The sequence below is a fragment of the Stegostoma tigrinum genome, chromosome 43 (genome assembly GCF_030684315.1).
Source record: "Stegostoma tigrinum isolate sSteTig4 chromosome 43, sSteTig4.hap1, whole genome shotgun sequence".
Classification (NCBI taxonomy): Eukaryota; Metazoa; Chordata; class Chondrichthyes; order Orectolobiformes; family Stegostomatidae; genus Stegostoma; species Stegostoma tigrinum.
The window spans coordinates 3,233,751-3,305,839 of NC_081396.1; the positions used below are offsets into that span (position 1 = coordinate 3,233,751).

Genomic DNA, 72,089 nt, shown 5'->3' on the forward strand with positions numbered 1-72,089 from the left:
ATAACCACTTTATGTCCTAACAAACGGCTCCTTTATATTGTCCTACATTGCGTTACAACTTGCTTACAAATCCACTTGCGAATAAACTTTAATTTTGGGAACACTGCTGTTTGTCATTTTTATAAATGACTTGGATGCAGGCACAATTGGATGGGTTAGTAAGTTTGCAGATGACACTAAAGTCGGTGGAGTGGTGGACTGCGTGGAAGAATGTTGCAGGTTGCAGGGAGACTTGGATAAACTGCAGAATTGGGCTGAAAGGTGGCAAATGGAGTTTAATATGGATAAATGTGAGGGGGTTCACTTCGGGAGGAATAATAGGAAGGCAGAATACTGCATCAATGGAAAGATTCTTGGTAGTGTAGATGTGCAGAGGGATCTTGGTGTCGATGTACATAGATCCCTGAAAGTTGCCACCCAGGTTGATAGTGCTGTTAAGAAGGCTTACAGCGTGTTAGGCTTTATTGGTAGAGGGATTGATTTCTGGAGCCGTGATGTCATGCTGCAACTGTACAAAATGCTAGTGCGGCCTCATTTGGAATATTGTGTGCAGTTCTGGTCGCCCCATTACAGGAAGGATGTGGAAGCATTGGAAAAGGTGCAGAGGAGATTTACCAGGATGTTGCCTGGCCTGGAGCGCAAGCCCTGTGAAGAAAGGCTGAGGGACTTGGGTCTGTTCTCATTGGAGAGAAGGAGGCTAAGAGGGGATTTAATAGAGACATGCAAGGTGATCAGAGGATTAGATAGGGTGGACAGTGAGATTCTTTTTCTGAGTATGATGACTTCAGCTTGTACTAGGGGGCATACATACAAATTGAGGGGTGATAGATTTAAGACAGATGTCAGAGGCAGGTTCTTTACTCAGAGAGTGTTAAGGGCGTGGAATGCCCTGCCTGCCAATGTAGTTAACTCAGCCACATTAGGGGCATTTAAACAGTCCTTGGATAAGCATATGGAGGAAGACGGGATGGTGTAGGGGGAGGGGCTTAGATTAGATCACAAGTCGGTGCAACATCGTGGGCCAAAGGGCCTGTTCTACGTTGTATTGTTTTATGTTCTATGTTCTATGTTCTATGTTTTATGTTCTATGTTCTATGTCCTATGTCCTATGTTCTATGTTCTATGTCCTATGTTCTATGTTCTATGTTCTATGTTCTAACTCCAGAATGGAACCAGTGTGCAACCCATGGGCGATGTGGACTATATTCCAGTAAAGTGGGTTTTTAAAAGCTCTGACTGCGATCCTTCCCTCAATTCAAAAGCCACCCTCTCTGCTGCCCTGGTATGAGCCCTGCCATTCACAGTGAACGGTGCAGAATCACTTACCACAGCGGCCGGTGGCCATTCGGCCCATTGCGGCTACACTCTCTCACTTGAGAAATGCTGCAAATATGTCTCAACTTCCCTGCCCTTTGTCAAAGTTCTCTACGTTTTTCCTCATTGTGTTGAATTTCAAACCACTTTTGAAAATTACTGCAGAACCTGTTTTCATCTACTATTTAGTCTGTTCTAGATCTGCAGAATGTGAGTAAAACAATCCCCACATTTCACCATGCATTATTTTCCAATTATCTGAAAGCTGACTTTTATAGTTACCAAAGATTCAGCCAATGTAAATAATTCTAAGTCCGTAGACAAAAACTCCCAGAAGCAAACTGGCACCGCGATTGCTTGCACTGCTTAACTGTCTCAGCCCAAAGGGTAATTGTCAGAGTTGCTCTCTCTCCAAATATCAGAAAGCCTTCATCTTCTATTTGTCCGTGGGATTTGGTCTCTACTGCAGAGATTTATTGCACATCTTGAATTTAAGGTGGTTGTGAGCTGCTTTCTGAAGGTCTGCAGTCCATGTGGTGTCGGGATACCCACAGTGTTGTGCAGAGGGGACTTTCAGGATTTTGACCCAGCGACAGAGCGTTAGTGGCAATGTGGTCCCAACACAAGATGAATCATTCCTTAGAAGTCTTCTGACCGTTCTGTCGCCCTTGTCCTTCTCGGTAGAGCTTGTGAGTTTGGAAGCTGCCATGGAAAGGGCCTTGGTGAGGTACAACAATGCAGCTTGTAGATAGTACACCCTGCAATTCAGCAGTGAAGGGAATGGATATTGAAGCCAATAGGAATTTCGTCGGTCAGATAGACCATGATGCACTGGATGGTGTTGTGCTGAGTGTTTTGGAGCAGCGTTCATCCAGGCTGACATTCCGCTCCTGACTTGTGCCTTACAGGCTACTAGGACTGGCTTTATTTACATCAACAGAAACAGACAACGAAGAACATGGTTATGTCCCAAATTATGACACAACTGTTACGTTGTAGGAGGCCATTTGATCTATCACATCTGCAGTGGCTCTGCATATGAACATTATAACTGAGTAACACGTATAGAATCATACAGCATGGAAGCAGACACTTTGTCCAACTCATACATGCCGAACACGTTTCCCAAACTAAACTAATCCTATTTGCCTGCATTTTGACCATATTTCTCTAAACATTTCCTATTAATGTGCCTGTGGAAATGTATTTAAGTGTTGTCACTGTTCTTAAATCTACTACTTCCACTGGCAGTTCATTCCACCCACGAACCACCTTGAACGAAAAAGTTGCCCTCAAGTTCCATCACTTTTAAACCTTAGAAATCTAGCCTTGAACTCTCCTACCCCAAGGAAAATGCCTTAACGATTTACCTTATCGATGCATCCCTATCATTCTATCAGCCTCTGTAAGGTTACTCACCCACAACCTCCTACACTCTGCTCAATTCACAATGCTCCTTCCTGGATTGCGACATTCCAATTCACTGACAACTGCCCAACAGTATTTATACTTCAATAGTGAAGTTTAAACAAACAACATTACAGTCATTAGCTTGCTGTCACAAGCTATGATTGAACATAGATTCTTAAATTTCACTTTTCACACCTTACTGGATTCTCCCGCCTTTTCTCAATATTCTGTGCATCAATGCGATAGAAACAATAGTCCAATGCCTTCATGTATGCAGCAATTGTATATATGCAGTGCGTTCCAGATCCTAACTACATTCTATGTGAACAAACGATTGTGTCATCTCACATCTGGTTCTCTTCTAAAATACTTCAAATCTGTACCATCCTATTCAGATCCTTTTCTGACCAGAACCGCTTCTTCCAGTTGGCTCTGAAAGGACCTCTCATATTTTTGAAATATTGCATCAAACATCCTCTCCAAGGAAATCTGTTCCAACTTCTCTGATCTAACTTCATATCTGAAATTTCTTATCCACAAAACCATTATCACAAGCCTCTTCTGCACGGTCAAAATGCATTTACATCTCTGAAGTGCAGTACCAGATCAGGAGACAATACTCCAACAAAGACCCATCAACGTCTTATACAATTTCACCATAAACTTGTTCCTGTTATACTTCGTGAAGCTAATGATGAAGCCATGGATACTGTCTGCTTTCTGAAAAGCTCTCTCCAGCTGTCCAAACACCTGTATTTTTTATTACACACACACACACACACACACACTCTGGGACTGTGCAGCTTTTAGAACAATACTCATTTTAGGACATTCTCTCTCTCTCTATAGCCCTTACAACAAAATCTGCCACCACACATTCTCCTTATTAAACTGCATCTACCACGGATCTTCCCACTACACTTTGTCGGAAGTTTCCATCGTGCACTCATCAGAACAATTCACAACACCATTATAAATGGAGAACTACATATATATATATATATATATATACTGTAGGAGACAAGAGAATGCTGATTATCTGACAAGAAGCGATCATTTCAACTTTTCATTCAATTGAGCATCATCTGCCAACTGTTAGCTCTCTCCCAGCACATTATCTGTGTCCTTCCGAAATCCTCCTCTCTTCTGCCCATAGTTTACAATGTTTTCCAGCTTTATTCTGTTCTCATAGTTTGAAATTGTCCGCTGTATACCAGGATCTTGATTACTCACAAAAATCTGGATAAGGAAGGATCACAATATTCATCCTTCCTCCAGCACGAAAGATCCCCATAAAACATTACACTGCTTCCCAGTACTCTGCTGACGTTGTATCAACTTTATTCTGTGAGCTTTAAATTTCTTTACGGGCATCACTACATGAAAATGATATATCATTGGCCATAATGCCTTTGTTTCATGTCTACAGCTAGTTTGTTCCCATTAAACTGCTGAATCAAACACAAATTCAGTCACGTTTAATAGAGTAAAGAAGAAACGTACAAGCAGTGGCAAGTCTACATGCATTAACACAAGAGAAACGTGATTAACACACTCACTTTTCTTGTGAGGCAATGAATCAAATGTCTTTTTGATAGTCAACGTTCATCACATCAACAAAATTGCTGTCATTAGAAAAAAAACTCCAACGACTTGACTACACATGACTTTTACTGAAGAAATCCAACTGGCTCTCCTTAAATGAACACTTTTGTTCATGTGATTATTATCTCTGTCCTCAACTATTGTTTTGAGATGTTTCCTGCAGTAAAATTCGGGGTGGGGGTGGGATGGAGGTGGGGGTGATGCAATGGCCTATTGGTATTTTGGCTGGACTATTAATGCAAAGATCCAGACAATGTTCTGGAGGCCTGAATTCAAATCCTGCTACAACAGATGTGAAACTTGAATGACCTGAAATTATGACGCTAATGAAGACCATAAATCTATTGCTGATTGTTTGAAGAAACCATCTGGTGTACTCATGTCCTAATGGCCTCCATGTGACTGCAGGCCAACAGGAATGTGATTGACTCTTAACTGTCTTCTGGTCAATTAGGAATCAGTGATAAATGCTGCCTAGTCAGTGATAGCCTCAACTCACAAGTGAGTGAAAAAAAAAAGACTGCTCGGTTACTACTGGGCTCATCTTTCCAACTCTTTTTAAACAAGGGCATTATTGCTTGAAATTGTCCAGTACTCTGGAACATGCTCTGCGCCAAGGAATGCTGAACAATTCTGGCTAATATCCCTGCAATGTCCACTGTGACTTCTTTCAGTGCCTTAGATGTATCTCATTTGGTCATGGTGCTTCACCAACGAGAAATGCCAACAGTATTTCCAAAAGCTCCTCCACATGAATTTCCAACCTTCTCCTGACTTAGTTTTCTTTGGTGGCATTAAGGCTGAAAGAACATACTTTGGTAAGGCCTTTCTTAAGGCTAGTTATGAGGTGAGTTTGCAGGGGATCCAGGGAGAGCAAGGCAATTGGATTCAAAATGCGTTCAATGGTAGGAAGTAGAGAGGATGGTTGAAGGTTGTTTCTCAGACTGAAGGCCTGTGACTAGTGGTGTGCCACAGGGGTTGGGTGCTGGGACCTTTGCTATTTGTTATTTACACAAATGATCTGGATGTGAATGTACAAGTCATGAGTAATAAGTTTGCCAATGATACAAAATTTGGAGGGGTATCGTTGATAGGAAAAAAGATTACCAATATTATAGAGGGATATTAATCAGATGGCAAAATGGGCTAAGGATTGGCAAATGCAATTAAATGTATATAAGTGTGAAATGTTACAGTTTGCAAACCAAGGTAAGGCTTAGACAGGATGTCAACCCTCACACGGAAACCACAACTGTTTTCACATTCATCACCGTTTTTTTTCTGCACCTCATGTCGTGAAATGTAAATGGCACAAGTTTTTCAAGACTTAAGGAGGAGAGAATTTCTCAGCTGAATGAATCCAGTTCACATTTGACAGGAAATATCATTTATTTACCTGTTCCACACACTTTATTGAATGCATACAGAGTTGATATCATTCAAAGTAAAATCTAATTATTGGAGCTATTTGTGGAATTGCTCGTGTCTTAGCAGGTGAATCCCCTCCTGCAAACAGAACAGGTGAATGGTTTCTCTCCAGTGAGAACACGCTGATGTGCCAGAAGACTGGAGGAATTAGTGAATCTTTGCCAGAGTTAGAGCAGGTGAATTGTCTCTCTCCATTGTGAATTTGCTAGTGTCTCAGCAGACTGGTTAACAGAGTGTCAGAGATAATGGGAACTGCAGATGCTGGAGATTCCAAGATAATAAAATGTGAGGCTGGATGAACACAGCAGGCCAAGCAGCATCTCAGGAGCACAAACGCTGACGTTTCGGGCCTAGACCCTTCTCTCTGATGAAGGGTCTAGGCCCGAAACGTCAGCTTTTGTGCTCCTGAGATGCTGCTTGGCCTGCTGTGTTCATCCAGCTTCACATTTTATTATCCTGGTTAACTGAGTGTGTTGCTTTCCACACTTGGAGCAGGTGAACGGCCACTCCTCAGTGTGAACTCGCTGTTGTTTCACAAGGGTAGATGACATTTCGTACACTTCCCATGATCGGAGCAGGAGCATGGCCACTCCACAGTGTGAATCTGGCAGTGTACAGTGAAGTCAGATGATGTACCGAACCTAGTCCCACAGTCATCGCACTTGAAAACCCTCTCATCAGTGCAAATACATTGTTGGCAAAGCAATTCTGCAGAATATTTGTAACATCTCCCACAGTGTGCGAACTTAAAAAAAAGGTCTTTCATCAGTGTGAATGAGCTGATGGCCAATCAGATCCCTCGAACATTGAAAACACTTCTTATCATCCTGGAAGGTAAAAGATCCCTCCCAAGTGTGAATCCATCCATGTATCAGCAGACTGCTTGAATCAGCAAACCCTTTCCCACACACTAGACAGGGAAACGGATTCTTCCCAGTGTGGGCTCACTGGTGAGTCCTCAAGTTAGAAGATCAAATGAATCCCTTTCCACACTTGGTGCAAGTGAATGTCCTGCCCCCAGTGTGGACTTGATGGTGTATCAGCAGGTGGGATAACTGAGTGAATCCTTCTCACACTCGGAGTAGGTGAAAGGCCTCTCTCTGGTGTGAATTCGCCGATGAACTGCCAGTGCAGTTAGGGTCTGAAACCCTTGTCACAGACTTTACATTCCCATAGTTTCTGCCCATTACCTAATGTTGAACCTTTTCAAAATCCAATGACGTTCAGATCATGACAAACCAGGTCGGTCTGACAAATCTTGGCACGATGCTTCCAGGCTGTAGATTCTCCACTTCTAATACCTGGTCAAACTGCTGTGAAACGGAAATCAGGGAGTGAGAGAGAACTCACAGAAACACCAAGGCAGGTTGCAAAATAGATGGGAATGAATTATAATAATTTGTGGAGCTGGCCACAGGAGAAAGTGACCATCTAAGTTGTTGGAAAATCCAAACTGGTTCGTTAACATCCCAAAGGAAGGCAACACATCAGCCAGGCTGGACCCATATAAGACTCTGCCTTCTATGGGATGAAGGAAAGGTGGAAGGAGGCAGACGGAAGAAGGGAGATACTGGAATGGAGAGAAGTGTAGGGGGTAAAGGAGAGAGAGACTTCAAATCGTTCAGTTCTCGAGAACTTGATCAGAACTTTGACAGAAACTCCACACCCTTCACTCCCTACTTCCCAGCAGGGCAAGGATAGTAGAGTTTCATGAACACATAACCTACAAATCACAGAAAACCCAGTGCTGAATGAGCTGAAATTGAAATATTGGGAAGACAGAACCTATTTTCTTCATAGCCCAATGACAACTACGAATTTTTCTCACCACCTCCACCCCATAATTAGTAAGAATCTACATTTGACTCAGAGTGTTCAGAAAGTATTTCCCCGTGATGACTATCTGACCACATATCCCCATCATCAATAAGATCGTCAACTTCCACCTTAGCAACATCAGCTGAATCCAGTCTAAGCTCACTGGTTGCTGACATTTTCATCCATTCTCTTTTATTTTTATCTTTAGAGTTAATTCTCGTAACTGCTCTGATTCCAGCTGTTGGGGTAATTGGATAATTCAGATTCCAGAATGAAACTTGGCTTAATAAAGGTTTACTGCCTTCATTAATTGGGGAAAATATTGCACTATACTTGAGACATATTCACAGGAGGCAGCACTTGCTTTCTCCCGGAAGAGAACATTGAAATTGGAGCAAAACAATCAGTCTTTGCACCAAGAACAAGAGATTAAAAATCTTAAACCTGCAACAAAACAAACTTTTCAACCTACTTCCCAATATCATCAGTTTACAGAAACTGAAATTCAGGGAAATTGAACCGCTATTTCAAAATCCACTATTTTTACTTGCTTGATTCTCCCCAGTTCCTTTCCTTGAACTGTCCTTGAATTTTCACAAGCAAATGATCACAACGCGGAAAGCTTAAATTCTCCCAGATTATGCAGATTTCAAACGAAACTTGTCTGTACTGGAATTGGAACAAACTAAATATCTGCCCTATGTTACTTCTTTCCAAAATGCTCTCAAATAAAAAAAAACTTCTAAATGAACCACACCAGAACTAGATACATCAAATACCTCAAAGATAACACAAAACATCAGGGACAGCTCAAAACTGTAGATGAATGATCAAAAACACTCACCTTTGGAACAACATCAATTTCCAAGTTTGAAATCTAACACTGGAGTGTTTGGCTGGAAAGATATCAGAATAAACTGGATGGAGACAGAGATATGTCTCACAATTGAGAAAATACTTAGGCTGTAGGTGATGTCACCTCATCCTCATTGAAAATCCAAGAGAAGGCATTTTCAAAATCTATCAAAATCAGTCGGGGATAAACAGTTAAAAGAGGCAAACAAGTCTCTTGATTTGAGTTTACTATGTATAGACCCTCCCTTCCTAAGCCTAAAACTTTACCTTTGTCAGTTCAGAACAGAAATTCACAATTTTTGCCCCCTCCTGTCCTAGGACGACCTCGCATATTCCCCGCTGCTCATTGTCTCTCCTTCTAGCCAACAAAATCTCGATTCGAGGATGAAGTCTACTCAGAATCAAGAGTTTCTGTTCTGTGTCTTCATGGGCCTGAACAGAACCACAGATTATTGATCAATGGGGCAGGATGTCCATATAGGTCATGGGATCCAGACAGGATTTGCCACCTTTTCTTTCCCTCTGCGTCACCGCTCTGACAAATCAATAAGATATTGGGTGTGAAAGGTTACTACATCTCGACGGATACGTTCAGAGATAGCAAGAACTGCAGATGCTGGAGTCAGAAACAACAGTATGGAGCAGGAGGTGCACAGCAGGCCAGGCAGCATCAGAGGTGCTGGGAAGTTGACGTTTTTCCGGCTCGTCGGACAAGTTGTCTTCATGCTGAACAATGGGCAGCAAGCTCCTCCCAGTCACCAAAAACGTTGACCCCTACAAAGATGGTAGCAGCCCCTGCTGCCCAGTGCCAACGATAAAGATGGCATCCCTCAGTGATGGGTTTTGTCTTTGCGTGAAAACCTCCAGTCTCTAATTCGCCTTTGCTACACTCAGGCCGTCTGTCCAATGTCATTTTCTGGGTTTTGTATCTTAGTTAAGATAATTACGAAATCTTTCAAGCTACCTATCCGAAACATCATCCCTCCCCTTACCTATGACTTTTCCGGAGCCGATTAGAAAAAAAAACTTCACAGTCATCAGTGCCACTCGTTCTATGCATTCTCTATTGTACATCAACTCTACGCCTGCATACATCGTGCATACGCAGGCATCGTGAAGAGAAGACTTTCAATCGCGACTGGAATGATGGGTAGTGGAGCTGCCATCAGAAGCAAAAATAAAATTCCTTTTGAAGCTTTCCAAATATGGAATGCAAAATGAAATGGGATAGCTGACTAATACTAGTATGAAATAAGTTATACTGCCATGCATTAAAGCCGCAGACTGATGCTATGCTATGACATTTAACTTCCTGTTTTCGAATCACTTGTTACCAAACAGATTTCCATTCACACATCATGTTTGAGTATAGTGTGGGGCGTGGGGCAAACAGTAGAAGAGCACTAAACAAATATGAGGGGATCAAACTGACAGAGATGGCAGTTCATCCATGGCCAAACAATGCCAGGCAAAAGGGAGACCGATGCAACAATACATGTAGTGAGTGAAAGCACCCACTAAACATCCGAGCAGAAGTTAAACAAGGCAGAGGGAGTGAGACTTTTTCTGCGATTCCATCCGGAAACGTCAGCTGGCACTTGTGGAAATTTCTTCCTCATGAAAGTTTCTTTTCATATGAAAGATACTTTTCAAACATGGCAATGGCTGCCGCAGGTTCTTCCTGCCCTGAAGTTCTTTGTTACCAAAATCTCAAAATCCAGTCCACAAAATGAGAAGTGGCCCGAGTTGTTGATGTACAGAATGAAGAAATTTTTGCAAGTGTTCAGTATTACTCAGCAGACAGAGGAACAGTTCTTTCTGTAACAGAGATGAATGGGTTATTCAGGCAGATGCTCACATTTATCCATCGCCTTAAAGAGTGTCTGGGAGTGATCCTTAAAAATGAGGATGCCAACATCAAAACATGAATATTAAACATTAAATCCTGGAACAATGACTGAAATTGGATTACCATATTCTGAAGGGGTTAAACCTGAAATGTGGAAGATGCCAGCAGCATAACTGGAGATTGCAAGGAATGAAATGCAACATTGGGATTTTGTAAATCAATTACCGTCATAGAACATGGAACATAGAACAACACAACGCAAAACAGGCCCATCAACCCTCAATGTTGCGCCGACCTGTGAACTAATCTAAGCCCATCCCCCTACCCTATCCCATCGTCATCCATATGCTTATCCAAGGACTGTTTAAATGCCCCTAATGTGGCTGAGTTAACTACATTAGCAGGCAGGGGGTTCCACGCCCTTACCAATCTCTGAATAAAGAACCTGCCTCTGACATCTGTCTTAAATCTATCACACCTCAATTTGTAGTTCTGCCCTCTCATACAAGCTGACGTCATCATCCTGGGAATTCAGAACGCACAGAAGGTCCAGGTGAATACCACATTTGTCTCTTTATAAAATAGGATTTGATTGATTGTTTTAGGAAGCCTGAAAACCTCAGTCTTTTTTGTTCAAGCCCTGCCCTGGCAGGCGTTTGAACAATGGTTTGCAATTTTCCTCACTAAGCCTCATTCATCGAGCAGCACAATTGGGTTCAAATGGATTATTTATCTTTCAGGTCTCGGCTGCCATTCTTGAAAATCAAGACTTTTGTGCTAAGGTTTCAGCCTCCCTTTCATGCCACGTTTCCAAAGCTGACAACTCCTCACCATTTCTAAAATGTATTTGCTGCGTATCGAAATGGTTTCATTGATTTAACTTTCACGACTCCCTGAGGTAGACAAGTCCAGAAATTAATTTCCATTGAAAAAGATGAATTCCTTTGCAGCTCAGTTACAATTTACTGTCTATTATTCTGTAACATTATGTCCAAGTCCAAGGTTTGCTCACTGGTGGAAATTTCTTGTCATCGTTTACCCTGCAAAGGCCCCTCAGAATCTTTTATGTTTCAATAAAGATTCCCCACGTTTTTCCAAAATCTAATGAATGAAGGCCTAACGTGCTTGGCCACCCTTGTCCAGTCAAATCCTTTATCCGACGAACCAACCTCGTGAAGCTGTTTTAGGAATGCTTTCGAAGTTAAAATACTATTTCTTGAATAATTGAGCCAGAACTGTCGTTAGTCCATAAGGAGAAGCTTCATAAACACCTTGTACGGTAATATCAAAATACCCCGATTTTTGAACCCTAACACTTAGAAATTAAGCCCAAAATTCCAATTCGTTTCTTCCTAATTTAGAGCACTATGCATTAAAAATCTGCTTGTTTGGCACCTCATGGGATTACAACGCAGACATGATTTGGAGAAATCATCTTGCAGCCAATGTCGTGATTGATATTCCAGTACTTGATCATGGAGTATGCTGATGCATGAGTAAGTCAACAAGACTTCCATCATTGTCTGATCAATAAGCCGTTAATTTTGCAGGTAACAGCTGATCATGCTCAGTAATTGTCCTGTCTAAGCTCATATTTATTCAAGATGGAATTCCATTTGCTGCTGTTTTCCTACATCGTCCTGTCATCGAGAGCTTTCACCCACAATAATTATCATGGAACCTTTTGAATTATCGACAAGTTAACTAATCAATGCTCTTACATAGCTAAATTATTTTTTAAAATTATAAACAGTAAGAGCTCCAACAGTGACTACTTCGGCACTCCATTGGACACAGAGTTCCACTGAGAGAATCACCCGTCAATCATATTCCTGCCATTCAGCTAATTGTAAATCCAATTTGCCGAATTTCAATTGATCCAATGGGCCCTTACCTTTGCTGCCAGTCTCACACATGGAAACTTATAAAAAGCCTACTTACATCCAGGTGGACAGCGTCCAAAGCAAATCACTCATTTTTACACCTGGAAGCCTCCTTAAAAAAAATGAATCAAGTTGTTCCGATGAGGCCTCACTTCGACTCATCTGCCTCAGAAATATGTTAAAGACTTGATGCAGGATCGTAACAATAGGAGGCCGAATCATTTTATTTTCATTCCAAATAGTCAATTGGACTTGCAGAGTTTCCAAGCATTATCAGTAGCAGACTACTGCAAACATGGTTTGGAGACGGGTGTCAATGACACAAATGCCAGCAAGTACAATGAATTAGTAAAGCCTTTTCCACACAGAGGTTGGATTCAATAACATCAAATCCAAACTCTACAGTGAGTTGGGAACTCATTGGCGTTCATGCAACCTTGATGAACCGGTAAAGCCCCACACACACATTGGGCAGATAGATAGAAGCTAACCATTAGAGTGGGTTTAATAACGTCAGTACAAACAGCCCGATTACCTTGGTTCATTCCTCAGTGTAAGTAAGAACTTTTTTTTTCCAAACTACGGTTCTTTATGAATTTATTGGTGTGTTAACAGGATGGATGCCTGAGTGAATCCCTTCCCATACAGGCAACAAGTGAACAGTTTCTACCCAGTGTGAACTCGCTGGTGTTTCAGCAGGTTGGATGACTTAGAGAATCCTTTCCCAAACTGTGAGCAGTTGAATGGTTTCTCCCCAGCATGAATGTGTTGGTGTTCCAGAAGTTTAGATGTGTGATTGACTGCTTTCTTATGCTCAGAGCAGATAAAGAGTTTCTCTCTAGTGTGAATGTGTTGCTGTCTCAGCAGGCTGGATGACCAAGCAAAACCTTTCCCACAAACAGCGCAGTTGAACTTCCTGGTGTTTCTGGAAGTTAGATGACCGATTGAATTCCTTCCCACATTGGCATCAGTTGAACAGCATCTCTCTAGCATGAACTCGATCCTGTGCCAGCAAGTAGAATGAATTAGTAAAGCCTTTCTCACACCGATGCCAAGTGAACAATTTGTCCGAACTGAGAATAACACTGTTTCCTTTCATGTTCATAATTCAAGGATATTCAGGTTAGCATAAATTGGGTGACTCTGTTACGTCTTGATGGGATATCTGGTTTGAATTGCCAAATGAAAATCCTGTTCTTCCAATATCATTTGGAATTTGTTTAAAACATGAAAAAGGAGTGTAAGAGAAGGCACAAAAAGGCAATAGCAAGTTAACAAACGGACCTAATCGAATCTGGGAATTTATGTGAACCGTCACTGGGAAATAGGTATCATGAAAGTGGCTGGATTGTAACAAAAATCAAACTGGTTCACAACCATTCTTCAAGGAAGGGAGCATGTCATTTTAGTCTGTCACAAACACAGATTTCTAATAGGGTGATTGAGTAGGGGAGAAGAAGACAGTGAAAATGATTTGCAAGAGACAGAGAATGAAGGATTTCACATAGTCTATGACTTGAGCAAAATATTCACACCCAATCCAAGCTATCACAAGAATCTGACCTCAATGGGAGAATAAGAGAAATGAACAGGCAAGTGGTGAAGGAGAGAGACATGATATAACTTATGCATCCAGAATTTCAACAGAAACTCGCCGTCCCTCAATTCTCACCACCCAGAAGGCTCAGGGTAGCAGATGTACTGTATGTGAACACCTTTACTACCCAGTCACATAGCATCCTGGTTAACCTGACATTCAGTACTGGGTGAACAAAAGCTTTGTAAAGACTGAATCCTTTGTTTTTATTCCCTTTTCCAAAATGCACTCCCTCACCACAGACTCCATCCCTCTCTCTGGCAAATGTCTGAGGCTGAAATGGACTGTTCACAACCATGATGTAATATTTCACTGCAAGGTGAAATAGTTGGCTGTTCCCCCAGCTGCAAAAGCCACAAAGTTTGGCTTTTCCTCTTGAAGCTTCTCTGCCTCTCTGTCTCACTTTCCTCCTTTAAACTAAAATAACGTTCATTGGACAGTGGTGCAGACAGCATGAACTGACTGTGCACCTTAAGAATTCTTCCATTCCGTATCGACACCACATGAAATGCACCAGTTCAAAAAATAACTCTAACACCAAATTCTCCACATGTAGTTCAGGATTGGGCAAAATACAGCAATCTCTGAGGCATCGAGCTCTACAGAAAAGTGACAGACCCTTTGATTCAAACTGTCCATACCGACCACATATCCTAAATTAATCTAATCCCATTTGCCAAGGTTTGGCCCATACCCCTGTGAACTCTTCTTGTTTATGTACCTGTGTAATTTTACCAGCATTCAAAATGATTGTACCTTAATTCCCTTTCATATCTTTCCCCTCACACCTTAAAATTATACCCCCTAATTTTGGACTCCCCTACCCTTTGGAAAATATCTCACTTCTTCATCCTATTCATGCTCTTTACAGCTTTATAACCCTCACGTTTATCTAGATTAAACGCCATCTGCCAAACATTGGCCTATCTGATCAAGATTCTGTGCACTCTGAGGTATCCTTCCTCGCTGGCACTGCACCAGCAATTTTGGTGTCGTCTGCAAATTCAAAAACCATACTTGCACATGCAAATCATTTATATAAATGATGAAAAGCAGTGGATCAGCACTAATCCTTATGGCACACCATTGGTCACAAGCTTCCAGTCTGAAAAAAAATCCCTCAACTACCACGTCTGTCTCGTACCTCACTTCTGTATCCAAATGGCAAGTTCTCTTGTATTGCGTGTGATCTAACTTTATGAACCAGTCTACCATACAGAGCCTTGTCAAACGCAGTACTGAGGTCCATATAGATCATGTCCACCACTCTGCCGTCATCAATCCTCTTCGTTAATCAAGTTAGTGAGACACAATTTCCCACGCACAAAGCCATGTTGACTATTCCTAATCGGCCCTTGCCTTTCAAATACATGTTAATCCTGTCCTTCAGGATCCACTCAAACAACTTATCAGGCTGAACTATTGTGTCTTCGCTTTTACTTACCACCTTTTTAAAACATTGTCACCACTTTAGCCAACCTCCAGTCTTCCAACGCCTCATCGGTGGCTATCAATGTCACAACAATCTCAGCAAGGAGTCGAACAATCACTTCCACAGCTTCCCACATAGTTCTAGGATCGACCTGATCAGCTCCTGGGGATTTAAGCATCGTTACGTATTTTAAGAAGTCCAACATCTCCTCCTATGCAACATGGACATTATTCAAGATGTTGCTGTTTAATTCCCAAGTTTTCTCTCTTTCATATCCTTTTCCACATTAATTACTTTTGCGAAATGTTTGTTTAGTGTCTCCCCCATCTCTTGCGGTTCCATTCAAAGGCAGACTTGGTGAACTTTAAGGGGCCCTATTCTCTCCCCAGCTACTGTTTTTTCCTTAATGATTTTGTCCAATCACTTTGGATTCTCCTCAGTGAATTTAGGGTTAGTTGACATTCTCTTGCAGAGAGACAGCCCAGTTGCAATGTATTGTAGCCATTGCATTACTCAGTATCTCAGTGGAAATGGAGGCCATGAACCAAACACAAAACTTGTATCCAACCTCATGACACTAATCTCTTACACTATCGGAGATAACACGGTGTGGAGCTGGATGAACACAGTAGGCCCAGCATCACCAGAGGAGCAGGAAAATTTGATGCTTTGGGTCGGGACCCTTCTTCAGAAATAGGGGAGGGGAAGGGAATGCTGAAATAAATAGGGAGACAGGGAGAGGCGGATAGAAGATGGATAAAGGAGAAAATAGGGTGAGAGGAGACAGACAGGTCAAAGAGGCAGGGTTAGAGCCAGTGAAGGTGAATGTAGGCGGGAGTTGGGGGGGATAGGTAAGTCCAAGGAGGATGGACAGATCGGGGGGTGGGATGAGGTTAGTGGGCAGGGGATGGGGGTGGGGCTTGAGCTGGGAGGAATGGTTAGGGAGGCGGGGACTAGCTGGGCTGGGTTTGGCATGTGGTCGGGGGAGGGGGAGATTTTGAAGCTTGTGAAGTGCACATTGATACCCTTGGGCTGCAGAGTTCCCAAGTGAAATATGAGATGCTGTTCCTGCATCTTTCGGGTGGCATCATTGTGGCAATGCAGGAGGCCCAGGATGGATATCTCACACCTGACATCCTCTCACCCTGTCTTCTCCTTTATCCATCTTCTATCAGCCTCCCCCGTCTCCCGATTTATTCCATAATCCCCTTCCCCTTCCCCATTTCCGAAGAAAGGTCCCTAACCGAAACGCCAAGCTTTCCTGCTCCTTAGATGCTGATTGTCCTGCTGTGTTCATCCAGATTCACACTGTGTTATCTCATATTCTCCAGCATTGGCTGTTGCTACTATCTCTCTTAATCTATCCATCTGTATTTCTAGGCTCTGATCCATGAGCAAGGCCTCTTTTAATTAATCACAAAATATTACAGCTGCTGGAAATTTGAAACAAAGAGAGGAAATGCTGCAGCTGGTCTGCAGGATAGGCGTGGATACAGATTCACAATGGCCTCCAGCACAGAAAACAGCCATCACACCCATCGAGTCTACACTCATCAAAAACAATACAGTATCCATGGGGTGGTAAAAAAGAATTTTTTTTGGGGTAGTGCAGAATGAATCATGATGAACAAATGTGGTGTAAATTTGATGATCATTGCAAGTTCAGAAGTGGTAGAGAAATGAACTGTTGTCACACGAGCTGCTTTCATCGCTGCCAACCCATTTGCATTCACAAATGGTCCTTATTATCACTTTTTCTTGCTCCCCAGCTCACCATTATGCACATCTTTGTCTGCCCAACTGCTGTTCTCTTTGAGTTCCATCTCCCTCTATTTCCATCCTACGAAATGCAACCATCTCCCGCCAACCCACATCCCCTTTCTTTAGCATACAGATCTCTATTTCCAGCTGCAGTCAGCTCTGAAGAAGCATCACTCGACCTGAAATATTGAGCCTGTTTTCTTTCCAAAGATGCTGTCAGAGTGCTTAGTTTCTCAGTCTTTTTTTTAACTTTTGTTGGAATGATAACACTACTGTCTGTGTGGTTATTTCTATAAGCTAGTACTCCAATTCTTTGTAAATAATTTCACTACGTTCCCTCATTACAGTAACAAATGCTGAAATGTTTTCATCATCCCCACAGGCATTCAGAGGCCCCCAGTAGAAAGATCCAATTACTTCCTGGAGTGTCAGGCAACGTGGGTTTCCAAATGAGTTAGAATTTCAATCAATGAGCGATACATGGGCTCAACCGCACCATTTATGCACCCGATTGTTTGCAAAAGCAGCCTCTGCTCTCAGCCCTCTTCCTGCGCAGCTCTTTCTCTTGGCAGGAGCTGTTATCATTCATCCAATCCCTATAGTGACCTGTGACATGCGCAGCAGGTTGGAAGCAAAACCTCCGAACATGCGGTAGGAATGAGGCTATTAGTTGAGTGGGAAGTTTCAATAACATTCTGGGGAGGTCTCCAGGCCTGAACGTCAAGATGCTACTGCTTCCAGGGGTAGAGTTTGTCAAATAGAGTTGGACTGGAATCTCCTGGGTGAGGCCTGAGGCCCCGAATAAGAGCATCTCTGGTCACGTGTGTATCATGTGTAGCTTACTGGTGGCGATGGTGGTGAGAACACGGTCAAATGTCAATTCTGAGACAAAATTTCTATTTTGTGTCAGAATTTTGCGTCAGCGAGAGTTTGCTAAATTCTCTTGAGACATCTGGCTCCGAGTTTAGACTTTGAGCCCTAAAAACAGGAAAATGTTGTGAGAGTGGCTTCCAGAAAATTTTAAAAAACCCCACAAAGGTAGTTTTTAAATTACCACAAACGAACCCGTGAATTTGTAGGGATGGAGAAGAAACATCCAAGACGTCAGTGACCTGGTGAGACAATCCTTGATTTACCTTTCAGTTTGTCGACAAGCAGGACAACTGAACCTAAACATGGGATATGATAGTAGAACTCTGAGAGTTGAAGGAAGAAATAATGAGAATGGGTTTGTATCTAAACGCTTAGAAACTTGCATTGTTTCATGAGTATTTTGTTTTAATCCTGTACTTACATTGATGTCTTTTGTAAATTCCTTTTATAGAGTGTTGCAACTTTCAGATAGAAACACAAACCAAACAAGGCATCAAAATTTGACAATCGACTGAATTATCTGTGCCTGAATGTCATTGATCTTTAAATATGAGACGAAAAAATTTGCCTGCTCTGTCTATGCGAAAACAGTTCAAAGATCACCACATTCTCTGAGGCACACATGCATTTCAGTGAGAGTTTTCCACCTCAATGAATGTGGGAAGGCTTTTAATTGACGATAAATTTAAAAAAATGCACTGCTGACATTCACAGGAAACTAGGTGTTCTGTTGATATATGAGACTCCACTGATCATCCAAACTGCAGAAACACGAGGACACCGGCAAATTGGAGAAACTGTGGTAATGTAAGAATTATGGGAGAGTAGTTAATTATCCATATAGGTTTGTAAAACATGACCACAGTCATAAGGAGACCAGCACCACAGAATATCTATGGATATGTGGGCCCTGCAGTCAAGAATTTCTGGGAAATTCGCACTTGAAGGTGAATTTCTTTACTTGCTCCATGTGTGGAAAGGAGTTTAAAAGTCCACCATCCTCCTGCTTGCAGAAGGAGGCCCAAGCCGTCATGTAAATTCGTTCCACAGCAGCGAATTGACACTGGGAAGAAACCATTCACCTGCTCAGCATGTAAAAAAGATTCGCTCAGTCATCCAATCTGCTGAGGATCCTCCCTGAATACGTGCACAAGTCAGCAAATGTACCATGGCATGGCAAGAGAACAGCAAACAACGCATTTTTTCAGAAATATCATTGGAGGGAACACATGCAAGGAATTATGTTAAACTGAATTAAAAAAAGAGAATCTTACCTCACCTAGGAAACTGCATCCAGTTTCAGCCATCACATTTTTTTTTGAAAGAATGCAAGCTCAGGAGACAGGGGCATGATTTAATCATAGTGCTGTTTACGGGATGATGCACATCACTGACTTTGCGAAGTCGGGCCTATTCTCCTCTGTTGAACAACAATTTTCAATTTGGTTGAATTCATTAAATTCCTGATGCATTTTAGTACAGTTAGATAAGGAGAACCTGCTTCCATTGAAGAAGGATTGGAAACATTCAGGCGCTGGTCAAATATAATTGGCAATTGGATCAACTCAAAATTAGACAAAGTGAAGCTTATTTCAATGCAGCGAGTGTTTCAGAGAATTAAACCTCCTGCAAACTGTGCTGTGAACTCAGGATTATTCGGGTCATTCAAAAGTATTTTGGACTAGCGAGATGCTTTGAAAGCATAGTTGTGATTGATCAGAAGCGACGTCGGTGTTCGTGAAAAAGTAACCACGGAAATCTGTCGGAGAATCTCCCACATTTAGGAGCACAGCTTCTATTGTCAATTTCTTAATGTTTTGTCTCCTATCAATGCCTTTGTCATTTCGAATTCCACACTGTAAATATGCCTGTGTATTTCTTTTATACAGCTTGCACATTTAAAAATTCCAGCGGTGGTGAAAGTATGAACGCTTGCTCCAATAGTTTGGAAGAGTCTCTGTGTGTACCCAATTTAATTCAATGAGCAATTCATTTTAATTTTTTTACACTTTCACTTGTGAAATGATTATGTGTATTTAAGTTGATCATTAATCTCTTGTTGAGACATAAGGTTCAAGTTTAAGGATTAAATGGTAATTTAAGAAAGTTAAGAAAATGTCTGAAATAATCACTTAGTTTTTGTATCCAGGCAGACCACGATAACAGATCTGGCCGAGGAAAATCTTATTTGAAACAGCTGTTTTCTTAAGGAATTTGTATTACATGCATAGTTCCCAGAATAAATAAAATGCAACAAGGTTCAGGGTGTCCAGAATAGATAGGTTCCAGACACTGAGAACGATTCCTTTTATTGCTGCTGAAGTCCGCCTTGTGCCACATAGGTCTCAATGCATCTGTATTCTTGACTGAATTTGATATTTTTGGCTGATGAACGATTAATTGGGCATGTTAGATGGAAATATATCTGTTAGAAACTCATGGTCTACTGATGTTGGAAGTATTGTGGTTTTAGACAGAATCGAAAAAATATTTCTAGCTCCATTGCCTGTCTTTAGCAGCTTTCTGGTCGAACAATGGTATTGATTTTTATAGTAACTTCATAAAAGGTTGTGACATTTTGTGTATAATGGGAACCATCGACGGCCGGCTTGCGCTCTCATCATTCTGCTTGTGGATTATGCCATCAGACATATCGAGTGAAAGATGGGTTTACATTAATGGGCCACAAGTTAGGGAAGCAATAACCTAAATGACTGCCCGAACCGCAATCAGACATAAGCTGGGATTTGGCTGGGATTGGAGCGGGGTGTACACACTTGGGCAAGTATATCCTGACCAATGGCCCTGCAAGAAAGAATTAAGCAAATTCAAGGTTTGTACATCTTCATTTAAGATTTATTTACTGCTTCTGACAGCTTTTGTATCGAAACGTTTCTGTTAAAATCACCAAAAATGAACATAATGACCGGATGCGACATTGAGATAATAATGCATGACCTATGAGCTTTGAATTTTATGCTCATCGGTAACAGTAACCAGAAAAAAACAAAATGCGGGCTCAACATAAAGGACAGGCAACAATTCTGAATAAGGATTGTCAAGAACAAAAACACAAAATGACTTCAAACAATTGGGAAGCTACAAATTATTGCAACGTTAATTGTCTTGACGATCAAACAAGGTAAATTGGAAATCCCATTGAATATTTTCCCAGTTACATACTCATAAATTGAATCTATCTCACTGCTAGTGTCAACAGTAGGACGGACTGTACATTTGGAATTCAGTGGCCTCAATAAAAATAAAATTTCCTCGAGGAAATTCTATGGTGTCCAAAACTCAATCACTTGACCTGAAAAAGAGAGATTGGGGAATGGTTTAGATATCTCTGATCAGGGCATTCAGGTTTTAATTTTAATTCAATGACACACTTCGAGATTTCACAAGCCACAATGGTCTGTTTGAAGCGTGAATGATTTCATTATTCTCACCTTCACCAGCGTGACGGCAGCACTATAGAAAATGCTCAGGAAGAACAAGGTGATGAATGTAGAAGCTGTTGTCCTGATGTTGCCGTTATCATACTCAAAGTCTTCAATCCAATTACGATCTATCGAATCTATGAATATAAAGCCGAGACAACGGATTTAGATTGTCCATTGATCCAATCCGATATACTTTCTCAAAATAATGTCATCAGGGACCATTACACCTTCTTCAAGCCGTCAGGTTGTTCTCAAATTTGTTTCTTGATCTCTATCTATTATTGTGTTAGTGACTGTTAGCAATATCTTGCTAATACTGGTTGCACATGTTCTTCCTTTGTTATCCAGGTCTGAACACTTTGAGGCATGTCTTCATTGAAACTGTTCTTGGAGAGTATAATCATTGTTATCATTCCAGGTACACTGATTGGGAACGAATGCATTAATTCGCTCATTATATTTTCAATACAGGCTGTGGCAGATAAGAGTGGAAATGTGATTACTCATCTTCTTTATTTATATGTGATCAATTGCTCGACAAATCATGAGCAAAATTTGGATCTAGAGTATGATTTTTTTGTTGTGAACTGCCCCTTAGTTTGTTTTCGTCTATAGCCTGGTGAGTATGTTTTTGCTTTATTGTTTGCGTACGTGGTAATGAGTGTCATTTCCTTCGCCCTTTTTCACGTTGAAGCTTATGCATGGCAAAACATATTCATGTTGCCTTGGTGCTGGTGTGTTCATTCACATCTTTGTGCTTGTGTGAGTAAATTGTGTTCATTTCATAATGTGTAAGAATCAATATCTTCACATGCCACTTCATTCATCGATAACTGTCTGTATTTTTTTATTGACTTTGTGATTTCTCTTTTGCATAGTGCTTATGAAAATGTGTGTTAATGTATTGATTTCAAAATCTACCATACTTAGATTATTTTCATGTTTGTACTCCATAAATTTGTTCTGTTCATATGTAGCTTCATGTTTTGATTGATGTGTATATTTATGTGATGATATGATTTTCTTAGTAAAGCATCCTACCCCATCTCCCTGATGCGATATCATGTGCTATTGCATGTGAATGTTCACTGTCGTTGTGCCATTCCACTTTTGTTGCCAATATCCCACTGTGTGTTGATCTATGCCCTTCTGTGTCTGCATTTGAGACTCATAAATTGTGTGTATACATGACTGCGTTTATGTGCTGATCAAATAGTTTAAAAGGAAGGAAATAAGCTGCCTCTTTCCTCATATTACTATATTTCTGCAAGTGAGATTATAATGAGATTAAAGTTTATGTCTGCGCTCATATATGTCGATGTGAGTGCACATGTGGAAAGATATATCTCGGATATTGTATGTGCACTTATAATTTCATGACTGTACATATTATGGTGTATGAATGGATGGGTATTATTTAGCATTTGTGTGCTAGAGAATGCTTATATTTTTCATGATTATGCACAGTTATCACAGTTTATTTGGGTCTGTTCCTTCTCTGCACTGGTCTTTTTTGTGAGAGTGTATATGACAGCTCATATATCATATGCAAATACGCCTGTCTGCATATATGCTTGTGCGACAGCTTATCTGTATGTGCATTTCTGTTAGCACATATGTGTGTCCCTTTAGGTGAGAGCTTGTATATGTGTGTCTTTAGAGCGCTTGTGAATTTTTGTCTGCATCTGTATTTGTTTATGCTCTGAAATGAGACTTTTTCTTTTCATCGTTGAGCAATGTTAATCGATTTCCAATGATTATTTCTGATCCAGATGGTGTAGGGAACATTTCTCGCCCTTATGGGGAGATAAGCACTTTGTGATTGACACTTGATGTAAAGACAGAATTTCTGTTTCCGAGATAAAAGCCCCGAGATCAAATCTCTATGACTCCGGAGATGTATATCGCATTTCTAAGTATGTTGGATATAAAATATGTACAAGGCAAGTGAAAGAAAATGACATCCGGTGTTTGAATACGAGAACTGATTCCGTGGGTTCTCGGATTTTGAGTGAAAACTGGTGAAAATAAGCTGGAATAATGCCAGTTTGGTTTTGGATTATGCAGAGTCGATGTTAACAGATGAATGATGGAAGGAGTGCGTTCAACATCCTTCAAACGAAGTATGTTGCATGGAAAATTTAAATCATTGTTAGTAAGGAAGAAGCTGACTGTTCCTGTAAGCTACGAAATCACATGACAGAGGACGTACAATGTAAAAACACGGCAAGGGGAGTAAGCATATGGTCTGTTCATCCTTGTACCTGTAACTCCCTCTGGTCGACAAGAAGAAAAGAAATTTCCTTGTTATCTTGCGTGTGAAAGTGAAGATGCATTCTGTCAACTGATGCACTGGTGTGAGATCCCTGGCAGTCCCCAAATAAAAATGGATAAATCCAAATCATTCTGAACATGATATGCTAGTTCCCCAAAGCAATCCTTTCTTTTTGGCATGTTCCAATCAAAAATAATTTTAAATGTCTCTAAAGTTTATGTTCCCAATTAGTACAATGGAGCAATTTAAAGCTGGCATAAAATTTATCGACATGGGCCATTGAGGAATCAGGAAGACAACGATCATAATTCATGGTGTTCATTTGTGATGAAATTGACATTGCCAAACTTTGTCACAGTGGGATTTTAAGTCGAAGAAGGTACTTTGCAGAATTCCGCAATGTGTGAGCTTCAGTCTGTCAGTGAACAGGGACCACTCTGAGCAGGGAGCTATAAGTGTGCAGACAAAAGTCCTGGACCTGCTAACTATTGACCTTAACTAGAAAGAAGGAATGTTTTTAAAAGTGGGAAACACAATCAATTAAGCGGTTGCCTATTTATATAATAATTGGAGGAAAGAAAATGGTTTATTACTTTTATTGAATTCTGAAGTGTAACCTTGAAATTTTCATAGACATGAATTTATGATGTCCATCAGTGCAAGTGAAATATTCACAAAACTCGGTTTACCGCTGGACTTATCAACCGTTCTGTTGATGATCTTCAATGGAATCGCTTCATGTCCCACCACACAGGAGTAAGAAGCACCGCTGGCCCACTCCTCTGCAGAAATGGATAATAGGCTGTACATGAAGAAAGAGGTGTTATCGCTCTCTGCCATCACCTCGGTGTTCTTATAGTTAGTGGGATTAACCGGCTTGTCGTTGGTTGTCCACTTGACGAGGATCTCTCGGGGCCTGAAACCTCTCACTAAACAGGTGAGTGAAACAAACTTCTGTGCGGAGACGTCTTCTGTCGTTGGCAGGAGGACAGACACCGATGGCTCCAGCGGGTTTACCACTGCAGAATATTTGAAACAAAAATGAATTATTTTCAAAAAATCAAGAAACAATATTGGAATTTCATTGAATATACAAATATTCCATATTTAATTTGGGATTTATTCACTTTCATTTTTGAAAGGAGCAGAATGATATTCATACTATTCATGAAAAAAATGTTCAGTTCACAAGTGACGTCCTGTTATCAGCCCAGAATTTCGTCCATTTGTCATTACTGGTGTTTACATCACAAAACTCCATGTCTCTTTCCAATTTGTTTGACTTAATCACAACAGAATATCCTTGAAGACATTTTCTCTTTATCAGTTACTTAGCTTTCTTCCCAGAAATTTGTTATAAATCCTCCCAGTGGCGTTACTGCATTACCAATCAAAGCATTTTAACGATTTAAGGGGTCTAAATTACTCATGGGATACTTTGTACATTCATTTCTTCACTCACATTTCTCCTTGTGGATAGACTGTCTCAGTGGAGTCGGCAGATACTGATTGTTCACCACGCATTCAAATGTATCCCCACTCAGCCAGGCTTCAGTAGAAATATCTAACTTGCTGATAACACCTTCAGAATGCTCTCCGGACTGATGAACAAACTCTGATTTCAGAGACTTCTTGTCATGTATCCAGGTGAAGTTGGCTTCAAAATGAAGGTTGTACACAATGCAGGTTAATGTCACCGTGGCCTCCAGTAAGACCTGTTCAACTGGTGGCGGTAGTATTTTAGCTGTGTAATCATGACACTCTGAAACTACAATGGAACAGAAATTAGAATCAATTAAAATATAAATATGCTTCTTGAGAAACAAAACACCAGTGTTCAGTCTATTGACTCACAATGTCAAAAAACTACCTTTGAGAGGGCAAATTCCAACTATTCTTGCAACAATACTTACTTTTGTTCATATATTTTGATTTGTGAAAACATTGTTGATTATCTATAAAATTCCCTGTGTAATTATTACTAATGAAAAGTAGCTTTGCAACGAGTGAATTTTCTGTTTAAAAAAAAGGAAAAGAAAAAAAAATCACTGGTACCACGATTTAACCCATGGAGCAATTTCCTTTCAGAGTTCTTGTCTCACTTATGGCCAACTGTTGATACGTTTGGCAAAACTAATCTCCAATCAGCACAATGAATTCATTTTTACTTTCATGAGGCATGTGTGCAAATGCTGCTGGTCATGGTGAGTGTCAAATCAAATAACAATTTCAGTAAACCGGTAATCAAACGTAGTCATTCTCTTATTCCTCGTGTAATTATGGATATTTTCCTATGTTACAAGAATTGTGAAATTTCACGAAAGTACTGTTCAATACAATTTAACGTGATGGAAAATAAGTTGCGTTATTGGTGTGAGATCGTTCTCTAAAGTAGCTCATGAAATATTATTCCTCGTGTGCCGAATTTAGAGTAGACCTGAAAACGAGACATAGAATACAGCATCGGAAATAGAGTGGGATACTTGTCTGTTCAATCCTTCCCTCCACCACTCCCTATTCAGTGAGATAATGAATAAGCTCAACTCTCATTTTGCTTAGCTAACTGCAATTTTGAATTTCACCACAGAACAAAAAGAAGTCAAGCAGGGAGAGTTTTGTATTGACGTACAATCTCACATGATATTTGCACTGGTAAATTTCAGATTTCCAAGACTCACTGCGTAAACATATCCATCTTTAAACTAGGCTAAAATATGTTTGCTCTAATGCTGAGTTAATTCATTCTAATTGCTGCATTCCCACCAGAATTTATTGCCCTGCCACATCCACTAATTTGAGAAAACGTCTAAAGGAGGCTGGATGAGATCAAGTTTATCTCTGTTAATGAAGTTTTCTTCTCACTTGGTCTCCGTTTTGGTGTCATGATTGAAGTTAACGACCCCCATCATATGTAAAAAGTTGTCGTCCAATGCTCAAGGTCAACAGGTAATTCCTGATCTTGGAACAAAGTATTGAGCACATCTTGTTTTATTTTCAAACATTAGTCGCTTCATACCTTCCTGTGTCATCTTCTGACGACAAAATCGAAAGATATAGGAACAGAATCAAAAGATTCAGTCAATCCAGTCTGCTCTGCGATTCATTCATGGCTGATTTGTTTCTCAACCCCATTCTCCTGCCTTCTCCCCATACTAAGCACCAGCCATTCTATCTCGATCTTAAATGCTGTCATCGACTTGACCTCCACAACCCTCTGAGGCAGTGAGATCCACGTATTCATCACTCCCTGGTTAAAGATATTTATCTTTGGTCCAGTTCTCTCTGGTCCCCCCTTTCACTCTGAGGTTGTGTCGTCGGGCCCGAGTCAACTACGAGTGAAAATATCTTCTCCACATCCACCCTATCTCAATCTCTCAGTGTTTTCTAAGTTTCAATGAGATCGCTTCTTGACGTCTCCTCTCCGCCCAAGCCCCTTCTCCTTGAGGCCGTTACCAGCAATGGATTCTCCATTCCCACTCCCTCTCCAAGTATTGTCAAACAACAAATAGAACATAGAACATAGAACATAGAACAGTACAGCACAGAACAGGCCCTTCAGCCCACAATGTTGTGCCGACCATTGATCCTCATGTATGCACCCTCAAATTTCTGTGACCATATGCATGTCCAGCAGTCTCTTAAATGACCCCAATGACCTTGCTTCCACAACTGCTGCTGGCAACGCATTCCATGCTCTCACAACTCTCTGTGTAAAGAACCCGCCTCTGACATCCCCTCTATACTTTCCTCCAACCAGCTTAAAACTATGACCCCTCGTGCTAGCCATTTCTGCCCTGGGAAATAGTCTCTGGCTATCAACTCTATCTATGCCTCTCATTATGTTGTATACCTCAATTAGGTCCCCTCTCCTCCTCCTTTTCTCCAATGAAAAGAGACCGAGCTCAGTCAACCTCTCTTCATAAGATAAGCCCTCCAGTCCAGGCAGCATCCTGGTAAACCTCCTCTGAACCCTCTCCAAAGCATCCACATCTTTCCTATAATAGGGCGACCAGAACTGGACGCAGTATTCCAAGTGTGGTTTAACCAAAGTTTTATAGAGCTGCAACAAGATCTCACGACTCTTAAACTCAATCCCCCTGCTAATGAAAGCCAAAACAGCATATGCTTTCTTAACAACCCTGTCCACTTGGGTGGCCATTTTAAGGGATCTATGTATCTGCACACCAAGATCCCTCTGTTCCTCCACACTGCCAAGAATCCTATCCTTAATCCTGTACTCAGCTTTCAAATTCGACCTTCCAAAATGCATCACCTCGCATTTATCCAGGTTGAACTCCATCTGCCACCTCTCAGCCCATCTCCGCATCCTGTCAATGTCCCGCTGCAGCCTACAACAGCCCTCTATGCTGTCAACGACACCTCCGACCTTTGTGTCGTCTGCAAACTTGCTGACCCATCCTTCAATCCCCTCATCCAAGTAATTAATAAAAATTACAAACAGTAGAGGCCCAAGGACAGAGCCCTGTGGAACCCCACTCACCACTGACTTCCAGGCAGAATATTTTCCTTCTACTACCACTCGCTGTCTTCTGTTGGCCAGCCAATTCTGTATCCAGGCAGCTAAAAAAAAAAGTTCCCCTGTATCCCATTCCTCCTGTTCTTCTGAATGAGCCTACCATGGGGAACCTTATCAAATGAATCCGATTAACTGTCATATGTCATCAACATCGAGGGAAACACCTTTTTCTGATTTAATTTATGAGCAATGCTGACATCAAACTCACAATGAAATGAATTACACACTGCATGATCTCAAATTAGAACTTATACTGTGCTGTTCACTAAGCTTGATAAATTAAGTGTATTGGGTTTGCATCAGCATTCAGAATTAGTGTTCTTTCTATAGGAATGCATCTCTTACCCTGAGGTCTGGTGATGTTCTGACTTTGAATGAGCCCTTCATGATCGACCTGGCATGTATAGACTGCTCTGTCGAACCATTCACTATATGGGACTCTCAGCTGACTGATCGTTGAGAAGTTTCCATTTGCTTCACACACGGGAAAAGTGAAGATACCAGAATTCACTTCTCTTCCATTCTTCAACCAAACCACGGAGATTTTCTTTGGTTTGAAGTCAAAGATTGAACAGACTATGGTTGCAACTTTTCTGCTCTCGATTTCTTCACTGGAACTCACAGTTAGCAGAACAGTTGGAGGAACACCGCCATTTTTGCCTTAAGAAAACAGATCGTGTAAATTATCTGATTCAAGAACAAATGGAGTCAGTTCTTTTCTCTCCGTGTTCATTGTGGTTAGTAGATACTTGCCTAACCATTACAAGGATCCTAATTACGCAAAATACAGAAAAAGCTGGCATTCAGACAGGAAGATCAGCAGGTTGATATCAAGTGCTAAAATTGGAAGAAAGAGCAAGTTTAAAATATGGTGCAGAAATTATACATCAGACAAATCAATCAAAATATTCCGACGAGTTGAAGAGAAAAATGAGGAATTTACGTAACTGACATCACGGAGATATGTTGAGACAGGGCACATTATTCGAGGAGATATAGCCTTCAGGCGAGTTGCAGGAAGTTATAAAATGGAAGTCGGAGGGTCGTGTCTGTCGCAATATTGAGCAGGAGGTTTTCAGTGGGAAAGAAGAATGAAATCGTAGATACCTCCTCAAATGAAGGCAAATGAAAAGGAATTAAAAACCAAAATGAAACAAAAAGACTGCAATGAGAGCAAGGAAAGTTCCTCGAAAAGTCCGAGAGATAGGAGTGCATATACATCAGCAAACTTGCAGAAAAGAGTACATAAATCGGCTAATGATTGTAAGGATTTCAACTTCCTCAACGTCGGCATCGTTTCAAATGTCCAGAAGGAGCAGAATTGTGAAACTGCGCTTTTTAATACAGTATGCAGGAGGCCTTGCAAGCGAGGCTGAAGCTGGACTTAACTTTAGTTAATGACGCCGAAAAAGTGCTTAATATATCAAAGGAGAAGCATTTTGCAGAAACTGATCACAAAATTCCTTAGCTTCAATATTGTTCTGGAAAGTGAGAATAATCGGCCTGAACCCAAATTGTGAAACACGTAAAGGCCAAGTTTAATATGACAGGGTCTGATTTTACCAGAGTGAACTGAGAGCTGACATTTAATGGTAAATGTGAGTTGGAGCAGGAGGATGCTTTCCAGGAGGAAATGCAAAGACTGAAAGCCCAACATGTACCAACAAAGAAACGCCATGTGATGAAAAATGCAGTGAGCCCTGGACATCAAAAGTCATACTGGATTATGTAAAGAGAGAGAGAAAAAAGAAGGCTTATGGCAATTGTCGAATGGTCAAAACAATGGAATCTCTTAAGACGTAACGAGCATGCAAGGGCAAGTTTTAAAAGAGAAATTAAGAGAGAAAAACGAAGCACAAAAATATATTGGCACAATATTGGAAAGCTTTTTTTTATAAAAAAGAGCTGTGTTCCAAGTTTATTAATGACAGAAGGATAACTACGGAAGCAATGGAGCCCAATAAGTGCTCCAGCAATATTATTTGCCTGGAGTAACAACATGTAGGTAATATTATAAATGAAAATATTGTGTCAGACTTCACAATTAAAGTGAAGATGCGGGTATAGAAATCATGGAGAAGAATTATAATCAGTTTTAGGAAATCTGAATTAGATGATTGGATGCTCTGTGTTGTATTACAGGTCGGATAAAATATATCCAGGGCTGCTGAGAGAGGAAAAGGAGGAAATCATTGAAGTGATAGCAATAATTTTGAATTAATCTTTGGCCTCAGGGGATTCCCAAGTGGCTGTCGGCCAGTCAAGGTAGTACCACGGAGCAAAATGGAGCAAAGTATAAACCATGGAATCAGGAGACAGTCAAACTAGGCTCAGTCTTCTGGAAAATATTGGAAGCTATTAATTTTCAGTTGGAAGAGTTTAATCAAAAATTGTCGGCAAATTTTATTGAGGGGAAGTCATGTCTAACGAACTTGAAGGGATTTTTCAAAGACTCACGAGGTGGGTAGTAGATAGCAAAACTAAGAGGCAACGGGATCTGAGGAAATATGATTGGACCCAGAAATGGCTGAGCGGTAGGAATTGGAGGGTGATGGTTGTGGTGTGTTTGTGTGACTGGAGGTCTGTGTCTAGTGGTGCTCTGTGGGGATCAGCATAAATATTCTTACTGTTTGTGATGTCTACAAACAATTTAGACTTTAATCTAGAAGGGTTGATTGGAAGCTTCGCAGATGGAATTAAAATTGGTGAGTTGTAAGTATTGAGCTCAAAAATTGTACAGCATAGGAGGTTTTTTTTTAAAAAAACGTGACTCGATGGGCTGATCATGACAAATGGAAATCCTTCTGGGTAAGTATGAGGTGATGCGTGCATGCTGAAAAAATGCAAGGTTTAACACTATAAGTATCCTGAGATGCACGAGATTTTTTTGTAGTGCACATGCGCATCTATTACTTATAGCTCAAGGACTTGCCAAAAAGTCACTGAGTCGTAAACGTGTACAGCATCGGAACAGGCACTTTGGTGTAAAAAGCCCATTGTGACAGATATCCCAAATTAATCTGATAACTTTTGCCAGTATTTGCCACATATGCCTCCCAACCGTTCCTGTTCATGTACCCGTCCAGATAACTTTTAAATGTTATAATTATACTCCACCAGTTCCTCTGGCATCTCATTTGGTTCACATGACTCCCTTTGCATAGTCCCTGTTAAATCTTTGCCTTTTCAACTTAAACCTATGCCCTCTAAGCTTTGGACTCCCTTATCCCAACGAAAAGACATTGGCTGTTCACTCTGCCCATATTCCTCATAATTTTATAAACTTCTACCAGGACTCCAGTCTTCGACTCTCCGGGGAAATTAACCCCATCTTATTCAGTCTTTCTCTGTAATTTAAATCATCCGTTCGTTTTGAGTGGAATAAATCATTCAGACAATGGCGGAATTGGAGCTGAGTGCTTGTGAGTCATGTTGAAGCTGAAACCCTCATAACATATTAGAAGTTTTCAGACAAATACTTGCATTGTCAAATCAACAAGGCAATTGATCATGGGTTAGTAAATTGTATTAGAATAGTTGGGTAGTTTTCTTTGATTGGTGTTTAATAGATGGGCCAAAGGGTCATTCTCTCTGCATCTACATTTATGATTCTGTGAAAAATGTAAAGAATCATGCCCTATTCACACAAAGCACACAGGCCTGTTTATCACGTTCCCACAGCACTTACATGGCATTCCAGTGTTCGTGTCGGATCCGCTCTGTTGAACCTCACAGATAATTTTTTCACATTCTGCCTCCGACTCAGTGACCACTAACTGACTGCTCAGGGTATAAGTTCCCTTCTTGTTTCTCACCGATGGGTATGTCATAAATCCAGTCGTGATCGGCTCCCCACCTTTCTTCCAGGTCACACTAGTGGTGTCAGGGGAATAGTCCATCGCCAAACAACCAAAAATCACAGAGCCGTCAGTGCTGTGGTGCTCACAGGAGGCTAGACCATAAATTTTCAGGGAAGACAGTGTCACTGGGAAAGAATGCCAGATTAAGCAAGTTAGACTCTGTTAATTCATAGAATCCTTACAGTGTGCAAACAGATCATTCAGTCCAACATGTTCCATACTGCCACTCCGAACAGCACCTTATCCAGAACCATGACCCTCCCCGAAAACGCTGAATTTCACATGGCTAATCCACCACACATAAATACCCCTGGGCACTGCGGGAAATTTTGAATGGTTATTCAAGCTAACCTGGACATCTTTGGACTGTAGGAGGAAATGCGAAACCCCTTTAGAAACACACACAGGTACACGGAGAATGTGCAAAATCTGTACAGACAGTCGTCCGAGGGTGAAAGCGATGCCAGTTCCTATAGCAACATAAGTTCATGTTATTTTTGCTTTTTTTTATATTTTTGATCATGATCTGTTAATTTGACCTCCAGAAACACGCTTTATTTCTTGACCATTATGTTATAACTATGGAATAAGAACACTTCAATCCAACCACTATTCAGTTTTGACAGATTTCACCAATAACAAAATTGAAATTTCATTTGGAATACAAGTGAATAGAGGAGAAGTTAAATTAATTAAAACCCAAAACACCGTGGGTGCTATAAATGAGAACAGAAAAACAACCTTCTGGTGTGTGTGTATGTGTGTGTGTGTGTGTGTGTGTGTGTGTGTGTGTGTGTGTGTGTGTGTGTGTGTGTGTGTGTGTGTGTGTGTGTGTGTGTGTGTGTGTGTGTGTGACATGCAAGAGAGAGAGAAACAGAGAGAGAGAGCGGGACAGAGAGCAAAAGAGAGAGTTCCGAGTTCCATTGTTCATTTAGCATGTTTGCATTTCTCAATCAAGAATGTTATGTGAATTATAAATTGTCTTGTCCTTTCTATGACTGCTCTTGTCGAAGCAAGATCATGGCAATTGATCAGCTCATATTGCCTCAGAGTCCCCATGCTCCCAAAGATTTTAAAGTGACTGAACTTCTGAAGTCACTGTAATCCATAATTACAGGATTGCAATGAAACAATCATAAAAAAAATGAAAGAATATGAAGCGGCTTTTCTGACTTTCTGAGTTGTGAGGCTCGTTGTGAACACTTTCCGACTAATCCCTGTCTAACAAGATATAAATTTGATGTGCCTGAAAGGAAATTAAGTCTTTGCCAGCTGACAAATTTCAATTGTTTCACCATTAAACAAAAATCATATTCCAGCTGCCACACCGATTCAATTGAAGTAGCAGTACATTGCTAGATAGTTGGGGTAAAGTTTCCAGGGCAGTAATCAACATTGACTTCTGGCTCCATGAAATGCCTTAAATTGAGGAACGAATAGGGTGAGGCAGCACCCTTCTTATTATCTAATGCTGCTATACCACAAAACCTTGACTGATAATTCAATGTTCTTCCGATTTGAGCTCCAGTTGGAAGACATAGATAATAAAGTGTTAGCAGTGTCTGCCGTCATGACAGAGACTTCAATGTGCATCCCTCATGAGAGAGACTTCAATGTGCATCACAATACAAGTAATGAAATACAAATAGCTGCCGAGTTTGAAACAAAAATTGGCTCATACTTTCTTTGGTTATATTCGTGCGTGTGATGTCGACATTGTTGTCAGCAGTAGCACACTTAGCCCGTTGCTAATTATCCATGGGGATGTGGTGGAGAGTTGCTTTCTTCCAACTTTATTAACCTTACAAAGCAGATACTCATAGTATTGCTTAGCTGGCAGTGGTCGTCCCAGCAATATCGTGAAGAAGCGGCAATATCGTTAAGCAAAGAGAACAATTGCAGTTGGTTGTGCTGTGTTTCAGTTGCTGCTCCGTCCTTCTTGGTGGTCGAGGTCGTGGGCTCAGAATTTGCGGGGGGTGGAGTCTGGTAGAGTTACTACAGTCGAACTCGCAGAGAACCAATAACGGTTCCAGTGCATCAGGAGGAAAGGAGTGAATATTGCGCGTGATAAATGGGATGCCAAACAAGTGCATTTCTTCGTGCTGAATGGTTCCAAAAATCTAAGCACAAATTAAGTTTCAGTCACTTCTGTCTCGTGCCTTGTTGATGGTCAGCAGGCTTTTCGTGATAGCAAGTAAATTACTTGCCGAAAATGTCTGGCCTCTGACCTTCTCTTGGCGCCGGAACATTTGCATGGTAAATCATATTTTTTTTGAATGACAGCCAATAGTATGTTGATTACGTGGGACTCAGCAATGACAATAACATTGTCAAGATGAATGTTTAAAATTACTCTTCTGGGAGATGGAATATATTTGGGAAAAATGTGTTATTTAACTTCCTTTCCATTGCCAAATGCAAGTCAGAATATTTTCCCTCGGAAGAAGTTCGCTGCAGCAGTTCCAAGAGGAGCAGACGCCGAGAGCAGTCAGAATCTCTGTCACAGTTGACGTCTTGCCAATTGTCTGGAAGTTTAAACTGATCATGGGCAATTATCTGAATGCTGGAGGCCTCTGAAAATAAGTGCTCCTCCATTGAGAATCAGAGGCTTTGGTGAACTATGGTCAGCTGATAAGCATTTCCCTAGGACTGCTTCAAGAAATTAACATGTGTGCTTTAGCTGTCAAATTGACACTGAATTCGCCGCAACAACTCGAATTTCTCAGTCTGACCTCCACTCCCTCACACTCTTCCCTGAACCTCCACTGACATAGATAACTCCCACACTGTCACATAGCCATTCACTCCGGAATGCATGAGCTCATTCACACAATACCACACATTTCAAGATAATCATTTACCCATCTGGACATGTAATCTCTATTCCTTACAAGCCATTTCCCTTCTGCCAATCTGCACATGGTCCATTTGTAGCTGGCCCTGACAGTACCTGTCACTGTAGTGGGGACCCACCTTCCCCACATATGATTTCAAGGCCTCGATCATTTAACACTCATCTCACACAATTAAATCTCAAACATTGCATCCCACCTCTCTTCTCTTTCGTTGTTTACTGCCTGCCACTTTGCCAAACTGCAAGCTTTGCATTGTGCATGGTGCCCCCCCCTGTCACTTCATTACTGTGATCACCTACCACCCAAAAAGGTCCGCATAATGCTGACCCGTCAACCTACCAGTCTGGCACTTGAGACACCTAAAATATTTCCACTAAAACGACCTTTCACCCAACAAGTTCCACTCAGCCAAATTGGTTCCTCGTGACCATAATCATTTGCCTGGATTCTAAACTTCCAAGCTAAGTGCATGTCAGCTCATCCTGCAGCCACTCAAAACACCAAAGCCTACCAGCTCACACTCTTTCCCCTCACTGGCTCACCACCTGTGAATTTCAAGCCTGCTCCATGATATGGTCACAGAGTTATCGAGTCAGACAGTATAGAAACCGTCCCTTCAGTCCAAATCATCAATACAGACACCATTCACAAATTAAATTAAATCCAGTTGCGTACATTTGGTGCACGTGTCTCTAAAGCTGTTCATGTGCTTGCCGAAAAGTCTTTTCATCGTTGCAGCTGTACTTGCATCTACCACATCCTCTCCCAATTCATTCCAGGCGCCTATCATCCTCAGCGTGAAAAAAAAGTTTCCCTTCGGTCCCTTTTTAAAACTTTCTTCTCAACTTAAAACGATGGCATTGAGTTTTGATCTGCCCTGCAATGGGACAACAGAGAAACCTTTGCTCCTCCCCTTATCTATTTCCCTCATGATTATGCAAAACTGCATAAACCGATGAATTAATCTTCCAAAATCACGAGATTAATAAAAAGAGTAAACAATGCCTTCCCATCACTCAAAACATCACGTCTAAGTATCGTCCAGCAAATATTTTCTGTCCTCTTCCTTAATTAGAACATAGAACATGGAACATTACAGCACAGTACAGGCCCTTCGGCCCTCGATGTTGTGCCGATCTGTCATACCGATCTCAAGCCCATCTAACCTACACTATTCCACGTACGTCCATGTGCTTATCCAATTACCAAGATTGTTCGTGCAGCAGGGCAACAAAACCTAAACACAGTACTCCAAATGTGGACTCACTAATGTCTGGTACAGCTGCAAATTGACATGTCGACTCTTATTACTCAACGGTCTAACCAATGGAGAAAAGCATGCCAAACGCCTTAATCACCACTCTATCAGTGACACCTCTTTCAAGGAACGACGTCACTGAACCCCTAGGTCCCTCTGTTTGACAGCACTCCCCAGTGCCCAACAAATCCTGTGTACTTCTTGCCCTGCTTTGTCTCATCAAAATACAACACCACTCATTCATCTAAGTTGGACTCTCTGTCATTCCTCAGCTGACGGATCCTGCTAACCAAGATCCCTTTGGACTTTTAGAAAATGTACTTCACTGTCCACTTTATGACTAATTTTGTTGATGTCAAAAACTTGCTAACCATTCAATGTTTTCAAGTTTCAATGCCAAATATTGTGTCCTGTTCATATTTCCCCTCATAACCACTTCTTCCTTCATTCCTTAAACAATTAATAAATTCCTTGAAAATATTTCATGTTTTAGCCTCAACCACTTTCTTTGGCAGAAATTTCCAGAGGTGCACCACGCTCCAGTTGAACAGCAAACAAATGAGTAAAATTTTATGGTGTGTTGGGAAGACTGTTGTGCTCAAGAAATATCATGATCTCATGAACGGACTAACATTCTTAATGTGCCAAGAGGCCTTCATCGGCGTCTAATTAGTATCCTCAGCTTTTCTTTCGGCAGCACTTCCCAAAACTATCGACGCAAAGGACAAGGGTGCACAAGCAAGCAGGTGCTTCACTTGAACGTTTACCTCCAAATCACACTTGGTTTCACTTGCAACTGTTTCTCTGTCCCTTTCCTATTTCAGGACGACAATTTTTGAACTCACTTCCTGACAGTGCTGCGGATATACAAATGCCACGTGAAATGTAGAAATTCAAGTAGGCTGGTGACTACAAAGTTCTCAAGGAGATGTAAGATTTCTGACATTTCCAAGTCTGTCTAGAGACACAAATAACTACTGGAAGGATTGAAACTTATTTGAGGGACTTGTTGAGTGTCCATTCAGGGACAAGCACCAAAGAGTTTCCTTCTGTGTGGTTTGACTGTGTTTTCACTGAATTAACAGAACTGTCTCTTCATTATTTAATGGGAATGAAGGTTTCCTCATTTTTAGCATTGTAACCATATGTTAATTTTGCCAGGAATAAAGAAATATAAAGATTAATTAAGATAGTCTAATGAACTTGATTGTGATGTTAGAACAGGAAATTGTCAGATCTAAAATTGATTCTCATGATTCTATTCCTTCTGAAACCACGGCTGCAGATTGGGTTAATCACTTTCAATGATTATCTGATATTAAATATCACTGAACATTCTTAATTTAGTATAACACACTTTATGAAAAACTTACATTGTTTCACTAACAATCGAGCATGATTTCAATGAAACAAAAAAACAAACTGAATGCTGGAAGCCTGGAATAAATTACAGATGAATCGCAGTTGGTCTGGGAGCTCCTGAGGAGAGAATGCAAAGACAATTTTTTCGAGCCCAGTATACCCCGCCTCAGCAAATTGTTTACATGTTTTCTGGCACAGCAATTGACATCTATTCAGTTCGGTTTTGATTAAGTTTGCTCGACTTCTGCTGGAAAAGGTTTCTTTGGAGAGGTAATGGACGAACTGAGATATAAACTAAAGATTAGCTGACAATTTGCCATCATTTGCTCCAAGTGTTGGATTCAACGGAAGTCTCATTCTTCTGAACAGTCAAACTTTCCTGATCAGCTAAGTCAATGGTAAGATATAAAATAAAACAGTCTCAATATTGTCAACTCACGTACTCTTTCGAGATGATTCATACTACGATTGTTGTTAATGCTATTGATAGAAGAGCAAGTCAGAAGCTGGAATATCTGTGGGGCTTAACTGAATTAACCCCACTAGCGTCACCCAAATCCAATGAGCATATATTGTTTTTATTTAAATTAAATTGAGCTCCCCCAAACCCCCGCCAAATTCCATCTACTATGTAAGGCAGCGATTGAATCAGGAGTCTATTTTTGGATTCCGACAACACCCACAGAAATTGAAGAGTTTTTTTTTCTCTCTGATTTAACCTGTTCAGAGATGGCATTCTGCACCTCTGTAACAGATTGGAATTGAACATGGGCCACATATCAGAAAGTGAGGGGCACCACAGCTGCACTACAAGAGACCAAAATTCAATCAGCTCGACACTATCTAGGAAAATACAGCCAGCCTGTTGGACACTACATTAACCAGGTCAACTAGTCCGTCCTTTCAGCAAGCAGTCATAGTTACAGAGTCTTTTCAAGAATTATTCAAGCGCACTTTGATAGTCCTACTGAACTTAAAAATCTCTGGATGAACTGCTGTGGAATACAACTAGGAATTCCATAGTGATACATTTAGTGCCATTAGATTTCATTCCTGGGGAATTCCCTTTCCAATAGAATCACAGGAGTTTCTTCACCAAAAGATCCGCTATAATCCAAATAAAGTGAAATCTTTTGAAGTACAGTTTGATCTTTACCAGTGACAATAACAGCCCGCGACAGCTATTCCAAGAAGAAGATGCAAATTAAATGCTGATCCTATATTGTGGCACCAAAGATATCACGGAAAACTGAGGGAGGATTAGAATACATAAGATGCCTTTTCCACTGCCTCGCTCAATCAAAAAATTCCCAAAGCTGACACATAATTGTGAGCAACCGATTTCAAAACTCCAGCAATCTGTCTTTCATTTCTGAACTGTTCGTTCTGATTTTAGCAATTTGATCAGAGTTTTCATTTCTGAGGGGCCAATGGAATATTATTTTATCAGCAGATGAAAGCATTTTTGAAGAATCAGCTGAACTCGAACAGTTTCAGATAGAGGAGGTCAAACCAGACGAGTTACAATGGTCAGAAATAGCACAGACACAAACTGTACAACAGTCTTGATCCTCGTGGCTAAATTTGTTCAATCCATCTCATCAAATGTTACAGATTCAACCAAATTTAACTTTCATGAAAGAAACTCGTCAGAGGTAAGCATTCATGCGGATGGGAATACGTTCACATTGAACAGAGGTTACCTACTCCTTCACTAACGTTCATAAGTCATCATGATAAACCAAGTTATTGAGGTGAGACGTTTCACCAATTTAAGCTAAGATCATTAGGAAATGGATAATTCTCGAAATTAATTCTACATATTCTGAAAATAGTTCGGTAAATTTGGAGATTTTGCATGCACTGTACAGAACCAATTTGCATCATATTGTGGAAAAAAATTCTGTTAAATAACTTAAGCTAAATATTTACTGTCAGGGTTGCTTTGCAGTTGTTTTGCAGTGAACGATAAATTTTTAGAATGTATGAATTGAGAATGGGTTTCTGTCGGCAGTTGCCCACTTTACCTGATATTTAAATAAATGATCGTCACACTTAACTAATGTGGACAAAATCCTTCAGAAGGAAAAGTTGCACCATTTGGTCAAGTATATTAATAAAGTAAATATTACTCAATTTTATTGTTTCAAGTAAGCAATGTGTTCTAACTCTCTGTACTGACTGTTTCTACAAAATTGTAAACTCTGTGTATGTCTCAACACATTGATATATAACACATTTTCTGCATTTGCAGCAGGCAATCACATGAAGAGTTCATGGTTGGATAATTTTAATCAATACAAACTCTAACCTTGGTCACATAATCCCCGCCATCAGTTGTTTTCGAACGAATGACCCTTGAGTTGATATGACATTGCAAAATAAAATTATATTTATTCAAACCACACGAATTTCGAAAACATGGAACTCTGTGCAGATTAAACCACTCAGTTAAAATTTTGTTTTCATTCGCACAAACATAGTTTAATAGGATAGAAAAATTAAATAAATCAAGTCGTTTGTGAAAATGATCAATGCAGTGAACTGGATCTGCTCTTCATCTAAGTATTTCGGGAGAATTGCTAATTAGTCTTTGCCAATTATCATTCCCAGCCAGAAATCTTGTTTGTAATATATGATGGAATTGAAATTTGATTCTTGACCAAAGTAATCGCATTTTAGCTCAATGTCAAGAACGAATAGAACATTGTATTGTTGAAATTCTATTGAGATTTCTCTGTCACTTGTAAAGCATACAAGAAAACATCTTGTGATCGCTATAGCTGATTGCAAGGAGCGGAATAAGTTAATCGGCAACTGTTATGTATAAGGAAAAAGTGCTCCACAGGTTATCTGTTCTTCCTTAATTTCCAAAGCTTTGCCATTTGCCTTTCACCTCATATTAGGCTTTATGAAATTTCAACTCGAATGCTGTTTGCATTCAATGAGGAAACCGGAGAGTTTAATTTCACCAACCATGTAAACAATGCTATAAGGATGTATAAACCAGAAACCGTTACGACTTTGATGCCCGCAAGCATATTATCTTTTCGATAAAGGAAAAAATAACCAATTTGCAGACTTGAGGGAGAGTCATGCATTTGCAACTGAATTGGCTGTGTAGGCATTTTCAACAGAACTGTAACACCACAAAAGAAATCGCAAGTTGGAATCCATCGAAGCTGCTCACCATCAAACAAGCTAATGATTAAATAATATAGAAATAAGAATTCATAACAGCAGCATTGTTTGCAAGGTGACTTATGTAACAACACATAAGTCTTAGCACTTTTTAAAAATCTTTAGGTGCAATCTAATTTATTTCCAACCTGTTTAGCTTTTCTGCTCATGTAAATTGTGAGCACTGGGCATTAGAGCAGTTGGAGTCATAAATTGATTCATGACTTTAATGTCAAAACAAGATGAGTTCAATGAACACAGATTACCACATTATAATTATGCATTATAATAACTTGGTTCTCAGTTATGAAAATCGATCAATTAGGCATTTTGAGATGTTGCCCCCAAATTGTATTTATATGAGTCTCGTAAGATCAGACTTAACTATTTTCCAATTAGAATCATTTTGTTTTTGAAGCCTATGCACTAAAATGCCATTTTTGTTTACTCCTCAGACATTCCGTGTGTTGACATTAAGTCTGTTTTCAGACTGTTGCAAACGGATATAATGGCATCAATCAAGCAATGTCGCCACGAGTTCAGCAAATGCAGAAACGATGCAGGGTAAGCAAATAACTTCAAAAGTATAAGTAATTAAAAGTAATTCAATGGACAACCCCATGAACATGGAATTAACGAAAACACCAATTACATAAAGCATGAAGCCCGTTTTAAACCCAGCTCTATTCCACAAAGTTAATGGAAATGCAAGCAACTCAAGTCAACAGAGTGTAGAAAAACAAAATCAGGAGTCAATCAACTCAAAGCAACAAATTCAACTGAAATAGAAACAGAATCCAATCAACTGAATTCAACAAAATCAAATAAAACAAACTCAGAATCTAATCAGCTGAAATCAACTGACTGAAAAGATTGGCAATCATTTCAGTTGATCAAGCCAATCAACTCAAATCAACAGAATGAACGAAAGTACCATAAGAAAATTTCAAGAGAGAACCCACTATGTTTATCATCAACAAAATTAACATACTAAGCCTTAAAGTACAAGCATGACATGGATATGACATGTAGATGAAATATATTGAAGAAATTAACAACAATATTTTCGCATATTTTGTCATTTTTATTTTCAAAACATTCTTAACGTTTGGTGTTGATAATAAAACTCGCAGATATTGAGTTTCACTGGCATCAATCATTGTTTAAATGTCATACTGTTTCAGACACTTTTTTCAATTCACCCAGGCAAACAGTGTTGCCGTCTCATAAAAATGAGAGAAACGCCGAATAACTGAATCTATCGCCAGCACTTTACTTGTTTGCTGGAACTTAAATGAATTTTATACTTATTTGCAGAAAAGGCAATTGGAACACAACGAAACTTAGCACAGAATCTGAGTTTCGTTTGAATCATGAATTACTCAAATTAATAGACAGTTAAAACAAATATAACGGTTGCTAAGAACGTTCAAGTTTCTTACCTAAAGTCATTGTCACCATGGTTCCTTGTCCCCAGGAATCGAAGCCATCACAATGTTACATTCACTGGATGGGGTCACACAATAACTGGCTCTGCACAAAACAAATAAAACTGTCATTATTTTAAATATTCATAACCAGAGGCAAAATAAAATCACGACAACTCTTCATCACGTTAGAATTGTGCAAATGTATTCTGCTCACTCTTGACAACTGATTCTCACGTTTTACACTTCAAGGAATAAAGCATGAACTGATTGCCAATATCGCCAACTAGTCATCAATAAATATCTCCGTTTTTACAAATTAAGTCGTGATACTCGGGTAATACCCCACTGAACTGACATTGCACTGCATGTTTGGTTGGTTTGTAAAAGTAAGCACTGACCTTGTCTCTAACAATTCGAGCTGAACGGGCTTTTGTATTGATCATAATGGCTGTGCTACCCCAGGATGAACGGCCAATGAAGTACCACAGTGATGTGAACCCGCACAGAAGCTGCCCTCATTGTTTGTTCTACGTTCTGTCTCAATTTGATGTGAAATTGAAATTTAGTACTGATTATTGTGGAATAAATGCCATAGCTTGCATAACACAATTAACAGAAATTTCCTGAGGTGATAGATGCGTTCAATTTCACATAATGCCCAAGCCTTTAATTGTTGGAACGATTAGCACGACATCCAAGATGCCAAAAACTTTACCCTATATGATTGTTTGGTTTGTTAGTTTTAATGGTTCATTTCCTCTGTGATAGTGTTGGAAGATGCAGTTTAAAGCCTACTTTACATTATAGTTGTGAATATCACATCGAAAACAAGTACAAACCATCAGTTTACAGTGGAATCGACAAAGTGTCTCCTCAAGGTGTTTTTGGACGTGTCTAGCCATTGTTCGTCGCTCTGTGATCTTTTGCACAGTAATAGACGGCGGTGTCTTCAATCTTCAGGCTCTCCATTTCCAACGCGAAGATGTTGTTTGAAGTGTCTTTGGATGCAATAAATCGATCTTTAATTGCTGGCGCATAGTAACTGTTTGATGAATCATAGTAGGTAATCAACCACTCCAGAGCCTGTCCGGGAACCTGACGGACCCAACCCATGTAGTAGCTACCAAGACTAAACCCGCTGGTTTTACAGGTCAGTCTCAGGGAGCCTCCAGGTTGGCTGTTCCTTGCCTCTGGTTGAATTAAAGTAACCTCAGACAGGACACCTTCAAAAGGAAAATGAAATATGACTAGTTTTACTAATGAAATGATTCCTGAATCTTTTACATTTTCGAGGTAGAGGAACACTTAAACGATAACAAAAAGAAGCTTGGAGAAAAAAAGAAAACACTCACAGGATAAGAAAGTCAGAAACAAACTGATAAGAATCGTCGACATAGTCAGTCTGGTAGCTTGAGAGAAAAGCTTCTGTCAAAAGCTTCCTGAACAAACTCCAGATCAAGGAGTGTTGAATTACGGTCCAGTGACCAGTATTTATATGCCCATCAGTGGGAGCAGGTTTAGAGGCTCCGCCTGTTGGCTTCCAGCTGAAGGCTGTGGCTGCATCTCCAACAGTCCTCACAGATGGGCTAATATATTTGCATGAGGTTATTATTAAAGATGGACACTTTTCCATCTTGGAATATTTGTTTTGCTGTGCATCTTGATTGGACATAATGCCATATATTTAGCGATGAAAGTACAATTAAACAGCTTCAGGTCTGGTTCAGATGATAGCTTTTATTATTTTATCTGAGACAGTAAAAATTCAATTGCAAGTTAAATCTCTTTATTTCTTGAAACTCATTGACAAGCAGAAGAATCTGCCAAAATTACATGAAAAATATCATCAGCCAATAAAAGCACTGACTCTTTTTGTAGACATTCCACGTCTCTGCCACGCAACAAAATAACAAATAATTCATAACAGGCGACTCTAAATTCAGGTTTGGCAACTTAATATGGACCATGTACAAAATGATTATGTTTAGAATGTCTTGTATGTGACGAAACAGTTTGAACTCAGAGATGAGAAAAAGCTCCTTTTCTTGAAGAATATCTCTCCTTTAATTTGATTCAAATTGGTCCAGCTGAACATAATCATTTGAAAATGCACAGCCAAGTAAAACTACGTCTCAGAAATAAACAATGAGTTTCCAGAAAATCATAACACTCAGACAGTCTTTTGAAAGCTAATCTAATGTATGACAATAGACCAGTTGATAAATTAAGAAAAAATCGCCGAGGCACCCAAATCACTGCAGGCAGGCGTGTATGTATATCGTCAGGTCATAAACAGTTCATTTCTCTGCTCATTGGTATCTATGATAGGTATCGTTATATAATAGACATCAGTAAAAAATAAGCGTGAGATTACACTAGCGCTAACCAAACTGCAAGTGCCCACTAAACTTAAATGATCAGAGAACGGTACAACAAGATACGAGCTCGAACCAACTAAACTTTAAAAATGTACTTTGAGATGATAACGACTGTCACTGCAATGCGAGTTTGTATCAATTGATTTCACAACCTAGAGCTTTAAAATAGATAATACACAGCCTAACTATCTCGAATGACTTTTGTTTGGAAGTAATAAAAAATACTGGTGTACAGTAAATTTCCAGTTTCCTCATAGTCACCCAGTGAAAGCTGTATGCAATGACCTTTTTCAAAGAAGACATGCCAAGTGGCATAGATCTTTTGTGGAAATGGCAAAACATAACGAGTTTGGTGATGTTTTGTTTTAGTTGATTCATATGGTGTTAATTTGCCAGGCATAAAAAAATGATAGAAATCAAGCCGATTGCAGAAATAGATCCTGGAATTCAAAGTGTCATTTAATAGGAGATTCTGAAGTTTCAGCAGTCCCAGTAGTAAATCAGAGATTTCTTTCGTTACTGTTGAAAGCTTGGCGGAAAACCAGTTTCAAAACACATCCATCACCTCTGCACAAGGAAATAAAGCCAGCAATAACGTAGGAGAAAAGTTTATTTGTCAATTGCATCACGTTGTCATGACAGGAATTGCTTGTACATTCTCAGACCTGATGGAAAGATGCACCATTCCGTGCAGGACCATTACAGCACATCATGATTTAAAGACGGATCCCTTGATAGGAGGATCGGTAGATAGGTAGGTCAAAAGATTGATCGATAGAAAGATAGATAGATAGTGAGATAGATAGATAGTTAGATAGATAGATAGATAGATAGATAGATAGATAGATAGATAGATAGATAGATAGATAGATAGATAGATAGATAGATAGATAGATAGATAGATAGATAGATAGAAATATTAGATGTAGAGATAGGGAGATATTCAGATAGCGAATGAGTTAAAAAGCACAAGGACAGACCCTTTAGTGCAATCAGTCCATGCCGACCGTAAGACCAAACTAACGGAGGCGCACTTGCCTGCACTTGGCTAATATCCGCTAATACACCCCTGATTCATACATTTGCTCATGTGACCTTCAAAGTTGCAAATCTACCAGTATGCAACACTTTCCATGGAAGTTCAATGCACACAAGAACCACTTTCTGTTTGAAAAATTTGTCGCTCGGGATTTTTTGAAAAATATTTTCTCCTCTCACCTTTAAAATAGGTCCCAAGCCTTGTAATTTCCTCATCCCAGGGAAAAAGGCACCTGTCATTCGCCTTATCTATACCCCTCACGATTTTATGAACATTTATAAAGACACTATTTAACCTCCTTTCTCTCACAGATGAAGTCCCAGTTTATCCACTCTCTCCTTGTAACTGACGCCCTCCAATCCGAGCAAAATTCTGTAAAACATATTTTCTCAGCCCTCTCCACTGAATAATATCTTTTCTACAACAAGGAGACCGTAACAGGACACATTAGCCCGAAAGAGGCCTCGGCAACGTCTTGTAAAACCGCCACATGTGTTCCCAGCTTCTTACACAAAACGACTGAGCAATGAAGGCAAGTCTGCTGCACTCCTTCTTAACCATTCTCTGACGCAAACGTCAATGTATTATGATCCTTAACCACTAGGTCTCTCTGTTCTATTGAACTCCAACTGCACTCTTATGCCCATTGATTTTATAGACCAAGATCTCTTTGAAGTCTTAAATAAGGTACTTCATTGTCCATTAAATCAGCAATTTTGATGTCAATCATCCACATGTTAACCGTGCCTTCTAGTTTGTCATTGAGATCTTTCACATAAATGCGAAACAAAAGTACACCCAGCACCGATCCCTGTGGAACATCAATGGTAACAAGTGACCAGTCCAAAAAGGAACCCTCCACCATCACTTTCTGGCACTTACTGTTTAGCTAATTGTGCATCCAAATGGTAAGTTCACCACGAATACCATGTGATCTAGATTGAAGAATAGAAATAGAGACAGACAAAAAAGTGAATGTCCAGATGGAATGACTCATGGATTTCTGGTTTTACCTGGAAATGAAATGGTCTTCAAAATTCTAAATTTTGTTTGCCTGCTTCTTTATTCGAGGCAGGACAATTATTAAAAAAAAAGTGTCAGTCAGTTACCTTCTATCCTTCCCCAGTCCTATTAAAATTAAATTACCACACACATCCAGAAATGGCAAAATGAACTTCAGCAAGAGAAACTTAAACATACAGTTATGGTACACATGATTGTTCTCTGCTAATTGTAAATCTTCATCTCAAAGATGTAAAACGGAGACTTACCTTGATTCAGAGGACTCATATCAATATTTCGAATATGTGGCTCCATTACAGAACAATCAACATAAATTCAACGAATTTACTTCAATCACAGCCAAAGCAGATACCTATTAGACTTGTGTAATGTTACTGTGATATGTGAGCAATTAACTTTTCTCTTTTCATACAGTTGCTCCTCTGTTTTGAGATTTGGTGAGCATAGTGAGACTGGTATATTGATGGGGAAAGCCTCCAACAATGCATCGAAATGGGAATCTTGAAGAATAAAGTGCTGGGCAGATTTCTGTTGTGTTTTCATTGAAAACAAAAAATCTTTTTAGAGTGTTTCATAGGAAAAAAAACAGTAATTTCTGCTGTGTTTTAGGCAATATCTGAAAAAATTAATCAATGGCAATTGCTCCTCTTCACTTAAAGAGGCTCTTTCCCATATTCTGAGGTTGTCAAATCAATTTGTGCACAGTCTCAATTTGTCTTCAAAAAGCAACTATTAGCGGTGACCATTTCAGCATCAACAAACAGAAGAAGGTAAATACGAGCAAAAACGCAATTCCAGTCCATCATTATTTCACAGACCAGCATATTAGAAAACAATTGTCGTTTCTTAAAATTTTCACCATTCTGACGTGTCAATATGAAATTAGAATTTCCTTAATCATGCCCCATTTCAGTACATTTAGAGCTCAATAATTCTCTATTTTCTAAAACAAAATCATTGGTCCCTCGTAAACGATTGGTGTCACCCTTTCCATTAATGATTGCGAACATTGCAATCGCTTTAAATTAGTTGGTGAATCACAATCTATTTTTGATCTCCAATCAGTAGACTGATAAAAATAAATTTTAGTCAAAGAAGATAAACCATCTTGGACATAATTCCGTTGAATTACGATATAATTCGAGGTGAGACCTATGATATGTTTTGAATTTATAGCGAAATTCCCAGAATAATCGATCCAAAATGGAGTTGGTTTCAAGTCCACGTTCGCAGGCAAGGCCTGTAGAAAGAGAGCAACATAGAAGATTGGAGCGAGAGAAAATCGTTCTACTCTTTCAGCCTGCTGCTTTATTCATCGCGATCATGTTTGGTTGTCGAACCATGTTTTTGCCCCATAACCTTTGATCCCAGTCACCCCAAGTGCTAGGTCTGTCCACCTCTTGAATGCATTCAGTGTTTTGCAATCAACTCTCTCGTGTTGTAATAAATTCCAAAGACTCACCCACCACTCTTTGAGTGCACAAATGTCTTCTCATCTCAGTCCTCTATAGTCTACCTCGAATTATTAGAATGTGACCCATGTTTCTGGACACAGCCACCATCAGAACGCCCTCACAGTAGTATCAGGAAGGTTGCACAAGGGCGGTCATTCGGCGATGCACAGTCAATCTGAGTTACCAATGCATCCGCAAATTACTGTTCAGCCATTGAATGTATAGGTTTCATTTTATTTATGTCTGCTTGATGTGTATGCACACTGGCAGTAATTATCTGAAATTCCGACGGTGGCTCCATTTCCTGAAGCTCCCTGGCAGTGTTAAACTTAAGATCCTTCTGCAATTCCTGTTTTATGTAAAGCATCCCGTTGTGCTATTTCAAAGAACTGAAAGGGAATTGTCGCCACGTCATTGGCCAATTTTAAATTGTTCCAGCCACAACCACAAAAATAGATGACTGTGTCATGTCAATATTGTTTTTTTTTTGCCGCTCCTTGTGTACACAGTGCCTGCTGAAATACATACAATACCATCCTGAATATAATTTGCAAAAGCATCTCTTGCGCATAAGCGCAAGTTGATTCGAAGGAATAATGAACCAACCCTCAACTGACCAATTTGCTTTGGTCTTACTGAAAACTGCGTCGTCAACAATAAATCAATGTCAGGGATGTGTCTTTGCTTTTCCTAATTTATGTTGCTGGTCTTGTCTGATTGAAGGCATGTTGTTTGGGGAAAGTCGTGGGAATATGTGAGCGCTAATTGCCATATCAGCTCAATTTGATAAGTAAGCCTGGACGAGTTCGAATGACTGGAGAAAGAAGCTCTTGAAACAGGCCATTCAGCTTCTCAGGACTGCGCCAACTGTTTACAACAACTGTTTAGTTCATCACAAGCAATGGCAGCGCTCACAAATTCCCCAGAAGCTAGCATTTACAGCATTGGAGATCATATCTGTGCTCAAAATTACGGTATATCCTACACACTTTTTACGACTGCATTGTTTGTTCATTACCTGCTCCCTGTTTTCATCATTTTTTTGTTATATATACTCGAGAACAACAAATCATTTCCACGGTTCCTGACGAAGCATAAGTCAAAGAGCTATCAATCAGTGTTCACGAGAACTAGGAAAAACATGGCAATTGAAATAATTTACCACACTAACACAGACATACGTGAGAGCACGCAAACACACGTACACTCAAACACATCAAACACAAAAAAGAAACACACACACACACACACACACACACACACACACACACACACACACACACACACACACACACACACACACACAGCTCATTATAGACAGAACGTAAGTATTTTATAGTGACTTTGGTACGATCATGCTAAGACTGGAAAAAAAAGAAGCAACAATAAGGAAATTTTAGTTTGGCTGGATTTATTCATGTTGGAACACAGGAATTTGAGCGGAAATGTTCTTGAGAAGTACACAAATGTCATGCTGGTTAAAATAGGTGAGAGAAAAACGCTTTAACGTGGGGATGTAAATAAAGTTTATAGATATAAGTGATCGGCGGTGAAGTCGCAGGGAAGATTCAGGAAGCTCAGTTCATAACAGGATGGTGAAGGCAGGAACAATCAAATCATTTGAAATGTATCTGGAGATATACCTTAAGTGCTGTAGCCATCAGTGTTCCAATCAATGCACTATACAATAGGCATTGGCTGGAAGGTTCTGTTTTTGGGTGGCACAGTCCCAATGGAGGAAGTAATTGTTTCTGTGATGAAAATCTTCAACAACTCGAAATCCGAGCTTGTCAAACTCAGTGGCTCTGAATCACCTGCTTTGTTTGGGAAATTTCCCAAACTTCCGTTTCAATCGTAACAAATTTCAATAAATTTAAACCCTGTCTGTTTAGGAATTTAACGATCTCACATTCCCCAGACAATGCCCAGGACAACATCAATTTATTCAGCTAAGGTCAGCAAAATGAATGAACAAAGTTAAGGGCATTCAAATTACTTTGTTAAAAATAAGGTTGGTTCATCTGCAGTAGGCACAACTTATGTTTCAAAACATTGCATAGAAGACAGATGAGTCCTCTTGACATTAGGAATAATTTTTTTTCGAACCATTGCAGATGGATTGCTCAGAGCAACTCATCTGAACAAATCTGTTTGATTCTCCTTGTGGATTAACAGACTAAATGTTGCTCCAATCCGATTTATGTGGTCCATATGCACTTCCAAAATTTATTAAATTAGATTCCCTACAGTGTGGAAACAGGCCCTTCGGCCCAGTAAGTCCACACCCCGCTTTGGACCATCCCACCCAGAGCCATCCCCCATAACCCACACACCCCTGAACACGATAGACAATTTAGCATGGCCAATCCACCTACTCTGCACATCTTTGGACTGTGGGAGGAAACCGGAGCATCTGCAGGAAACCCATGTAGACACGGGGAGAATGTGCAAACTCTGCACAGACAGTTGCCGAGGGGTGGAGTCGAAACCGGGTCCCCGGCGCTGTGAGGCTGCAGTGCTAACGACTGAGCCACCGTGACGCCCACAACATGCCCTTCATGAAATTCAAGAAATCATGGAGCCAAATCGACAGTAGTTCTTTGGAATGCCACAGGTATTCTGTAGGTGTCAATACTTCGACCTCTGGCTGTTTTTACTTATGTTTTTGACAAAGACATTGGCACACTTCACAATTTGCTGCCACAAGAAACTGGGAACTATTCTGAGCCAGGGGAAGTTGGTTCAGAATTTGAGAAGGATCTAGTGAGATTTGCGGAATGGGCTGAGGAGCCATATGTGAAATTTAGCACAGAAGCTTTTGACATGCTTAACGTAGGGTGGAAGTGTGTGAAGACATATCACAGAAGAATGTGTACAACATGCAATATCAATTAAAATCAAGAAAGATATTTGAAACTCACATAGTACGCAGGTTAGGCCTCACTGGGAGTGTATCTTCAGTTTTGGGCAGCAAGTCAAGGCCTCATATAAAGCGTGCCTTCAAGATTCAAGATTCAAGAATGTTCACACAGTAAAGGGACTTTCATTAAATGGCATGTTGTAGAAGTTGAGACAATAAGGTGCAGGGCTGGGCGTACACAGCAGGCCAAGCAGCATCACAGGAGCAGGGAGGCTGACGTTTCAGGCCTAGACACTTCTTCAGAAATGGGGGAGGGGACGGGTGTTGTGAAGTAAGTAGGGAGAGAAGGGGAGGTTTGTGGGCCATATGTGAAAGTTAGCACAGAAGCTTTTGACATGCTTAACTTAGGGTGGAAGAGTGTGAAGACATATCACAGAAGAATGTGTACAACATGCAATATCATTTGAAAGCAAGAATGATATTTGAAACCCACATAGTATGCAGGTTAGGGGAGATAGAAGGTGGATAGAAGAGAAGATGGTTAGAGAGGAGACAGGGAGGTCAAATAGGCGGGGATGGAGCCAGTAGAGGTGAGTGTAGGTGGGGAGCTATGGAGGAGATAGGTCAGTCGAGGGAGGATGGACAGGTCAAGGTGGCGGGATGAGGTTAGTAGGTAGGAGATGGGTGTGGGGCTTGGTTGGGAGGGAGGACAGGTTAGGGAGTGGAGGGCGAGCTGGACTGGTTTTGGGATGCAGAAGTGGGAGGGGAGATTTTGAAGTTTGTGAAGTCCACATTGATACCATTGGGCTGCAGTGTTCCCAAGCAGAATATGAGTTGTTATTGCTGCAAACTTCAGAGATCATCGTTGCAGCACTGCAAGAAGCTCAGGGTGGAAATTTCGTCAGAGGGATGGGAGGGGGATTTGAAAGGTTGCACGACCGGTAGGTGCAGAAGTTTAGTATGATCCAAGCGTAGGTGTTCTGCAAAGCGATTCCCAAGCCTCTGCTTGGTTTCCCCAAAACAGAGGAGACCACAACGGGAACACCAGATGCAGTGTACCACATTTGCAGTTGTGCAGGCGAACATCTGCTTGATGTGGAAAGTCTTCTTGGGGCCTGGGATGGGGGAATGGGGGAGGTGTAGGGGCAGGTGTAGCACTTCCTGCAGTTGCAGGGAAAAATGCCGGGTGTGGTTTGTCTGGAGGGGAGTGTGGAGTGGACGAGGTAGTCAAGGAGTGTTTGGTCCCTCTAGAAAGCAGATAATGGTGGGGAGGGAAAAACTGTCTTTGCTGGTGGGGTTGGATGGCAAATGGCGGATGTGCCAGAGGATGATGTATATGATCTGAAGGCTGATGGGGTGGTACATGAGGACGAGGGAGTTTTGTTTGGTTTCTATTGCCAGGATGGGGTGTGACAATGATTTGCAGGAAATGCTGGAGACAAAGGGGGAGCTTTCTTTGCTGGAGAAATGAATGAGAGGTGACTGATAGATATGTTCAAAATAATAAGGGGCTTGTATGGATAAATAAGCGGACCATCAGAAACATAAAGTGGCCAGACTTCACAACCTCATACGTAGCTAGGTTCTGGAAAACACTTATTGAGAAGAGAATGCAGGCAGAATGAGCTGCATATTTCAAGAAGGCATTTAATGTTATCTAAAATTTTAAAAAAAAAGCAATTTACTTTTCAGAGGATTAAAGCAGACAAGAAGGGCCGAATGGCTCATAATCTGTTCTGAACACTCTGTAATTCTGTTCATCTAGTGCAAATGCCAGAAGGCACAACTGATGTGAACGTTTTTCACAGCATTGACAGCAACAATGCATTCCACTAGATCTTGTCCTTGATCTTGTTAACGCAGGTCAATCCTTAGTTGTTTCTGCGATGAGCTCATTTTCAGTACTTACGCCATTGAACCAAAATCCTCTTTATATTTGATTTGGAATCCTTATCTAAGACTATGTTGAATCATGCCATGGATGATATTACACTGTGATTTTCCGAGATGTAAATCAAAATTACGCTCTGCTTTTTCTTTGCAACATCCATCGCTTTCTGTTCCAAGATGGTCAACTTCCGTTGTTGTTCTTAAAGCCTGTTATCGGCAGTTTTTATATTTCCTGTATGATTTATATTACTATGATCCGAGTATTCAGAAGGTCAACTAAAATTATTCCACGTTTCGTTTTAACGTTGACTCAACTGTCATTGTTTGTTTTGTGTGATCGTTGGTTAAACAGACCTGGCTTTGGTGTAATACGAGCAGAAAAGTTTGCCAGCACACTCCAAACAACAGTCGAATACGGTGTGACATAAGGGAACATAAAGACAAATTCTGTATTCAGACGGAATGGATCTCCAGTTAATATAAAATAAGATGCTGACTTCGACAATAAGAACAACGGTAGGATCAAGTGTTGATTAGCAACAGATGTTTACTAGTTCAGCAATGTTATGAAATTATGGTTGCGGAAAAGAAAATAAAAGACACAGTCCTTAACAGAAATAAAAGTGTAAGGGGATATAATCTGACAGTGACAAAGTTTCCAGCATCATAATAATCATTTGGTGCCTCATTTGAGTGGATGTTTAGATTTTACCATTGCCAAAGCAGTGATAGAGTCTGACACAACAAGAGTGGGCACACGTAACAGGGAAGTTTCTTGAACAAGCACAATGTTTGCTGCAGAAATATCCATGAGGTAATTCTCAATGCATGACTTGACATATCACAGAATACAGTGTAATTATGACAAAGTCATATTTTAGTGCAATTAATTCAAGATTGTGTCTGATATAACTACGGAAAAGAGTCAGGTCCCATTGACATCTTTCAGAGCGTCGAGGAATATAATCTAATGCAGTTTCAGCATTACTGGAAATGAATTATTTTAGTGCTGGAAAAAATAAAAAAGAGAAAACATTGTAATTAAAGCTGCATATCAGACGACATCACTGAAAGAAACAAAGCACCGAGTTTTCAGCAAAACTGGCGTCACTTAATTTAAGCAATGAATACTTCCATTTCCGACATTTCATTTCTCTGGCATTTAAAAAGAACTGCAAACAGATGAGGCTATATTCAAGAATTTGGATCATTGTCATGCATGAGTTTTATCAATAAGTCCAGAGTTGATCGTCCATTGTGGCAAAATGTTCATGGTGGTCGGTGTGGTATAATTAATTTTGACTTGATTTGTATTGCATTTTCTTTCACAGTGAGAAAAGGTGAAGGGAATGGAAGACACGCCTTCTCTTTGCAGAATGTCATTACAACAAAGGGATGTTTTCCTATGGAGAATAGAGGATTTCAAATGCCAGCCCGTAACTTAAGAAAACATTCTTTCTCTCTTCAGAGCTGTGAAGGATCCTGTACTTCCCGACCAACTGTGTAAACGTACCTGAAATGACCATAATTATCACTGCTATTATATCTAGTAACCGGCGAATCTAATACAGATCCGAATTTAAAAGGAAACCAAAGAGCAAAACGGTTTGACAGTATCGTGCTGAGAACAGTGTTATAGGAAGCATCATAGTTCTATTAAAAGTGCCAAAGTTGAGTGAAAGCTTCATTACTGAAGTGTTTAGAACTGACAACATTTGAGTCACAATTATATTTTTCCCCAACTGGAGGATAGACATAGTGGCCTCTTGGAGTTAATGAAATCGAAGGTGCCATCCTGCCCCAGCAGGTGGTAGAAATTGAATTTAACCTAAAACAATCTGGAATTAAAACTCTGCTGATACCTATGAAATCCTTGCTGATTGTCAAAAAAAAATCTGGTTCGCTAATGTCCTTCAGGGAAGGAAATCTGCAATCCTCAACTGGGCTAGCCTTCATGTAAAAATATTCTGGCAATAGAAATGAAAACTTGCGTTCCCAAACTTGCTGCTGACTGAACCAATCATTTCAGTGCAGTTACAACACTTAAATGTATCCAACAATGAGGAAAATCGTCAATGTCGTGCACATAAAAAGCAGGCCAAATCCAATCTGGCCTGCTCCTGCCCAATCAGTCTGAAGGCAATCATCAGTACATTGGTGTGAGGTGACATCAACAAGGCGATCAAGCAGAACCTGCTCAGCAATAAACTGCTCAGTGATGCCCAGTTTGTGATCCGCCAGGGCACTCAGCTCCTGATTTCATTGCAGACTTGGTCCAAACTGAATTCAAAAAGTGAAGTTGTATTGGGTGCCCTTATCATCAAGGCTGCATTTGAATGAATGTGGCATCAAAGATCCCGCACAAAACTGGAATCAATGTGTATGAGGTGGCGAAATGTCTGGTGTTTGGATTCTCACCTGACATTTGGAAGGTCGTCGTGGTTGTTGGAGGTGTGCCATCTCAACTCCACGGCATCTCTGCCGAAATCCTCAGGATAGTATCCTAAGCCCAAACACGTACAGCTGTTTCACCAAAGACCTTCCCTTCAACATAAGATCAGAAGTGGGGATATTTAAAGATTAATGCACAATGTTCAGCACCATTCACGACTGATCAGGCAGTGAAGCAGATATGTTCAAAAACAACAATGTTCGGAAAATATCTAGGTGTGTGCTGACAAGTAGCAGGCAACATTTGCGCGACTCGAATATCAAGCTATAACGAACGTGTTTAAGACACAATTCAACCACTGCTCTTTTGCATTTAATAGTGTTATCATCATTGCAACCCTGACTGTCAACATCTTTGGGCTTATCATCAGCAAGAAGATTCAACTGAACCTCCCATTGAAACACAGTGACTACAAAACCAGGTACGAAGTTGGGAATACTGCAGCGAGTTACTCACTTCCTGACTCCTTGAAGTCTGCCCAACGTCTCCAAGGCAGAAGTGAGAAATGTGATGGATTACTCCCCATTTACATGCATAAGTGCAGCCTCAACAACACTCAAGAAACTCGACAGTATGGAGGACAAGACAGCCCACTTGATTGGCATTACATTCACAAACAGACACTGCTTCCAGCGCTGATGCTCAGTAGCTGCAGTATGTGCGAACTAAACAGTAAACTGCAGTAATTCACCAAAGATCCTCAGACATCACCTACCAAATGATTGACCAATTCCATCAAGATCGACCAGGGCAGCAGGCAGAGAGGAATTCCTTCATCATCAATTTCCTCTCCACGCCACTCACAATCTTGAGTTGTAAATGTACCACTGTTGTTTTGATGCCACTGGGTCAAAATCCTGGAATAGCCCGCCAATAGCATCTTGGACTACATTGGTTCAAAAAAGGAAGCTTACCATCACTTTCGTAAGGACTGGCAGTGATGCTCATATCCAAAAAAAAATTAAAATAATGAACACATGACATAGGAAACAAAATCAATCTATCCATTTTAGTTCTTATCAAAAGCTTGCAATTTTTCTCCGCAACCAAGGGCCACAGCAGTTAGGTAGGAAAAATCAGTGTTTAAATATTAGGCTAGAAGCAAATTATAAATAAAAACATTAAACTCTATGTGTTGACAGAAGAAAATGTCAGTATCATAATTTTAATAACATTTGAAACTTTGCTCAAGGTGGAATTTTTAAGTAGCCATGGTTTCTGAAAGAATTCAGACAGTAATCAACCTTGACAACAAGCTCTTTCAAAGAGGGAGAATTTACAAATTATGAAATTAGAATATGGTAGAATCCTTAGAGAGTGGAACCAAGCTATTTGTCCCAATGAGTCCACAGCGACTCTCCAAAAGGCTCCCACCCTCACCCTTCCCATAGCTAACACCGATAACCTATATATCCCTGGACACTGTGGGTAATTTAGCATGGCTGATCGATCCAAATTGCATATTTTTGGGCTGTGGGATGAAACTGGAGCAGCTGGCAGGTATAGATAAAAAGTGCAGACTCTACACTCTCAGTTGTCTGAAGATGGAATCGAAGCGGGGCCTTGGCGCTCCTGCCAGTGCCCATCACTGAGCAACAGTCTCTCACCTGTGGCTTTTTGTTTGAAGCTGGTGTTGGTCAGGGTTGCTGGAGAAAAGTAGTTTCCCCTACATATTATTTCTGTTACTGCCGCAAAGACACAACTATCTGTGCAATTTTTATTTGTTCTTGTCGAGTTGAGTAAAATGTCAAAAATAGATCAATCTGAAGTATCGGGTGGGAAAATGGTGGATACAGAATCTAAAACTGATCTAAGGAACATTTAATCGAAAGAAAGAGATTAACCAAAAAAAAATACAAAAATCAAAACGTTAAAGGTGCAATCTATGTCTTCCAGAATTTAGAGAAACGAATGAGTTTAGTACATTGTCCAGAGACTCGTCCAACAACGTCCTGGAATCCACCTTTAAACAGACAACAAGAAGTCGAGTTGTACATGTCACTTCACTGTGATGGATGGTTGCCAACGTATCATCTGTCCAAATACAGGCCACCTTGGCAGATGTTTCCTCCAGATTGTTCTCCAGATTTATTTTCTGTTCAAAAGTGACACGTGTGGCTTGCCACAGGCACAGAGAAACAGGAAGTTGTGTGTAAGATGAGAATGATACAACAGGAGTCACTTTCATGTTATGGACGCAAACAAACTTCCTGCTTGTGAGGGTGAAAGCACACTGTCAACCTCAGGAATAAAATGGCACATTGCTGTTGGTCTTAACAGCATGTTAAATTCCATTCCCTTTTTGGTTTTTTTTTAATAATACGACATATAACACATAAGAGTATTTAAACTACTCTATGTTAATGGCGAGAGAAAGAAAGTTGAGTGTTGTCACTGAAAAGGGTGCTAGATGTTAATAAGTAGATTCGCTCTTAAAATTCTCATTAAAATTTGAAAACTTTTGGTAAGTTTAGCGCTATCTCAGGTGAAAAGACAGGAAAGTTTGCATCAGTGAACAGGTCTTTCTGCCACTGAAATTTTCTCTGGTAATATATTGGCGTTTGCTTCTTTTCATTCATATAAGATTTCACGAAGAAGTAAGATATTTTTGCTTTTGGGTTGTCAGACATTGACCATGTCTATTTGAATAAGAGAATTAGATACATTGCTGAGAGAAGAAGGAAACTTTTCCTGGATCTGGTGTCATGACACAAAATTGGAATAAGTTGCGACCTAAGCATTTAATTGCTACCGAAGATAACAGCGAACATCTCACGAATTTTGCATTTGTTCTGAGGTCAGAAAGAATGAGCTGAAGTCGAGTATTATCAAATGAAATAAGAATTACTGATTGCACGAAAGCAGAACGAATTACAGTGAGCCTGTCAATCATTGAAGGGAATAATGAACGACAGTACAATAACGGAAATTTATGGAAATATTTCAGAATATAGTGCACAGATAACTTCTGTAAAGTGGGAAAACAAAAACCAATAGAAGGTGTCACGATCGATCTTTAAAAATAAAGTGACAACACCTACCTCAAACGAAATCTATATTATTGCTGCGGTGACAGGTCAGACGATTGGATGGATTACAGAAAATTTGAAGATTAAAAGATAAGCACTGACGAACATATCAGAGGAAACATGAAACTTATCTAAGAAGGTTAAACATACAAGAGGTCATGTTCATTTACTTTAAAGCTCTAGTTAGTGAAACTGGTAACAATACGAAGATGGGAAATTAACTGAAGGCACTGTACTACAACCCTTTCGACAGAAGTTATCAGTAACACACCAGAAGTAACTGATAAATCAGGACAACGAAAATAAATTAAGATAACAATAAAATTACAACCGGTAGTGAAGTATTCATGAGAAAATATCTGGAGTTCCTTTTTGCGTGAGCTCTATGCTGAGATGTTAATAGAAGTGAGTCGAGAAATATTTCATGCGTTAGTTTTTACTACCTAGAATTCCAGAGATTCAGGAAATGTTCCAGTAGATTGTAAAGTTGTGAATTGAAGTAATTTATTAAAAGGGGGCGGTAGAGAAAGCAGAAAACTGCTTGCCAGTTAACTTGACGTCAGGCAGAAGGAATATGCCAGGACCTATTTTTAAGGAACTACTACCAGAGAACTTTGAAGCTATCAGCTGGAATCCATATTACTTTGAAATGGGAAAATCATGCCTGCAGTTCACTGTAGAATTTTGACAATTAAACTAACATAGTTGTTAAAGCAACAGCAGCACTTAGATAATCAGAAACCACAGAAGAACTAGGAAAAGAGAGACGAGCAGAAAATTATTCAGATCAGCAAGCTTGTTGTGCGATTCAATACGATCATCGCTGATCAAGGTCTGGTAAACTTTTGAGGCACTCTCTCTCTCTTCGGAATGTCCTTACTGAGATAAGGTGCCCATGACTGAAAACCGTGCATCAATTACAGTATAAGCAAGCCCTTATACAAGTTTTTTTTAAAGGCTTCTCTTTGCCTGTATTCAAAACGCCTTGTAAACATGGCTAATGTTCCATCAGTATTCCGAAAGTACAATGAATAAAGTGTCACAGCAAAGTTTGTGGCAGAATACAAAATTTCAGATTGAAGTGGTGCTACATTGGAACTGATTGACTATGGGTAGCTTACGTAGACTGAAGAACAAACGTAAATTGGTGTTTTTCTGATTGCCAAGATTTCAATGAGCCATATGGCAAGTGATCAGTCATGCGGCCTCAAGGCTCGAAGGATTCAAATGACTTGACTAAATTGGCGAAAAGAGTGATTGATAATATGCTGAAAACACATTGATAAGTCGGATTGTTCACTTTGGATATGACACGAGGAAGTTACAAATAGATAATGGTTAAATGAATGGAAAAGTTGGACAAATTCGAGCATCATGTCAAAATTCTGAGTATGTCTATTATTTCAGGAACTGTAAAGTAGAAACAGTGATGCAGAGGCAGCAGAATTTCCTTGTGCATGAATTGTAAAAGGTGAGAATACAGGAACTGCAATTCCTAGGAAACCTAACAGACTGTGACGGTGCATTCCGAGTGGAGTTGAAGACAAAAATACAAAGATCATGAAATACGTATGCAGTACGTTGCATGAGGCTGCATCAGCAGCCTTTATAGATGGATGATCCTTATGGATGGAAGGATGGAATTACGATGGTCGAAGTTCAGGGAAGATTTATGAAACTAGTAATGAGCAGAGTTTGGGCAGGATAGGCTGAGACAAACTTGAATTTGAACAAGTGCCGGGTGCTTCATTCAAACCTACAAGAACATTAATCATCCAGATGCAGTAAATGAGGAAAACACTTTTCCTCTTTTGAAATTACAGGTCACAGTTGAGAAATCAGGATTTCTCCGTTGAACACAAAAGTAGGGTCAGAAAATTTCGGTGGTATGGTGGCTCAGTGGTTAACACTGAAGCCTCACAGGGCTAGGGGCCCAGGTTTGATTCCAGCCTCAGGTAACTGTCTGTGTGGAGTTTGCACATTCTCCCCGACGCTGCGTGGGTTTTCTCCAGGTACTCTGGTTTCCTTCCACGGTCCAAAGATGTGCAGGTTAGGTGAATTGGCCATGCTAATTTGCCCATAGTGTCCAGGGGTGTGTGGGTGGGATGGTCCAAGAAGCAGTGTGGAATTGTTGGGCCGAAGGGCCTGTTTCCACACTGTAGGGAACTTAATCTTTTAAAAACAATCTAATTTTTGTCGTCTTTGAAGCTCTTTTGATCAAAAACCTTTGAAGCAGAATATGTTAATACCTTTTTGCAAGGCAGTGGCAGAGGCATTCTTGCTTAACAAGGGAATGAACGTTTATTAGATGTAGGCGGGGATGCAAACTAAATCGCTGAACAGGGTCGAATAGTTGGGGTTTCTTGTATTTCCATGGATTTGTTTGCATTAATACTCAGTTGTACATCTGGCACTCTTGTTGTCTACCTCTGTCTATGTATGTTATATTGCTGTGAACTGTATAAACGTCTATTCCATTTCTAACTGAAAAAGAATCTGGCAGGCAAATTATGATTTCAGGTCAGGTACAGATAGCGTAACTCATGAATGAGTCGGAGACAAGACACAAATCCTTAGATGAAGCCACATTTAATACTAGGAGAGATTTTCTGTAGCGAAGCAACAAATCAAAAATTCTCACTTCTCCAATAAACAGTGGAATAACCTGTGTATTTGAAATTCGACTGCATTGGAAAAATATTTTCCTCCGATGTACATATCGCTGACACAAATAGAATTTATGAACCATCGTTAACTCTCAATCAGTTGAGTGGGCAGCTGTGTAATTCCAGAAGGTAGCTGAGAGTAAATAATTTTACAGAATACTTCTGGTAGTGTTCTCTGGTCTACCAACAGCCACAGAGAGCTGGAAGGGAGGCTATCGGGTACCTTTCAGGAAGTGTACAAACTATAATGTAATATTAATAACGGATTTCAACCTCCCAATTATTAATTGGGACAATAAGATTGCGAATTGCCAGAAGGGTCTGAATTCGTGAAACGTCTCATTGAGAGGCTTTTTTTTAAAAGAAAAAAGCCTGCAATTTGAAATTGCCACAAACTCCTGTCGTGCAAACCCTCATTTTACAGAAAGAAGCAAAGCACGTTGTCAGGCAGTCATTTGGAGAGAATTTTGGTGATAGTGAATGCAACTCTGTCGGATATTACCTACCTGTGGAAAGTGACAATGATCAATGAGTAATAAAGGTTTTGAATTGTGTAAAGGTCGATTTTGTTCTGATGAAACTCAATCTGGCCAATGTGGTCATGACAGCAACGACCCATGGGACAACTTACACCAGAGCAGTGGGGGATTTTGCAATGAGAAACCATGAATTTGTAGGCCAAAAATATTCCTCAAAGACGAAGACTAGAAGTAAGAATTCCAATGGTTACTGTAGGTGGTGGAACGTAAAGGAGTAGACAAAGGAAGAGTCCACCAAAACTCAGCATATCAGAGCCCCGAGAAGACTGTAGAAACTGTAGGAAGTTCTTTAGAAATGAATTCTGAATTTAAAGAGGTGCAATGTTAACAAAGAAAAACCAATGGAGTAATATGCTAAATATCAAAATGCACTGTAGGAATACACGGGGGGCAAGAAAACAATGAGAAACAGATTAGGACCGATGCAGAAACTAACTGGACAACTCTTGCAGTGTTGGACGACTTTGATATGTTTTGATATTGTGGTTTATTTCTATCTTCGATGAAGAACAATATAGAGTCATGAATTAGGTAAGAAAGCTGTGGTATTTTCAGAAATTTCTATTGAACTAGAAGAAGTATTTGCGTTTTTAGTGGGCATACAATTGCATTAGGCACAAGCCTCAGTGTCCTCGGCAAGGGGTTGGATTGCAAGGATCCGGGTAGTAGTATTCAAATTGTCCATGTACAATTGACAAATGCCAGAGCTCGAATGCTCATCTAGCATGGTGATTCAATAAATATTCAAGATTTTTATTTACCGGTGATTGAGTCTAATATCAATGCCAGGGAAAGAATCTGGAAAAGAAGTCTGAGAGACAATCTTCATTAAAAGTTGTAAATGTAATATTTAAAACAATAAAATTCAGCCTGGCTTTGACAGAAGTTGTATCATGTCTCCCATTGTTGATACCTTCTTCTAAGGAGGTGATGAGATGTCTGGTTGAGGGTGGAAAAAATAGATGCAATCTGCTTTGACATTAACAAGGTTCTCAACAACATCTTGGAACCTAAATTAAGTAAGAAATAACGGATCAAATGCAATTTAGAACATAGAACATAGAACATAGAACAGTACAGCACAGAACAGGCCCTTCAGCCCACAATGTTGTGCCGACCATTGATCCTCATGGATGCACCCTCAAATTTCTGTGACCATATGCATGTCCAGCAGTCTCTTAAATGACCCCAATGACCTTGCTTCCACAACTGCTGCTGGCAACGCATTCCATGCTCTCACAACTCTCTGCGTAAAGAACCTGCCTCTGACATCCCCTCTATACTTTCCACCAACCAGCTTAAAACTATGACCCCTCGTGCTAGCCATTTCTGCCCTGGGAAATAGTCTCTGGCTATCGACTCTATCTATGCCTCTCATTATCTTGTATACCTCAATTAGGTCCCCTCTCCTCCTCCTTTTCTCCAATGAAAAGAGACCGAGCTCAGTCAACCTCTCTTCATAAGATAAGCCCTCCAGTCCAGGCAGCATCCTGGTAAACCTCCTCTGAACCCTCTCCAAAGCATCCACATCTTTCCTATAATAGGGCGCCCAGAACTGGACGCAGTATTCCAAGTGCGGTCTAACCAAAGTTTTATAGAGCTGCAACAAGAAGACATTTCCCAAATTTACTTTGTAGCATCAGTCAGACAGCAGAGGGTAATGGCTGAAGGTGGTCTTTGAGAATAAATCCTGTGTTCAGTCATGCATTACAAGATTTTGGTGCTGCATCCTTTGCTGTTGGTAGTGTTCATGAATGCTCAATTCATGAATGCAGGAATTTTGATCACTGAGTTTACAGATGAGGCGAAAAACGTGCGGTATTGCAATTAGCCAGGAGGAAAGCCTGAGGCTATGGTATGTTATAGATGGCAGAACAAAGCTAAAAAGAATATTATCGTGAAACTTGTGATTGAACGCATCTCCCAGGACTATCATTTGAAGAAAATCAATGATGCGTGATTGTTCCCTACAAAACACAAATGATAAGCGGTTACCAGCAGTACATATCCATTATGTTGTGAAGCAGATGATCTCGAGATGTTGTTACGAGAGATATTGTTACTAATTCAGCAAACTCAGCTAACGTTCAGGGGTCCATTTTCGAATATCACTAAATGCTGAACTTCAAATTGAAGAACATATTTGGAGCTAAGTTTCTACTGAAGTCCATGAAATCATTGTTAGTTGTCTGAAAAAAAATCAGTCATATAATTCCGGGGAGGAAAATTGTCATACTCACGTGGTCTGATGTCCATGCGACTCCAGCCATAAAACAAAATGTTTGACTGTCAAATGGCTTAGCAAGCCACTCAGTCTTAACAATTGCTGGAAATATCGCAACAATGGAATGAAAGTAAATGTACGACCCGACATTGATCAAGGCACTGGAAGAGATATTGGCACAAACAACCTTGTGTGTCAAACTTGCAAATTCCCTGTTACTAACATCTGGCAACAAGTGCCAAATTCAGAATAGCTTTCTCCCAGACTGGTCAAGCAACAGCCTGATTATATCTTCATCGTTTAAATACAATCACCCAAACATCACTATCCCTGAATATTCCATGTTCCTTCAGCAGGGCATATCCGCCACAGGTGGCAACACAGTGATATACAGACGGAAGGGAGTTACTTTCATAGCTGTCAATGTTCCTTCTGGTCCTGTGAATTCTCATGGTTTCAGGTTAAACAAATGGGCAAGGAAAACACGTTGTGATTTTTACATGGGTCTTCTCTCAGCTAATGAAAAAATATTCCTCAATGTTGAACAACATCTGGGGAGAGCACTCAAGGTGGCAAGGATGCAGAATACATTCTGGGATGGGAGACTGCCGAACTATGAACCGTGTTTCTCGGATCTTGAAGGATATAGCTGTTAGCCTGTGTCTGCAGCAGCTGATGAGGAGACCGACAAGAGGGAAATGAAATGTTTGAACTCATCCTTCCCAAGGTCTGGCTGCGGTTGCATCTGTCGATGACAATATTAATAAGACCGGTCACCAGACAACCAATATGGATAAGAAGCACCAACATCACATTGAGAATACCCTCCGTTGTGCTGTTTGGCGCTCTCAGCATGCTAAAAGTAACTCAACACCTGGCATTAATGAGGTGACTTGGCCATTGGCATAACTCCACCAGAATATGTAACCTTATGGTTCTGCATATTCCCCACTCGAACACTATGACCAAGAGAGGCAATCAGCCCTGGTTTTATGGAAAGTGCAGGATTCCAGCCCAGGAAAAGTACCAGAGGAGAGGTTTCAACCTTGTGTAGCTACCACACAGAGACTACTAACATTCCAAACAGCATTAACAGCATGTGATGGGCAGCACTAAGTGAACTTACAATTAACGGATCATATCTAACCACTTCTGTGCTTTCTCGTCAAGTCAGGGATGGCACAATGGTTCAGTGGTTAGCACTGCAGCCTCACAGCGCCAGGGACCCGGGTTCGATTCCAGCCTCGGGCGACTGTCTGTGTGGAGTTTGCACACTCTCTCTGTGTCTGTGTGGGTTTCCTCTGGGCGCTCAGGTTTCCTCCCACTGTCCAAAGACATGCAGTCAAGATGGATTGGTTATACTAAATTGCCTGTAGTGTTCAGGGCTGTGTCAGTTATAGGGGGATGCGTCTGGGTGGGATGCTTCAAGGGGCAGTGTGGACTTGTTGGGCAAAGGGCCTGTTTGCACACTCTAGGGAATCTAATCTAATCTAAAGCCATGAATTGAGGTGAACAATTCAACAACTCATCCGAAGAGGAAACGGCAAAGACACTCCCATCTTCAAAGTTGGAGCCTTACGTATCAGCACAAACGTTAAGGTTGAAGAATTAAGAGCAATTATCAACCAGTAGTGCCAAGTGCATGATCCATCTTGGCTTCCACCAGTTGTCACTAATATTACAGATACCAGTTTTAAGCCAATTCGATTCTCTCCAAGGATATTAACATTCGGTTGGGGCTGTTGGACACTGCAAAGGTTATGGGATCTGACAAGATTCTGTCAACAGTACGGACGAAATGTTCTCCGACCTACCACTCCATGAGCCAAGAGCTTCCAAAGAACTTACAACACTGGCACTGACCAGATAATGTTGAAAATTTTTCAGACAGTAGAATAATCCAGCCCAGCGAATTACTGCAGCAAAATGTAACCCTCTATAATCTGTAAGGTGTTTGAAGATGCCATTAACAGTGCGTCAAAGCAGTATTGGCTCAGCAAATGCCTGGTCAGTGACGCATTGTGGGTGTTTTCCAAGGGCGACTCAGCTCCTGACTGAATACCAGCCTTTGTTCAAAGATGAACAAAAACTGAGCCCCACAAGTGAGGGAAGATTGACACCACTTGTCAACAAGGTCTCATTCCACCGAGTTGGGCATCGAGTGTGCCTTTCAACATTGGAATCAATGAGCTTCAGATGACAAACTCTTCACTGCCTGGAGACATAACTTGCAAGCATGAAAACGGTTGTGGTTGTTTGAGTTCATTTGCCAGCTCCAGGACATCTCTGTCAGAGTTTGTGGCTCGTGTCATTTGCCCAATTATGTAGAGTAGATTCACTGGTCCAATTATCTTCAGCTGCTTCATCAGTGAGCTCCAGTCTATCATAAGTTCAGATATGAAATGGGCACTGATGATGTCACAATACTCAGCATGTTCCGTAACTCCTCAGAAATCGAGGCAATATCTATTGAAATTCATCATGTTCTGTCTCCTATCCAGACGTTGGCAGACAATTGGCAAGTAGCATTCACACCACAAAACTGCTAGACAATCAAAAATGATAATTACAGACAAGCAAACCACAGCCACCTGACATTCAATGGTGTTACCATCACTGAATTCACCGATCTCAGACGTCTGGGATTTCTTATCGAATTGAAACCGAAATGGAGCAACATATAAACACATTAGTGATAAAAACAGGCCAATAGCCAGGAATACTGTGATAACTTGCCCGTCCTGCTAAGTCCCCATAGCCACCTATTATCGAAGATGGTAGTCCTCCCCATCTGCCCGAATGGGTGTCACGTCAATTTCACTCAAGAAGCTTGACATAATCAGGAACACAGCAGCCCATTTGAATTGTAGCACATCCACGAGCAACCAGTGTCTCCAAATCTGACATTGAGCTGCTTGAGTATGTAGTGTGTACAGAATATACCGCTGAAATTTACTAGTATCCTTTGACAACATCTTCCTAACCCACCACCACTGCTATCTCAAAGGACAAGAGGGTCAGATACACAGGAACAGTAACACCTGCAAGCTCCACTCCAAAATACTCACCATTATGACTTCGAAGTACATCAGCCATTCATCAGAGTAACTCACTCAAAATCCTGGAATTCCATTCCTAAGGGTATTTTGGACCCTGCATTTCAGAAAGGTAGCTCAACGTAATGTTTTTGAGTGAACGAATGACAGGTAATAACGACCACCCCCGACCCCGTATTCCACCAGTCAACCTAAGAAAAGATTCTTGAAGCGAACTCGACGGTTTGATAACGTGGTTAAAGAGACATTGTGAGTATTTGGTCAGCATTCAAAAGCTTGCAGTCACTTCGCAGAGGCAGGATTTCAATTTCTGCCATTATGGCTTCAATTAATTAAAGGAATTGAAATGAAAGTGCTAGCCAAATCAGCGATAATCACGCACTTCCCAAAGTTTTTTGATAAGCCCACATGGCTCAGTAATGTCCTTCAGAGGAGGACGTCTGACCTTTCTGCCTGGTCTGTCCAATTTGTTCCACAATAAGGGCCCTGTTCCTTTAAAGTCCCGAATCTGAATATGAAGACAGTCACTTGTTTTAAAACTTCTTCAGAAAAATAAGCCATAATTAGTTCACCAAGACAGTAACATTAGAAAACGGTCAGCGACGACCACATTCTTGGGATACGTAACTAACTTGTTCAAATTTCAACCAAGAGTTTTAAAAGTGCAAAGTGTGCTGGATAGCAGAAATGTGAAAGGAATTCAGAGTAGGAATGCTGGAAACAGGCAGTAGGTGATTCAGGTTCAGCAGAGACAGAATCTGTTACAGGTTTGAGATCGATTATTCAATGCGAAGTCACCTATGATCTTATTACAAATGCAAATATCAATTAATTCCAATTGCTGTGGCACATTCTGATGCCTCTTTCAAGTTTTTTTTGGAAAATTTTAAAACGCAACTTGAGCTATGTTGAGGTCTTCGATATGTTCCCATCAAAATAGATGAATATATCAGTCAATTGAACTTTAGACTAAATCTAGTCGTACAGAAATTTGTCATTTCCAGTGACTGTGGGACTTCCATGACTTAATTCATAACCGAAATTAAAAATTAAATTTGTGCTTATCGTTTGGAAATATGTAACGTCTGTTGCAACTGATTTTCAGAAAATTTGTATTCATTTCTGCGAACTGTTAACAAGCTTAAAATAAACTTGTTTTGATTTGAACGATATCAGTAAACAACTTCGATCACCTGGCTTTGTCGCTTCGCAGAAATCAATGAAGCATATATGTAAATAAACACATAAATAGAACTCTAAGAATAGATCATAAAACAGCAAAAACACAATTTGTGTTTCTCCATAAACACAGCACACAAGTGTTGGCGAAAATGCAAATGACTCAACAGGTTCCAATCGTAATTGATGTGAAGGCTTCATAAATTTTAAGCTGTACGTTTATAGAATCAGGGTGTACAAAATCTTTTGTATGTCCAACAAATGTATCCATAATTGCGAGATACATTGACACGGCCAATACTTCGTTTTCTGTCTCTCTCTCTCTCTCTCGTTCTCTCTTCCCCTACGAATTTTTTGTCTTTGTGTGTGTGTGTTTCTGTCTCTCTCTGTCTCTCATTCTCTCTTCTCCTCCGGGGTTCATTTTTTTTTAATATGTGACGCCGTGTTTTGACTCTCGACCATCAGAAGACGTTTTTCATCATAACTTGAAGTCAACGCCTAAATAAGATATATTTTTCCAAACTAAAGCAATTCTTTCTAGAGACATTTGACATCGTAGAGCAAGGTTTTCTCAAAACTGTATCTTTGAGTATTCAGTGTCCTAGAAGTGCGTGATGGGAACCGACAGAGGAATCTTTGAACAGAATCAAAATTGTCTTGTATTGTGGCTGTGAGACTTTACTGTGATTATGTTGAAAGAATTTTTCATTGTATCTCACCAGTATTACTCCTGTCTAAAGCATGTTTGATCGCACAGTGTAATGCACTTTCTGTTTGAAAGGCTCTGCTTCGATGTTGTGTTGTGCAGAACCTATGAGTCTGTCAGTTTTAAGGCATATTCGATGTAGATTTATTCAGCATCCAAAACATACAGCATTTGACACTGCAGGGATTCTATTCTTCTATATTTATTTTGTTGTTTGGAGCAATGTAGTGGGAGATTTATTCTGAACACAATGTGAGATGTACAATCACTGAAAATATCTCATGTGACAGTGTAAAGGTGCCTTCAACTCCTGCTATTGTCTCCCTGACTTCGGAATGTTTAATACCAGAATTAAATGGGAACAAATTCCTACATTAAACTTTTGCGTCCCAAATGTCTGTTCTGTGTGTGTCGAGGTAGAAAACATATGATATGTACAATGTGCGGAACTTCCACAATCCACCTGACAACGGTGTGTTTGATATGGCAGTTTAAATGTTGTTTTAATCTGCTTTTACCTTTTCTGTAGAAGCCTTGGTTGTGTTTGATAAATCTTCAACAAAATTTAAGGTATATATATTTAGTCACTATCTTAGAGAAAGGATGCAATCACGTCAAAGAGGGCCAAAGGATATCTATGAATGATGGTATGAAAACCTGTCTTTTTTTAACAAGGAGAAAAAAATTGAAGCACCTGTGTTGTTCTCAGAAAACATACAATTGAGGGGGAATATAGGTGAGACCAATAATAATTCTGAAGTCAGTAATTAAAAGCAAACGTCAATGATAATGTCAAAACAATTTGAACCAGAAGTTGGCATTCTTTCGATGGAATTTGTTCGTCCAGACAATGACAGTATGGTTGAAATGATATCCATCACCTCCGCTTTTCAATCCTTTACTAACAAGCATTGATTCCATCACTAATTCAAAATATGTCCATTTCACCTTTGGAAATACTTAAGAACCAACCTCGAAAAAATTCCATGGTAAAGAATTCCACAGATTCACTACCTTCTATTTGAGGAAATTATTTTCTGCCTGAGCTTTGTACCTTTAATTCAGAGATGACATCCTTTGCTCCTGAAAGGTGGAAACATCTGTGCATTTAAACTAAAATTATACCTGCTTCAAAATGTCACTACTCAATCTTCTATATTCCAATTACGACAGGCCAAAAACATACAATTTCCACTCCCAAGACAGGCCACCACCCTCAGGATCAGTCAAGTGAACCTCATATAGATTGCGAGGCTGGATGAACACAGCAGGCCAAGCAGCATCTCAGGAGCACAAAAGCTGACGTTTCGGGCCTAGACCCTTCATCAGAGAGGGGGATGGGGGGAGGGAACTGGAATAAATAGGGAGAGAGGGGGAGGCGGACCGAAGATGGAGAGTAAAGAAGATAGGTGGAGAGGGTGTAGGTGGGGAGGTAGGGAGGGGATAGGTCAGTCCAGGGAAGACGGACAGGTCAAGGAGGTGGGATGAGGTTAGTAGGTAGCTGGGGGTGCGGCTTGGGGTGGGAGGAAGGGATGGGTGAGAGGAAGAACCGGTTAGGGAGGCAGAGACAGGTTGGACTGGTTTTGGGATGCAGTGGGTCGGGGGGAAGAGCTGGGCTGGTTGTGTGGTGCAGTGGGGGGAGGGGATGAACTGGGCTGGTTTAGGGATGCAGTAGGGGAAGGGGAGATTTTGAAACTGGTGAAGTCCACATTGATACCATATGGCTGCAGGGTTCCCAGGCGGAATATGAGTTGCTGTTCCTGCAACCTTCGGGTGGCATCATTGTGGCAGTGCACGAGGCCCATGATGGACATGTCATCAAGAGAATGGGAGGGGGAGTGGAAATGGTTTGCGACTGGGAGGTGCAGTTGTTTGTTGCGAACAGGTTCCCCTGCAACCGCAGGAAATGCTACACTTGTCCCCACACCTCCTCCCTCACCCCCATCCCAGGCCCCAAGATGACATTCCACATTAAGCAGAGGTTCACCTGCACATCTGCCAATGTGGTATACTGCATGCACTGTACCCGGTGCGGCTTCCTCTACATTGGGGAAACCAAGCGGAGGCTTGGGGACCGCTTTGCAGAACACCTCCGCTCAGTTCGCAACAAACAACTGCACCTCCCACCTATCTTCTTTACTCTCCATCTTCGGTCCGCCTCCCCCTCTCTCCCTATTTATTCCAGTCCCCTCCCCCCATCCCCCTCTCTGATGAAGGGTCTAGGCCCGAAACGTCAGCTTTTGTGCTCCTGAGATGCTGCTTGGCCTGCTGTGTTCATCCAGCCTCACATTTTATTATCTTGGAATCTCCAGCATCTGCAGTTCCCATTATCTCTCATATAGATTGCTTTGTATTGCAATGTATCTTCCCTTCGAAACGAGGCCCAGAACATCTCTCAATATTCCAGCTATTGTGTGTCTAGTGATTGCATAGTTATGCTGAACAGACATGCCAATCTGGCCTACTTCCATTTGCCGGCATTTGGCTCATTCCTCCAAGGTGTTCCCAGTCGAATGCCCATCCAAATGTCTTTAATGTGGTGTATTTGTAAACGCCTCGAACACTTCCTCTATCAGCATCACCACCTCGCCCCCACCACACCCGCCACGGCAGAAGCTTTACCCTCTCAGGTCATTTTTAAACGTTTCCCCTGTCGCCTTAATCCTATATCCTGTAGTTTTGGACTCGACATTTCAGTATAATGGTCTTGTTCATTCAATCTATCAATGCTCCTCATGATGTTATAAGTATCAACACAGTCACGGCAGCCTCTGAAGTCGCGGGAAGAAACATCCAAGTCTATTCAGACCCTGCCTGTAGCTACAAAACTCCAAATCTGGCATCATCCTTGTACATCTTTGCTTCACCCTGTCAAGTTTAACAAATCCTTCCTATCAAAGGTCGACTAGGATTATGCACAGTATTACAAAAATGGCCTCACGAATGTCCCACACAGAAGCAACATGACATTCAAACTCCATTATTTGCAGTTATGACCAATGAAGCCAAATACCTTCTGAGCCACCCTGTCCCCCTGCGAGTCGACTTTCAAGGAACTATGCATCTGTACCCCAGGCCTCTTCGTTCAGCAACACTCACCGGTGCCCTTCTATTAACTGAATAAGCCCCGACCTGCTATGCCTTGCCAAACGCCAAACCTCACATTTTCTAAACTAAACCCCAACTGACAATCACAGAATTGCATTGTCATACACAAAAAAACAAACTCAACTGTACCACCAATCCATGCCGACGATATTCCCAAACTAAATTATTCCCACATACCTGCTCTTGGGCCTTCTACCTCCAAAGCTTTCTTGCTCACATTCTCCAACAAATATTTCTAAATTCTGTAATTGTATCCATATCAATCACTTCTTCTGAAACTTCATTCCACAAATGAACACTCCCAGAACATGAGATAGCTTTGGGAAATGCAATTATAGAGAAACCCCAGAAGAGTAACCAGACAGAGAACTAGAAAACATAAAGATCAATGAGCCCAACTGTTCGTGGAACTGCAGGTGATAGATCAGATACTCAGCAAGGATTTTGCGTCAGTGTCA

At 40.5% G+C, this 72,089-nt stretch overlaps 1 gene segment (V, D, J or C); it reads right to left on the reverse strand.

Annotated features, from left to right (window-relative positions):
• Positions 1-20,956: 20,956 nt before the first annotated feature.
• Positions 20,957-43,480, reverse strand: LOC125449148 (Ig heavy chain C region, membrane-bound form-like). The segment is given in 9 exon segments: positions 20,957-21,138; positions 21,278-21,405; positions 24,236-24,565; positions 25,009-25,314; positions 28,429-28,743; positions 31,772-32,068; positions 42,041-42,091; positions 42,931-43,251; positions 43,381-43,480. Coding segments are annotated over 9 exon segments (1,800 nt in total).
• Between the last annotated feature and the right edge of the window lie 28,609 nt (positions 43,481-72,089).